This window comes from Cyanistes caeruleus, unplaced genomic scaffold (assembly GCF_971803275.1).
Source record: "Cyanistes caeruleus unplaced genomic scaffold, bCyaCae1.hap1.1 HAP1_SCAFFOLD_131, whole genome shotgun sequence".
Classification (NCBI taxonomy): Eukaryota; Metazoa; Chordata; class Aves; order Passeriformes; family Paridae; genus Cyanistes; species Cyanistes caeruleus.
The window spans coordinates 123,510-193,753 of record NW_028255928.1 but is presented as its reverse complement, the minus strand read 5'-3'; the positions used below and the strand labels follow the sequence as shown (position 1 = coordinate 193,753).

Here is a 70,244-nt window from a genome sequence, read left to right as displayed (position 1 = left end):
AAAATTCCATGGAAAAATGGGATAGGGGGATTTCATCCTGTTCTTTTCCTGATTTTCCCCAATTTTTTCTCTCTTAGTTTTTTTTCTTATTTTTTCCTGATTTTTCCCTCATTTTCCCCTGAATTTTTCCCATTTTTTTCCCCATTTTTTCCTGATTTTTTCCTCTTCTTTTCCCAAAGTTTTCTGTCTTTTTCCCAACTTTTTCTCCAATTTTTCTGTAATTTTTCTGGTTTTTCCCATTTTTTTCATGATTTTTTCCCCTGTTTTACCCATTTTCTTTTCCTGATTTTCCTGCAATTTTTTTCTTTTTCTTTTCTTTTTTTTTATTTTTTTCCCTGACTTTTTTCAGGTTTTATTCCCTTTTTCTTTTCCTGATTTTTTTCCTCATTTTTCAAACAATTTTTCTCAAATATTTTTAAAATTTTTTTCCTGATTTTTCCCTCTGATTTGTCCCAATATTTCCCCTTTTTTTTCCTAATTTTTCCTGATTTTTTCCTGTTTGTTTCCTTGATATTTCTTGGTTTTTTCCCAATTTTTTTCCCATTTTTCCCAAGTTTTTTCCCTCACTTTCTTTTCCTGATTTTTTCCTTGATTTGTTTCCTTGATTTTCCCCAGTTTTTTCCCAGTCTTCTTCCTCTTTCTTTTTCTGATTTTTCCCTGTTTTTTCCCAATTCTTTTCCTAAATTTTTTTCTTGATTTTTCCCCGTTTTTTCCTGACTTTTCCCTCTTCTTTTCGCAATTTATTCCTCATCGTTCCCCGATTTTTTTCACAATTTGTCCCTGATTTTTCCCTGTATTTCCTAATTTTTTTACTGATTTTTCCTAATTTTTTCCAGGTTTCTTCCCTCTTTTCTTGATTTTACCCAATTTTTTCTCAATATTTTTCCTGATTTTCCCTTATTTTTTTTCATAATATTTTCAATGATTTTTTTTTATTTTCCTGATTTTTTTTTTCCAATTTTTTCCAATTTTTTTTCTCAAACTTTTCCTTGATTTTCCCATTTTTTCCCAGATTTTTCCCTTATCCTTTCCCTAATTTTTCTGGTTTTCCTCAATTCTTTCCTGATTTTTTTTCATTATTTTTTTTCTGATTTTTCCAGATATTTTTATCCTTTTCCATTTCATTTCCCTGATTTTCCCGTGATTTTCCTTTTTTTCCACAATTTTTCTCTGATTTTTTCCCAATTATTTTCCAGATTTTTTTGCAATTTTTTTTCTCAAATATTTTTGGTTTTTCCTTCATTTTTCCAATATTTTTCCTAATTTTTTCCTGATTTTTCCCAGGGTCTTTTCGGCTTTCTTTTCCTGATATTTTCCCTGATTTCTCACAATTTTTCACAATTATTTTCATGTATTTCCCACTTTTTTCTGATTCTTCTCTTTTCCTTTTCCAATTCGTTTCTAGCTTTTTCCCAATTTCTTCTAAAATTTTCCTAGTTTTTACCTGATTTTTCCTGTGATTTTTCCTATTTCTTTCCAGATTTTATTCCTCTTTCTTTTATGGATCTTCCCCAATTTTTCCAAGTTCTTTCCCAATTTTTTTCCTGATTTCCCCAATATTCTTTCCAATTTTCCCTGGTTTTTCCTGATTTTTCCCCCATTTTTTCTGATTTTTCCCAAAAGTTTTTCCACTTTCTTTTCCTGACTTTTTTCCCCAATTTTTTCCCATTTTTTCCTTGAGTTTTCTCTTTTTTTCCCCCCAAATTTTTCCTGGTTTTCCCCAATTTTTTCAAATTTTCCCATTTTTCCCAAATTTTTCCCAATTTTTTCCTGATTTTTCCCTGATTTTTTTGGATTTCACCCTGATACTTTTCTGGTTTTTCCCTGAATTTTCCCTTCCATTTTCCTTGAATTTATCCTGGGTTTTTTTCCGTTTTTTCCCCAATTTTCCAGTTTCCTTCACACTCCCAGTCTAATCCCAGTCACAATCTAATCCCAGTAACTCCCAGTCTGATCCCAGTCACTCCCAGTCTGATCCCAGTCACTCCCAGGATGAGGCCAGTGGCCCCCAGTTGCTCCCTGGCAGTGCCAGTGTGACCCCAGTAGCCTCCAGTGTGATCCCTGGGACTCCCTGTCTCTCCCAGTATATCCCAGTCAGCCCCAGCACGCTCCCAGTCATTCCCAGCTCCTCCCAGTTGCTCTCAGCATGATTCCAGTTGTTCCCAGCCACTCCCAGTCAATCCCAGTATGATTCCTGTCACCCTCAGTGGGCTCCCAGTCTCAGCCAGCAGGGACCCAGCTGCTCCCACTGGGATCCCAGTATGTTCCCAGTTGAGCATGATCCCAGAATAGTTGCAATTCTTCCCAGTTCCTCCTGGTATGATCCCAGTTGTCCCTGGAATAGTCCCAGCTCATCTCAGCACAGTCCCACTCAGCCCCAGGTGCTCCCAGTGTGGTTCCAGCTGTTCCCAGTATGGTCACTGTCACTCACAGTATATCCCAGCTGCCCTCAGCATGCTTGTGCTCATTCCCAGTCATTCCCAGTTACCCCAGTAAGGTTCCAGTTACCCCAGTCCAAACCAGTCCCTGCCAGTGCTGCCACTCCTGGGATCCCCCAGCCCTCTCTGTGTTCCCCCCTCCCACATCTCCCCAGAGGAGCCCCAAGGGCTGGCAGTCCCCAGCCAGGGTCCCCAGCCAGCCCCAGGTTGGATCTGCAGCCCCCAATTTTCCCAGTTTCCCTCTCCTTTTCCCCGGGCCGGGTTCCCCCCGTCCCCAGCGGGTGGGAGCAGCGGAGAGCCCCGCGCTGCCCATCCCGACCTGTCCCGGCTCCATCCCCGCTCCTGCCGTGGGCTGTGAGGGGTTTGGGAACGGGGCACCGAGGGTGTCACTGCTCCTGGGGGAGGAGGGGGAGAGATGGAAGAGGAGGAACAAAGGAAGATCAGGGAAAGGAGAAGTAACCACAAGGTTCAGCACTCCCTGAATTCATAGCCCCCCACCTGTGGGGTCATTATCCCCCATCCCACAGGTGACCGGGGAAGGGGAGCTCAGCCCAGATATCCTCGGGGGTCCCTGGGTTGGGTTTTTTGGGGGGGATTTTTGGAGAATGAAGAACTCCAAAGCTGAGCAGCAAATGCGCCTTGGGGGCACCGTGGGGAGTCCCAGCATCCTTTATTGAGGAGATGGAAACGGGGAACTTTTCAGATTCCTGGCACTCCCAGCAGCCTGAGGAGGGCAGGGACTGAGCAGACAGAGGACCCCCAGTACAAGCGTGACCCCCAGCAGCTGGGACAGGGGGAACCCCTGAACACCAAAGGGGAGAGACCAGAGATGGGGAACTCCTGGGAGGCATTTTCAGGGCTGAAACTTGGTGTTTGGGGGATTTATATGGGCACCATTTGCCCAGTGACTTCTAAAGGTGGACTTGGAGAGAGGAAACCCCCTAATTCAGTGTGCTCATGTGTTGTGTTTTTCCCCAAACCAGGATCTCCCATTCCCAAGCCTTGGCCGGATGGAGAAGGAGGCTGCAAGGAAGAGGAAGATCTCCCAGGACACCCAGGCAGGTGAGGAGGAAGTCAGTGCCCCTTTCCCCCTCTCTCCTGCTCCATCTCCCAGCCCAGCCTGGCCCCCGGCTGCAGGACAACCCCGCTGCCGACGCCGTCCTGCCGGGGACGCACTGGGGGGATCTCCTTCCCCTTCCCTCTGGCACGGAGGCAAATCCCATCCTCTCCTTGTCCTTCCTCCCCCAGACAAGGAGCTGAGGATGGAGACCAGGGAGGACAAATCCCCACAGGAAAAGCTCATGGAAGAGGCCGTTTTGAGCAACTCCACAATGCAGGAATCCAATGGGGAGGAAAATCCCCAGAGATCCCGCAGGAGGAGGGGCTCCAAAGCCATCCCAGGGTGCTCTGAGGAGGAAAGACCCACCCTGTGCCGGGAAGGCGGCTGGAGATCCAGCCGGGGCTCTGAGCTGGTGGTCCATGAGCAGCTTCAGGATCGGGAGAAGCCCTACAAGTGCTTGGAGTGTGGGAAGAGCTTCAGCCGGAGCAGCCGCCTGATCTGTCACCAGATGATCCACACTGGGGAATGGGCCTACGAGTGTGGGCAATGTGGGAAGGGCTTCAGCTGCAGCTCCAAACTCATCACCCACCAGCACATCCACACTGGGGAGAGGCCCTATGAGTGTTCTGAGTGTGGGAAGAGGTTTCATATTAGGTTCAGTCTCTTCAGGCACCAGCGGATTCACACGGATGAGAGGCCGTTCCGTTGCCCTGACTGTGGGGAGGGCTTCAAGCAAAACTCTCACCTCATCAGGCACCGGCGCATTCACAGTGGGGAGAGGCCCTATGAGTGTGGGGAATGTGGGAAGAGCTTCAGCCACAGCTCCAGCCTGACCATCCACCAGAGGACTCACACTGGGGAACGTCCCTATGAGTGTGAGGAATGTGGGATGACCTACAGCCGGAGGTCCCAGCTGACCATCCACCAGATGATCCACACTGGGGAGAGGCCCTATGAGTGTCTCGAGTGTGGGAAGAGGTTTCAGAGCAGCTCCCATCTCCTCCAGCACCAGCTGATTCACACAGATGAGAGACCCTTCCGCTGTCCCGACTGCAGGAAGGGCTTCAAGCACAACTCCCACCTCATCAGGCACCGGCGCATCCACACTGGGGAGAGGCCCTACGAGTGTCCCCAGTGTGGGAAGAGCTTCAGCCACAGCTCTCACTTGACCCAGCACCAACGGATGCACCGGTAAGGGAAGCCCTGCAAGTGCCCCAAGTGCAGGAAGGGCTTTGTGCACTGCTCCAGCTCCATCCCCCATCAGAGGACCCACGTTGGGCAGAGCCCTGGTGACCCACATTCCCAGTGATCTGTGTTGGCAACACACTGGGCTGGTGGTCATTTTGATTTGGCCCTAATTTTCTTTTGATTCATCTTCATCCCTTTAAAACAGACAAAATTTAGGTAAAAGTCTACAGATTCATCAAAGGCATCTAAAACATCTCTTTTACTAGTGCTTGAAGAGAATCTGGTATTCAGGGAGGTAATGGGGAGGGTTTTGGGGGTATTTGGTTTATTTGTCTCCATCTCTTGCCACTCAAGGAGATGAGCGAGTTCTATCTGTCACCTCAAAACCACTCAGTGCCATTGAAATCTACTCAATCCCACCCAAAATTACTGGATTCCACAGTCCCTCAGGGTGTGTTGCCATAAATTTTAGCTTTCATATTTTTCAAATTCTGCACTGCCTAGGTTTGTAGTTTTGAACTTCCTATTAAGTGCTAGTGAGCTCTCTTCAGAGTAGATAGACAAAACAATTCCTTTTCTAGCTTGATACCAAGGACAATTGTTACAAGTTCCATGCCCAAAAGCATGAACAAGGGTGGACTGAAGAGAGAAAACAAGGATGGGACTTCCTCATCTGAAGCTGTAATTGGACAATGAATCCAAATATGCAGATGGACCTAAACTTCTGAAAATGTGAGACCTCATGATCACTTGTCCATTTTTGTGACCATTTCTGGTCCATTTTGGGTGTAGCCCTGTCCAGGTTCTTGTACTGCCCAAGGTGTATCCTCTAAGGCCTTTTAATAAACTTCATTCTTAACTCTGTCCAGCCTCTGTTCTAGGTCAGCCTTCTGAAGGCATCAGGTGGAATGGGGTTGGAAGGGGATTGGGTGAAGTGGGATGCAGATCAGGAGGGGTGAGATGGGCATTGGATGGGGCAGGATGGGTGGGATGGAGTTTGGGAGGTGTGAAATGGGGGAAATAGGGCTTGGGAAGGGGGTCTTGATGTCCAGCAGGAGTGGGATGGGTTGGGGTTTGGATTGGGGAGGTGGGGTGGGGTCTGCAATGAGACAGCCAAAGTTTGGGGATGATGAAGGGAGCAGGAGGCCATTACTGAATGAGTTTTTGGATATTCAACGTTCCTGAAGAGATTTTGGGGCATCTCACATTTCTGAGGCGCTTTTGGGGCACTCCCCAGCTCTTTGGGGGTTCCTGAGAGCAGCTCCATGGAGCCCCATTGCCAGGGCTGGTTGCCATGGGCACAAGCTCAGAGCTGTAGCCAGAGTGCGTTGCCTCAGCGCTGGAGAGCAGAGAAGTGATGAATGGCCCCAGACATCTCCAGGGTGTGTTTGGGGGCAGAGCAAGTTCTGCCTGTGTGGGGCGGTCACTGCCCCAGCCCAGCCACTGCAGCCTCTGCTCCAGCCCCAAAGTGGCTGCCAAGCCCCTGGCACCCCAAAAACCCCAGCTGGGAGAGGGAGCAGAGCAGGTGAGGCTGTGACACGGGTGTGACACTGACATGTGCCACAGCCCTGGAGCTCACAGCAGCTGAGATGGCGCTGGATCCAAGGCTGACTGTGGATCTCTGTCCCTCTCTTTTCTCCTGACTTCCAGTTTTCAAAATCTGGATAACTTGAAGTTGGACGGGTTGGACGAGTTGGCTCAGTCAGTGCTTAGTGAAGTGATTTCCTCTAATTGCATGCAGCTTTATGATTTCCCAAGTACCTCATTCTCTAAAGTTTGCAGCTGAAAGTTTGTTCCCATCCTCCTGAGAAGTTTGTTGTTTTCTCCCATGCACTGCCCGAGGGGATGGAGGTACCTCAGGTCCCTTTCCAGCAGGGCCCGAGCGAGCTTGGGGCACAGCACAGGAACTGCAATGCTGAGCCAGGCCTGGCTGGGTTGGAGGAAGCAGAAAGGCCAAGCCCTGAGCCCAGGCCTGGCCCAGCAGGGCCTGTCCCTCACGGGTGGCTCGGGGCTCTTTGTGGGGCAGTGGGATGTGAGGGGCAGCAAGGACAAATGCCATAAACCTGCGAGCCCTGCCAGCCTCCTCAGGGAGGGCCGAGGGAGGAGCAAAGACCTTCCTGGGGCTGTGCCCTGGGCCAGGAGGGATTGTGCCAGTGGAGTTGACCCTAAATTTCTTCTCCCAGGCAGCTTTAGGACAGGGAACATGGAGAAGCCAGAGCCAACTCTCAGCTTTCCACAGTCCTCCAGTAGAATCCTGTGTGGGGAGCAGCCTGGGAGCAGGGTTTGTGTGTCAGGGGAGGGGAATTCAGAGCCCTTTTCTCCCCCATGGGCTGAGGATCTGCATTTTCAATGGCCCTGCAGCTGCCAAAGGGGCCTTTTTCACCCAGCTGAGAACAGTTCTGCTGATAGCCTGTCCTAAACCTGATTTTCCTGCAAATTTGCCAATGAAGCCTTATTTTTTGTAGCCCCAGGTCTTGTGTGCATGCAGGTGTCTCAACTGAAGGGTGGAAAGGATCTGCTAGGTATGAGTTCTCTTTCTCCTGGTGTTTTTTTTGTTGTTTTTTTTTTTTTAAATTAACTCCCCCAGTGAGCTGTGGGCAGAGCTCTGTAACTGTGTGTGACACTTGTCTGTGGCACTGTGGGGGTGGCCAAGGGCACCTTCCCCGAGCTGTGTGCAGAGGAATCCACAGCAGCCCAGGCCGGGGGTGCTCAGTGGCCGCTCAGTTCCGCTGACTGGACGCGGCTCTGGCCGCTTCCCTTGGAGCGTCTCCAGGGAGGGAACGCTGGGGCTGCTGGCCCGGCTGTGCTGTCACTGCCAGGGGAACGCTGGGGCTGCTGGCCCGGCTGTGCTGTCACTGCCAGGGGAACGCTGGGGCTGCTGGCCCGGCTGTGCTGTCACTGCCAGGGGAACGCTGGGGCTGCTGGCCCGGCTGTGCTGGCACTGCCAGGGGAACGCTGGGGCTGCCCCGCTCCTGCCCCACCCCATCAGCTCTGCCAGCGCCTCCAGGGGACACAAAGGCTGAGCCCAAGGGTGAGAGTTGCACAAGGGGCTGAGCTGGCATCTGGGACCCATTGGGATCATGGAGTGCAGCCCCCGGCCCTGCACAGACACCCCAACAATCGCAGCCTGTGCATCCCTGGCAGCGCTGGCCAAAGGCTCCTGGAGCTGCGGCAGCCTCGGGGCCGTGCCCATTCCCTGGGGAGCCTGGGCACTGCCCCAGCCCCCTGGGGGGGAAGAAGCTTTTGCTCATCTCCAGCCCAGCCCTGCCCTGGCCCAGCTCCAGCCGTTCCCTCGGCTCCTGTCCCTGCTCACCTGGGCAGAGATCAGAGCTTGCCCACAGAAGCTGTGGCTGCCCCTGGATCCCTGGAAGTGTCCAAGGCCAGGTTGGATGGGGCTTGGAGAAGCCTGGGACAGTGGAAGGTGTCCCTGCCATGGCAGGGGGTGGAATGAGATGAACTTTAAGGTCTCTTCCAAGCCAAGGCATTCTGTGATTCTGTGATTTTGGGGGAGATGCTGAAGCTCTGGCTCAGCTTTATCTCAGCAAATGTCTGGAGCCAGCAGCAGCCATGGGTGGGATCATCTCCTCCTCCCTCTCGCTGTGGCTGTAACTCACCCAAGGGCAGTGTCATAAATGAAATTGAAATTTGGACAGCTAGGGCTATTGAGTTAACAGCAGTTTAATAACAAGAAAAAAATGATACAATTTAGTGAATTGAATACAAGAATCCAATTTAATAAAATAATACAATTTAGTGGATTTAATAGCAATTTGATATAGAAGGAATACAATGTAGTAAAAGAGTACAATTTAGTGAATATATTCATATATATATATACATATGTATATATATATATATGAATAAATATATGAATATAGATTTCCAGTAATTATGATTAAAGCATAAGCAAAACTGACCGGGGTACGGAGACGTCTTCTCACAGCACCTCAAGTATGAAACAAAGAAATTCAAACTAAACTTATATACTGTATGCTTCTACATATTCATTCATGTTTCCCCTAAGTCTCCTCCAATTTCTAATTCTTTAATTTTACATCACTATTCTTCATGGTGCATGCTTCACTTGTTGCTAGGGGGTCTTCAGTCTTCTTTTAGTGGTATTTTGGACAAAGGCTTACACGCATCGTCGTTGTCCGCTGGATAACCTCACAGGCTGTGTGTGCATACTAAGCGTTGTGTTATGTAAGTAAGCATTGTGCTCCACTAATTAGTCTTATAATTTATAATTTTCAGGCCCTATACCTAAAGTCATTCCAACTTTATCCATCTCAAGGTCGATTTTGTCTTAGGACATTCCTTATCTCAAAACTACATCCTGTACCTTAATTTTAACATGTAACATCTGTAGAGGGGTACATCTGCCTTGTAACACCAATTCCCTTGATTGCTTCTAATAATAACTTTCCAAATAGTTACACTTTAGTTAGCACAAATCATTTCCATTTATTACAGGAGGGCGTGAAAACAGGAGCATTGTTTGGTGTGGCCTCCTCTCTGCCTTTCACACCTTTCAGTGCTTTGAGCCAGCCAAGAGCTTTCTCCAGGAGTGCAGTGAAGCAGCTGTTGCTGCTCCCAGCTCTGGCTCTTCCCAGTCTCTGCCCCTGCCTGGTTTTGTCCCTCTTGCTGTGCCCTCTGTTCCCCCAGGGGGCTGCCCCAGGCTGAGGGATCAGATCCAGGCACTGCTGCTGCTCCCTGGGGACCAGCCCCAGTTTGGTTGTTGCTGTCAGTGCCAGCAGAAGCGGTGGCTGGAGCAGCGGGTGGTGACAGTGGCCCAAGGCCCGGGGCTGGAGGGGTCCCTGGGCTGGGGCTGGGAGGGAGCTGCCCCTTGTTCTCCCTCTGCCTCCCGCAGAGCTGGGCCGGGCACAAGTGGGGCAGCAGAGCCAACAGGGAGCCTGCGAGTCTCTTGCAGCCGTGCCTGCTCAGAGTTTGGCCTTGGAGCTTCAGGTGGGCCAAGGCAGCTGCTCTGCTCCCTCTGCGTGTGCCCGTGTTCAGCAGTGCTGCTCCATCAGTCTGTGCCCAGCAACGGGGAAAAGCCTCAGCCCTGCAGGGCCAGGAGCTGCCGGGCTCTGCCTGAGCAGCTCAGCCAGCGGGAAGGGAGCTGCTCCACACGGGAACCAGGAGCAAAGGACGTGCCTTTTCTAGGACTTGTTTTCTGTAAAAAAAAACTAAACAAAAGAAATAAAAAAAATACGAAAAAAATATGAAAGATAAAAATTACCCCCAAATGTGTAGTGAAAAATCTTCTATAACTCTGGAGTAAGAAAGAGGTAACTGATCTTTTGAAAAAGAGAACTCAGCCTTGATTCTAGTTCCTTAGTTTGTACATCTGCTAGTGGAAAGGATGCATTAGCTGCCTTCCTTGACAGATTTGATGGATGTTTTCCAATATAAAGATCTTTTACACTGCAGTTAAAGGAATAGGAAATTGAAATTCATGTTCTTCATGACTGTGTCTTGAGTGTAAAAATTTTGCAGTTTGAAACTTGGACCTAAAGTGTTGCAAATGGAAGTGATAAATCCCAATGGACTGAGGGAATGCAGCTTTTCCTATGGGATGTGCAGCACTCCAAGGACTTCCTCAGTGGGGCTGTGGGTGCTTGGAGCTTTGTCCTGTGCCACTCTGGGATGTCATGAAATGGGACTTCACCTGCCACCAGCCCAGGTCACGCTCTGCCACCCCAGCTCCTTGGACCTTGTGTCCCCAAAGAAGACACAAGGTGTTTCTGCAGCTCCACCTTTGCACAGATCCACAGAGAGCTGGGACTATCTCAAGTCTCGTGTCTCCATTGTGCCATATTCCTAAAGAACCAGCAGCCCATCCCAACAAATATGGTGAGTTATGTGAATGGTTGTCAGCTCCCTTTCCTGCCTAGAAATCCTGAAACTGCTTCTAAATGCTGTTCCCTTCAGCTCTTGGACACCTACTGACACAGAGCTGGGAAAAAAATGCCCTGGCCATGGCTTACAAGGTGAGTTCTGCCAAAGTTAGAGCTCTGTGGGAAATCTCTATCCATCCCTATCCTTTTAATATATCTGTACGTGGGGGTGTGCATGGATGTGTCTTGGATGGAAAGGAAGGAGTGTGCGAACAACGTGACTGACACTTTCACTCTCTGTGTTCATTCCATACCCATGGGTACCAAGATATTATGGAAACCTTTGCAAGGACAGACCTTCTGTCCATGGATACAGAGACATCCAAGAGCCCCTGGCACAGACAGACCCTTCTGTCCATGGATACAGAGACATCCAAGAGCCCCTGGCACAGACAGACCCTTCTGTCCATGGATACAGAGACATCCAAGAGCCCCTGGCACAGACAGACCCTTCTGTCCATGGATACAGAGACATCCAAGAGCCCCTGGCACAGACATTGCTGCTCTTCAGCCACTGACAGGATGAGTCCCTGAGACTGGGGCTTGGCCTTCCTCATGGTGAGGGGCAAGTGATGCAGTGTGATGGAGACTGTGATGGGCTGGGAACTCACTGGGGGAAAGGAGGGAGCAGTTGTGAAGTAAAAGGCAGGTGTGGGGACACAACTGTTCAGAGAAGGGCTGAGCTACAGCTTGAGCAAGATGAAAAATGTCATTTGGGGTCATCCCAGATGGATTTCATTTCAGAAGTTATGGAACAAGTTTAATTTTTGGGGGGTGTCATGTTTTCCCTTGGAGGTGGACACTCTGCAGACTTGAGCTGCATTGCCAAAATGCTCAAGTCTCTGCTGCAGGTCACAGCGTTTCTTCTTTGGCTGATCCCGGCCCGGTGCTGAGCCCAGCAGAGCCCTGGCAGAGCCCAGAGCAGCCTCAGCATCCGCAGAGCCCGGCTGCAAGGAGAGAAAGCAGAAACCGCCCGTCAGCTGAAGGCTCCTGTCCCCTTGTCCCAGCCAGCCGCGGTGCCCAGGCCATGCTGGCCGTGCTCAGAGCTGGGCCCAAAGCTGCCCATCACTGCTGCCTTGGGGAGCAGAGCAGGAGGGCAGGACATGTGCCCAGCCTGCAGCCAGCCACGGCAGATCCAGCCCCTCAGCAGCTGCCCAGAGCGGGATGCTCCTGTGCCCGCTGCCATCTCCCAAAAGCTCTTGTCCCAGCCATGCCAAGGAGATGAGGACCCACCTCACACCATCCGCTGCCACAAGAAAAGCTGGTCCCAAACCATGTCCTCAGTCTTCTCCAAGGGCACGGCCCATCCATGCCACAGCTGGTCCCAAGCACTTCCTGATCCAGACTGGACCCCACCTGGAACGCTTCCTTTAGAAAAACAAACAACAAATTAATGAAAATAGGTTACAGACAAAAAGGGGAAACCAGAAAAATGGTAAAAAATCTTATGTCTGTCAGGAGCTTGAGGAAGGCCCAACCCCTACATTCTAGGGAAAAACCCACCCATGGGTGAGGGAAGCCCATGCTTTCTCCCTTCCTCCCTGCACTGTCTCCCAAAATCACGGTGATCCCAAAGCAAAGCAGGGGAGTGGAGCAGCCCAAGCCCTTCCTTGGCTGCACAGCAAAGCAGCCGTGCTCAGGTTCTGGAGTCCCACCTGTGCTCCTGCCATGGGGGTTTGTTTGTGTCGGGCTGGCTGCCCCAGCCCCAGCCGGGGCACGGTGGGTGCTGGGGGCTGTTGGCAGAGCCAGGATCCCACTCCCATTTCGTATCCACCCCAGCCCACGTCCCCAGCCCTGCCAAAATCCAGCTGGGCAACCACTGAGGAATCAGCTGCATCTGCCCCAGCAAAGGGGAAACCTTTGGTTCCCGGCCAATGCACAAATCTGGGAGCATCCCCCTGGGTCTGGACTTACCTGAAAATTCCCTGTGGAGCCTGGCTTTGAAGAAGGTGCCAGAATCAAAGTCCATCATCGCCAGCTCCCGCTGGCCAGGTGGAGGAAGAGGTTGTCATCCTTGCTGCTGTTCCTCCATGTCTCCAGCAGCAGCAGCAGCCCCACCTGGTACAGCTTCTCCAGGGGCTCCTTCTTCCCTGGGGTGACACCAGGCTGTCAGGGTTCTGCCCAGGGCCCGGCTGTCAGTGAAGCAGGACAAGCAAAACCAGCTCAGATGGTGCCCACCAGTGCTGGGCAGAGCAGCTCAGCTCCAGCACAAGGGCTGTGTGTTCCCATTCGATGACCCCAGTGCAGTGACACAGGCAGGACAAAAATGTCTGGGTTTCTTTGCTGCTGATTGCCAGGGCATGTGTGGAGCTGTAACTTACCAGGTCCCTGCATCACTGTCCCTGTGGCTCTCTCCCTTCTTCTAGGGCTGATGAATATCCTGCATCCAGGGATCACAGGACAGGTCTTCTAATGAGGGCCTGTCCAAGGAGTTCAGGGATAAACACCACCTGATCAGAATCTGGCAGTCTGGGGAGAGAAACCACAAACCACTGGTCAGTTGGAGAAGGCTCCTGTCGGCTTTGCCCCACTATTCCCGTGCCCAGGCCACGCTGGATGTGCTCAGAGCTGGGCCTAAACTTTCCCATCAATTCTTTGTTTTGGAGGAGAGCAGGAGAGCAGGACATGTGCCACCTCCTCAGCAGCTGCCAGAGCGGGATGCTCACGAGCCCGCTGCTGTCTCCCAACACTGGTGTTCCCCCCGTGCCCAGAGATGAGGATCCACCTTGGGAGAGCCGTTGTGGCAGCGGGAGCTGGCCCCATCTGATGTTCCTGCCCCTCCTGAAAGGGTGCTCCCCGCAGACCATCTCGTGCAGCAGGATGCCCAGGGACCAGACGGTCGCTGCCTCGCCATGGTACCAGCCGAAGTCGTTCCATTCCGGGGGGCTGTATGACGGTGTTCCTATGGAATATGGATGGAGCTCATCAGGGGGATGCTGCTGCTCCCAGAGCCTGGCCCCAGCATCCCTGGGCATGTGGGGGCTGCCCCAGTGGCCCACGGGGTGACCTGCTGCCCTCTCGCCAGCACCTGGGACTTGGGTACAAACTTGGGGTTGGAAAAGAAGCCACTGGTGTTGGAAGAGGGCAGCAGAAACCCTGGCAAGGCCCGACCATGACACACAAAGGGAAATACCCACTCAGTGCTGGGGAAAAACCACACCCACATCCTCCCTGCTGGCATTGCCCAAAAAATATCCTGAACCAAGGCAAACCAGGTGAGCAGAGCAGTCCAAGCCCATTCTCACCTGCACACCAAACCAGCTGGTGCACAGGTTCTGCCTCCCCCTCTCTGCTACCCCCACCCACGGGGGATTTTGTCAGGCTGGCTGCCCCATCCCCAGCCCCAGTCCTGGGCAGAGTGGCAGGCAAAGGCTGCCAGCAGGGATGGAAGATGGGTCCCCACCCAGCTCTGCTCAAAAGCAACTTGGCTGAAGAATCAGTCCTGTGACTGGCAGCCAAAGGGAGAATCCCTCCTGCCACACCCAGGTTGGGCCAGGAGATGCCAGGACCAGGATCACCACCCCTGTGTGGGCTCACCTGCAAACTGAGTGTAGGCTGTGTCCTGCAGGTAGGTGCCACAGCCGAAGTCGATCAGTTTTGCCTCGCCGGTGTCCAGGTCTACCAAGACGTTCTCCGGTTTGATATCTCGGTGCAGGACCCCGCAGCTGGTGCAGTGCCGCACGGCCGCCAGCACCTGCTGGAACAGCTCCCGCGCCTCTTCCTCGGACAGGAACCTCCGTGCCCGAATGAAACGCCGCAGGTCCTGACACCGCTCCGGGCGCTCCAGCACCATCACGATGGTGTTGGGGAGCTCAAACCATTCCAGCAGCTGCACCACACCGGGGAAGCCTGTGGACACCTTGTCCAGCAGCACTATCTCCAGGGGTGCGCTGGTGCCGTCGGGCTGCGGGAGGAGCACGGTGCCGTCAGTGGGGCTGAGGCCGTGCCAGGGCTCGGGAAGCCCTCAGCCAGCCCGGGATGCTCTGTGCCCTCCGCTGGCCCCACGCCCGCTCTCCCTCCAGGTGTCCTGGCGGCTCCCAGCCTGCCGGGCCCCGGCTCATCCCCGCCCGGCACGGCCCGGCTTCTGCCGCTGGCCCCGCTCACTCACCAGCTCGCCCCAGTGCCGGACGCGGTTCCGTGGCACCTTTTTGATGGCCACCTGCAAGCCAAAGGGAACAGCGGATTCAGCTCACCGCCCACCGTGTCCAGCCCCATCCTCCTCCTCCGCCCCCTCCTCCTCCTCCGCCCGCCGCCGGCCCCTCTGCTCACCGGGAGTCCGTCCGAGAGCCGAGTGGCCGCAAAAACTCTGCCAAAGCCGCCGCGCCCCAGCAGTGACCCCACTCGGTAGCGCTGCTGCAGGGCCTGCTGCGCCTTCCCTGGGGAAGAGACGCGGCCGTCAGTGCTCGGCCCGGGGCCAGGAACGGCCCCCGAGCGCTCCCCGAGCTCCCCGGGCCGGGCACCCGCAGGCGTTCCCTCATTGGAACGCGACAGCGGCGGAGCTCGGGCCGGGGAAGCCGCAGCGGAGGCGGCGGCAGCGGCCGCACCGCCTGTGTCCTCCGCGGGCCCCGGGAGGAGCCGGGGCCGGGGCCGGGGCCGGGGCCGGGGCCGGGGCCGGGGCCGGGGCCGGGGCCGGGGCCGGGGCCGGGGCCGGGGTCGGGCCAGGCGGAGCCAAAGGGCAGCGATGCCGCCCCAGCCCCTGGCACTGAGGCCCGCCCAGCACAGCCAGAGCCAGCACAGCCAGAGCTGGGCGGAGGCGAGACCGCGGAGGAACGGCCGGGGCCGGGGTCGGGGCAGCCCCACCCGGGGCCGGGGCCGGGCTGGGGGCATGGCCCGGGTGGGCACGGGGAGAGAGAACCTGGAAGAGGAGGGGACACAGGAAAAGGGAGACCGGGAGAGGATGCGGGACAGTGGGAGAAGGAGAAGAGAGACAAATTGATAAATTTGCTCCTGTCGCTGCTTTCGCTGCTGCCGCCGCTGCTGCCGCTGCTGCCGCCGCTGCCGCTGCAACTGAAGCACCGGGGCCGTTTGTCCCCGTGTCCGTTTGTCCGTTGCCCGCTCGGCCCCGCCCCGAGCCCCGCGCTCCCCGGGCAGCCCCTGAGCCTGGCCAAACACGGCAACTTTGCCCTGCTGAGCCAAGAGCCAGAGTCTGGACTCCTGCACAGGGGCACAGCAATGCCCTTGGCTGCTGCTGTGCCTTGTCCCTGCTGAGGCTCAGACACCGTCTGAGCACATTCCCTGAATGCAGAATTTGTACCTGAGCCAAGCACTGCACTTGTGTCTCCAGCATTGCTTTCCAAGGAAAACAGGGCAAGGCAAACTGGCTATAGCTCAGGGTATTTTACAGTGTCTAAAACTTGCCAAGTCTCAGATCTTAGAGGTGAGATCCATTTGGAATGAATGGGATGGACAAACAGTGCAAGATGGAAAAGGGGAACATAAAAATAAAGAGAGAAAAATAGAGAAAAACATATTGTTCGTTTCTTTGGATTTTATTCTCATTTCTTAAAAAAGCTGTTTCAATTTTCCCAGAATCTTCTCCCCAGTCCCGTCTGTTCTTTCCAAAAACCTGTCCTGGAGAACAAGGCGCAGCTCCTGTCACAAGATGTGCCCCCAGCTGCAGCTTCTCTTGGCTCCCCACACTGTGAGTGCAGCACAACTCTTGCAGCAAAGCAGGACAAATGTTTGAAGAACTTGACAACTTGTTCTTTCTTTTCCTCGTGGACAGGGGAGTTGTGCCATTGGTGAGGTTTTCATTGTTCCTCTTCTACCCAAAGAAAACATGATGGGCTGCCAGGAATTGTTGGGGAATACAAGCCTGGCTGAATGTGGAGAAAGAATCTCCAGAGCCTGCAGCCAGCAGTGGAGAGCTCATCATTCCAACAGCCCCATGGACATCTGGAAAGTGATCTGGAACATGAAGATGGGCTGACAGAGGGAGTTTGTTTCTGTGTTCAGTTGAGATGATTCTACATCTCTTGCACTGGGAGAAATCAAGAGCACAATCAGGTGATGATAAGCAGCAGAACATGATAAGCTGGACCTGTCAGTGGATGAGAGAAAGAATGTGAAAAGGAGAAATGCAGGGAATGACTTGGTGAACTTTGTGTGTAAGAAGGGTCATTTTTTCCTAATAATTCCCAATTCATTCCCTTTGCTTTTATCCTTTTAACAAGGCCAATTGCATCTCAGATTCCCCAGGAAATGAGAACCCTGAGCTTGTGGAGCTGCCTGAAAGGTGCCCTGTTCCTTTTTCTTCTGCTGCTCAGAAGAAACAATGAAGCGAGTTGGGAAGTTCTGGTTTTTCTTTCTCCTGGTGGATTTTTTCATTTTATTTGCCACTGCAGAGGCAATTTCTGTGATGGCCTCTGTCAGTTGATTCTATTTCAGCAGCAGCAGCAGCAACAGGGCTGTGTTCGAGCACTGCAAATGTGACCTGTGTGGCTTTCATTCTCCTTGATTTTGTGCTCAGGGACTTGGGAGCATTTTGATCTCTAGTGATCATGATGCCTGAAACAAAAATCCTGAGTTCCCCGTGATAAAAGCACAGTGGGTAGCACTGATTGAAAGAGGTAATTGCAGCTGTACTGCTAAAATTCAGGTGGCAAGCAGAAGAGGGGCAAGAGCAGCCGGGATCTACAATTGCCAAAACAGATGTAGATTAAGTAATTTAGTGGGACTTTTCTGCAATTTTGTGAGATTTTGAGAAAATTTAAACAATTTTGTGGGATTTTTCTGGAAATTTTATGGAATTTTTGTGGAATTTAGTGGAAATTTGAGGAGATTTTGTGGGGTGTTTCTAGAATTTGGTGGGGTTTTGAGAAGATTTCTGCAATTTTGTAAGATTTTTCTGGAATTTTGTAAGATTTTTCTTGAATTTTGTGGGATATTCAGGAGTTTTTCTGAGATGCTTCTGGAATTTGGTTGGGTTTTGAGAAGATTTCTCAGTGTTTTGGTTTTTTTTTTCTTGAATTTTTTGGCATTTTGAGTAGACTTGAAGGGTTTTGATTGATTTTTCTTAGATTTTGTGGAATTTTGTGGAGATTTGGTGGGATGTTCTTGGAATTGTATGGGATTTTTTTTGTAATATGAAATTTTCTGGAATTTTGTAGGTTTTTGAAAAGACTTGAAGAATTTTGTGGGATTTTTTTTAAATTTTGTGGAATTTTGTGGGGATTTTGTGGGATGTTTCTGGAATTTGGTGGGATTTTGAGAAGATTTCTGCAATTTTGTGGGATATTTCTTGAATTTTGAAAGATTTTGTGGAGACTTGAAGATTTCTGACGTGTTTTTCTTAGCTGTTCTGGAATTTCGTGAAGATTTGGTGGGACGTTTCTGGAATTTGTTAGGGTTTTGGGAAGATTTAGTGATTTTTGGTTTTGTTTTTGCAATTTCCTGAGATTTTTTTTGAGTTTTATGGGATTTTCCAATAGTTTAAATAATTTTGTGGGATTTTTGTGCGATTTTGTGGGATTTTGAGGATACATGAAAAATTTTGAGGTATTCTCTAAAATTTTGTGGGATTTTGTGGGGATTTGGTGTGATGTTTGTGGAATTCGGTGGGGTTTTGAGAAGATTTCTTGAATTTTGTGAGATTTATTTGCAATTTTTAAAAATTTTGTAGGATATTCAGTAGATTTTGTGAGATGTTTCTGGAATTTGTTAGGGTTTTGGGATGATTTCAGGGTTTTTGTTTTTGCAATTTCCTGATTTTTTTTAGTTTTCTGGGATTTTGCAAATATTTAAATAATGTGGGAGTTTTGTGGTGATTTGAGAGATTTTGAAGAGACATGAAAAACTTTGAGGGATTTTTCTTAGATTTTATGGAAATTTGTAGATATTTTGTGGGATGTTACTGGAATTTGGTAGGGTTTTCAGAACATTTATAGAATTGTGTGGTATTTTTCTGAAATTTGGTGGGATTTTGTAGAGACATGAAAAATTTTGAGGGATTTTTCTTAGATTTTGTGGAATTTTTTGGAGATTTGGTGGGATGTTTCTGGAATTTGCTGGGGTTTTCAGAACATTTAATGAATTGTGTGGGATTTTTCTGGAATTTGGTGGGATTTTTCTTGAACTTCATAAGAAAATGAGAAGATTTTGGGGGAGTTTTGTGGAATGTTGTGGGATTTTGAGGAGACATGAAGAATTTTGAGGTATTTTCTTAGATTTTGTGGAAACGTGTGGGGATTTGGTGGGATGTGACTGGAATTTGTTGGGGTTTTGAGAACATTTCTGGAATTTTGTGGAAATTTGTGGAAATTTTAGGGGGATGTTTCTTAGATTTTTGGGATATTCAGGGGATTTTTTGAGATGTTTCTGGAAATTGGTGGGGGTTTGGGAAGATTTCTGCAATGTTGTGGTATTTTTTTCTGGAATGTTGTGGGATTTTGAGGAGACATGAAGAATTTTTTGGTATTTTCTTAGATTTTGTGGAAATGTGTGAGGATTTGGTGGGATGTGACTGGAACTTCTTGGGGTTTTGAGAAGATTTCTGCAATTTTGTGGAATTTTGTGGAAATTTTAGGGGATTTTTTGGGATATTCAGGGGATTTTTTGAGATGTTTCTGGAATTTGGTAGGATTTTGAGAGGATTTCTGCAATTTTGTGGTTTTTTCTCTGGAATGTTGTGAGATTTTGAGGAGACTTGAAGAATTGTGAGGGATTTTTTCTTAGATTTTGTGGAAATTAGTGGAGATTTTGTGGGATGTGACTGGAATTTGTTGGGGTTTTCAGAAAATTTAGGGAATTGTTTGGGATTTTTCTGCAATTTGGTGGGATTTTTCTTGAATTTTGTAGGCTATTGAGGAGATTTTGTGGGAGATTTGTGGAATTTTGAGGGATTTTGAGAAGACATGAAGAATTTTGACGTATTTTCTTGAATTTTGTGGAAATTTGTGGGGATTTGGTGGGATGTTTCTGGAATTTGCTGGGGTTTTCAGAACATTTAATGAATTGTGTGGGATTTTTCTGGAATTTGGTGAGATTTTTCTTGAATGTTGAAGGATATTGAAAAGATTTTGTAGGAGTTTTGTGGAATGTTGCGGGATTTTGAGGAGACATGAAGAATTTTGAGGTATTTTCTTAGATTTTGTGGAAATTTGTGGGGATTTGGTGGGATGTTTCTGGAATTTGTTGGCATTTTGAGAAGATTTCTGCAATTATGTGGAATTTTGTGGAAATTTGTGGAAATTTTAGGGGGATGTTTCTTAGATTTTTTTTGCATATTCAGGGGATTTTTTGAGATGTTTCTGGAATTTGGTAGGATTTTGAGAAGATTTCTGCAATTTTGTGGTTTTTTTTCTGGAATGTTGTGGGTTTTTGAAGAGACTTGAAGAATTTTGAGGGGTTTTTCTTACATTTTGTGGAAATTTGTGGAGATTTTGTGGGATATGACTTGAATTTGTTGGGGTTTTCAGCAAATTTAGGGAATTGTGTAGGACTTTTCTGCAATTTGGTTGGATTTTTCTTAGATTTTGCAGGATATTGAGAAGATTTTGTGGGAGTTTTGTGGAATTTTGAGGGATTTTGAGGAGACATGAAGAATTTGGTTGGATTTTTCTTAGATTTTGTGGAAATTTGTCTAGATTTGGTGGGATGTGATGGGAATTTTGTGGGATTTTTTTGCAATATTGTGGTATTTTGTGGGATTTTGAGGAGACTTGAAGAATTTTGAAGTATTTTTCTTAGATTTTGTGGAAATTTGTGGAGATTTGGTGGGATGTTTCTAAAATTTGGTGGGATTTTTTTGTATTGTTGTGGAATTTTGAGGTGTTTTGAGGTATTTTGAGGAGACGAAGAATTGTGAGGGATTTTTCTTAGATTTTGTGGAATTTTTTGGAGATTTGGTGGGATGTTTCTGGAATTTGCTGGGGTTTTCAGAACATTTAATGAATTGTGTGGGATTTTTCTGGAATTTGGTGGGATTTTTCTTGAATTTTGTAGGATATTGAAAAGATTTTGTGGGAGTGTTGTAGTGCATCTAAAAATCTTGGTACCTCCCAAGGGTAAAACTCACCTCTGGTTTGTGTAATGTTAGTTCCTACCTGAAAACCTTCTTTCCCCCCCCCCCTTCCCATTGGCTGTGACCTCCCTGCATCCCCTAATCACCCCTGCCCCCTGGTATAAGAGATAAGATCCAGAGCATTTCGGTCTCTCTCTCTTGCCCCGGATGGACGACAGACAATAAACCCGGGATTATTCCAGCAAGTTTGAGCCTCCTGTGTCTAGATACTTTGAGTCCGTGTTGTATCCACTCCAGGACCCCCTCCGCTGCCTGTGCCCAGAGACGAGCAGGCTCCACGGGGGGTGGGACAGAGGGGTCCCAGTGGGGAGTAGGATAGCAACAAGGCCCTGCAGTGTCACAATGGTGCCAGCGATTCCATGAGGCCTTGCAGTGTCACAATGGTCTCTGTGGTCCCACAGGCCCCTCAATGTCACGTGACTCCTCTGTTCCATGAGGCCTGAAATGTCACAATGGACCTTGGCAGTCAGCAGTGTCACAAAGGTCTCCTCTGGCTCCACAGTGTCACCCTGGACCTTTGGTTCCATGCAGCCCTGCAGTGTCACAAAGGACTCTTGGTTTCACGAGGCCCCACAGGATCCCAATGGTCCTCTTGGTTCTGTGGGGACCACAATGGTCTCACTGGTTCCATGAGGCCCCTCAGTATCACAATGCTTTGTTTATTTCATGGTGCCCCACAGTGTCACAGATGTCCCTTGGTTCCATGGGCCCTGTGCTGGTGCATTCCCCCCTCCCCTTCTCAGGCTGCCCTGCCAGCTGAGAAATGCTCCTTGGGCCTGGGCCTTGGCCAACAGCCCCTGGGCTCAGCTCCTCTGCAGCTCATCAGAAACACTGTCTGCTCCCAGGCACTGCTGCTGCCCAAGCAGCTCCTGCTTGCTTCAGGAGCAGCCCTGGGAACTGTTCCTGTTCCCTGCGTGGCACAACATCCCTGTTCTCAGCCTTGCAAAGAAAGCTGTTGATGCCAAGTGTGGCCAGGATGAAACATTGCTGTGCCTGAAGCCCCTCTCTTGGGGCCCTACAAACAGCGCTCCAAAAGGAGCCCCTTGCAGCTCTCCTGGGCCAGCCACCTCCCTCGGAGTGGGGCCTCTGTAAGCCGGGAACTCTCCCGTTTGCTGCACTCGGGGCATCCCCGAACAAGGACGGAGCCTGGGCCGATCCCCCCACTCCTCCAGGCTCAGCCCTTGGCCCGCTGGGGAGATGCCAAAGCATCGGCAGGGAGCATTTCCCTGCCCTGCAGGGGAATTTCTCACAGCTGCCTTGCACTGCCTCTTTGTGTCTGTGTGCACACACCAGTGCTGTGCCCTGGCAAATGTGGCAGAAATGCTGCTCTGGGAGGGGCTGGAGTGCCTTGGAGATCTGAGTCAGGCAGGCCTGTGGGTGAGGGTAAGTCATGAGGTATAAGCTAAGTTAAATGCTGCCTAGTGTTCTTCTTTTACTCCACTGTTATGTTTAATATAAATTATAAGCTAATTTAAATACTGTTTAGTATCATTCCTCCGCTAATTTGCTTAGTCATAGGTTATAAATTAGGTAAAATACAGTAAATGCTGTAGTTTTGCTAAATAGTGACATTTGAGGTTTCAGTTAAGGTTAAGGTATAACTGAAGTCCTGTTAAGTTTGAGCTCTGTTAAGTGAGCCAACTCTGGGATGTTGTCATGTGTTGTCATACAGCTGTACTGTGATGTCACAGAAGACTATGATGTCAAAAATTCAACCTGTGATGTCACAGTCTGTTCTGTGATGTCACATCCTGGTCTGTGATGTCACAGAGCCACCCTCGATGATGGCAGTCTCTGCTCAATGGCCTCACACCATCCTTTATGATGTCACAGTCAGCTCTGTGATGTCATAACCCCATCAGTGATGTCACACAACCATCTCTGTGACGTCATACAGATACCCTGTAATGTCACAGCACATACTTTGATCTCACAACCACATCTATGATGTCATACAGCCATGCCATGATGTCACAGCCTGCTCTGTGATGTCACAGGATCCCCTCTATGATGCTGTAGCTGCTCAGTGACCTCACACAACAAACTCTGTGATGTCACAGCCCCATCTGTGACCACACACAACCCACTCGGAGCTGTCACACAGCCCCTTTCTGACATCACAGCTGCTCTGGGGCTCCAGGACACAGCCACAGAGGTGCTGCTGGGACACAGCCCCCTCTGGCACATCCCACAGCCCCTGCCAGTGCTGAGCCCCTGGCAGCTCTGTCTGGGCCTGCTCTCTGTGTCCCTGAGCTGCCCTGGCAGGGCCCCAGCCCTGCTGGGCTGTGCTCAGGAGCTGCTCCTGGCCAGAGCTGTCTCTCTGCAGCGCTGCCCTTGCCAGGAGCTGCCTCTGGGCCAGGAGCCCAGCCCAGCTCAGCAGCACAGACACAGCACCAGCACTTTCATCACCCTCTCGGGCCTTTGGGGCTCTTGGCATCACACTCAGTCCCTCACAGTGTGCTCCAGAAACTCCTCAAGAGCTCCAAGTCAGATGGAAACACTGAAGTTTCTTGCAGTTGAAATGAGAGACACGAGTGAGAAAGCGTCCCCAGGTTCCAGGCAGAGCAGAAGACTGGAGGCCCTGATGGCAGCTGGGGACAAGCAAGGGAAAGGTGTCTGTGGTGCTGAGCAAAGCTGGATGTGTTTCAGGAATGCCAAGGGCCAAGGGCTGAGCCCCAGCCCCTGGCAAGGCAGATGCTGTCCCTCCCTCATTGCTCAGGGCTCTTCCCGGGCCACTGGCATGTGGGGATGTGCAATGCCAAGGGCAGCACCATGGGGCGGCCCCTGCCAGGCTGCTGAGCAGGGACAAGGAGGCAATGACGCCCCAGGGCTGCCAGGGTCACTTGTCCCCTGCTGGCCTCAGGCCCAGGGCCAGCAGCCATGGCCAAAGGGCTGCACAAGTTGCCTCTGGCAGGGCCTTGCAGCTGCACAGCCCAGAGCCCTCAGCCTCTACCTGCTGCTTATGTGATGAGGCCTCCAAACCCCATCCTGGGAGATTTTTGGGTCCTCTCCATGGTCTGTGAAAATGGAAACATTGGTGAAAGTTATTTTCTACCAAGTCTTGCATTGACAGGGATCAATATCATTAAGCTGAACAAGAATGGATTTAGATTTGTTACAAGGAGGAAATATTTTACAATCAGAGTGGCACAAAACTGCAACTGCTTTTGCAGAGAAATGGATGCCCCATCCCAGGAATGCTCCCAGAGCAGGAGCTCTGTGCAACCTGACACAGTGAAAGCCCCTCCCCAAGGATGGAATTGCTGTTGTGTGGGTTCTCTCATGTGCTGGGTGCCCTCACAACCCTCCTGGCCAGAATGTCTGCTGAGGGCCAGCCAGGCTGCTGCAGTGGCACTGACCTCACAGCCATCACCATTGCAGCCATGTCCCCTGGGCCTGGCTCTCCCCTTTCCTCTGCCCCTGCCTTGTCTCTGCTGCCATGAAGAGTTGTTTCATTATTATCTTGTCCCCGAGGTGCTGGGGCCAATTGCTTCCCAGTCAGGCTCCTGGAGCAGCAGTGGCTTTTCCGAGCCCAGCCAGAAATGAGCCCTGAAGCAGCAGCTCTGCAGTGCTGGCCACCAGGCCGGGGTGCCAAGGGAGCCTTCTGGCCATGGCCTGGAAGCAGCTGCTGCTGCCAAGGTGCCTTTGGTGCCTCAGGCTGTCCCTGGCACAGCTCCCAGCACGGCACTCTGCACTTGTGCCCGAGCCCTTCCCTGGCTTGGGGCTGGCCTGGGGCTTTTCCTGCAGTGGGATCTGCCCTGGGCATGGCACAGGAAAGGCAGTTCCTGCTGGAGCAGGAGGCTGTGCCTGGAATGGGCTCAAACAACTCCAGCAAGGCCCTGTTTACTTCAAAATTGCTTCCTAGAGCACTGTAGTCTAATAATTGTTATAGCTCCTATACTGTTTAGTAAATAACTCTTTTTCTTTATTTACTCTGTAGTGCAAATAAATCTGTCTAATCATCAATCAATCAATCAATCAATCACTCAGTTGTATTTGTATAAATATATCTCATACTCAATTTTTAGTCTTATGGGACAAGATGCATTACGATTCACTTCCACCTGTCCAATACATTTTACACATAAACCTTTGACAAACTCTGGGGCTGGGATTGGATCTCCTCACTTAGAAGGAATTTAAAAGTCTAGGTGCTCTGGAGGGGTTTGAGGATCCCTGGTGGCTGCTGGGTGTCATGACTAAGCAGGAGTTTCTCCAATAAAGAAATAAAGCTTTTGCCTGAAGCTCCCACTCTGCGCATGACAGGAAGCCCTGGGATTGTCTGTGACATCCCAGCTTTTGGCAGCCTGGGGACTCCTGGGATGTCACCGTGGATCCACCGGGAGTGCCTGTGACAGAGTAGTGCCTTTGCAGCCCAAGGTCCCCTGGGATGTCACCATGGAATTGCTGTGACTGCGTTAGAGCACACGGCTCTTCAGCATCCCCAGAAACCCCTTGGAGGTCTCTGTGGAGCCCCTGTCTCTGGCTGTGACACTCTGGCTCCTGAACAGCCTGGAGACTCTTGGAATGTCCCCATGGAGCCCTTCTGAGGGCCTGTAACAAATGTGATCCTTGGTAGGCAACCATCACCGGCCCCATGTAGCAATGGTCTGATTCCATGGCAACTATCACCAGGACCTGTTGCCATTGTCTGTTTCCATGGCAACCATCACAGGCCCTGTTGCTATGGTCAGTCCCTTGGCAGCTCCATGGAGACCCCATGCCAGGGGTGGTTGCCATGGACACCAGCTCAGGCCTGGAGCCTGAGCCCGTTGCCATGGCAATCATTTGCCATCCCATCCCCAGGCTCATGGGATCCCAGAGCCACAGAATTGGCTGAGTTGGGAGGGAGCCATGGGGATCCTCCAGTCCAACTGCTGGCCCTGCACAGGACACCCCAACAATGCCAGCCTGGGCCTGGCAGCGCTGGCCAAACGCTGCTGGAGCTCAGCCAGCCCTGGAGCTGGGAGCCTTCCCTGGGGAGTCTGTTCAGTGCCCCAGCAGCCTCGCGGGAAAAACCTTTTCCTCACATCCAGCCTAAACCTGCCCGCCTCAGCTCCAGCCGCTCCCTCCACTCCTGTCCCTGGGCACCAGAGGGAAGAGGTTCCCGCAGCCCCCAGCCAGGGACCCGCTCCCAAGGCTGCTGCCATGGCAACCAGGCCTGGCACCAGCTGGGATGCTCGGTTTCCACGGGCTGGGCTTCAGGAATGGCATTCCCCAATTTCCTGCTCCCGCTAAAACTGCGCTGCTGCTCGCTTCCCTCCCACCTCCCATGGAAATCACAAAAGGCAAAGATCCCAGGCTGGGATAAGAACAATTTATTGAGAACAGCAATGGGATAAGGAACAAACAGACACAGAAACAATTTTGGTAACAGAATAGATAAGAAAAACTATTTACAGGGAAAAATAAACCACCACAGACTGGCTCTTCCTGGCCACGTATCTCCTCCTGCCTGGAAAGGACACCCTTCTCCTCTGGTGAAAGATAGGGAGTCATTTTCCTGCCCCTGGGAAGAATCTGAGATGGGATTTAATATAATGAAAGGGCCATGGCCAGACCCTCATGTTCTTTGATCTCACATCATAACATTGCCATGGGCAGGAAAAGGTACAGGTGTCTTCCCAGCATGGATCACAGGGAACATGGATCACCAGGTCTCTTCCAAATGTCGGTCCTCCAAGGGGGGATGAAGCTGGAGCAGTGCACAAAGCTGTACTGGAACTGGGGGCCTTTGCAAGGCTTCCCTTACCGGTGCCACCGTCGGTGTTGGGTCAAGCTGGATCTCCAGGTGAAGCTCTTCCCACACAGGGGACACTTGTAAGGCCTCTCCCCAGTGTGGATGCGTTTGTGGGTGTTGAGGCTGGAGCTGTGGCTGAAGCTCTTCCCACATTCCCCACACTCATAGGGCCTCTCCCCAGTGTGGATGTGTCGGTGCCTGATGAGGTGGGAGTTCTGCTTGAAGCCCTCCCCACAGTCAGGGCAGCGGAAGGGCCTCTCATCCGTGTGAATCCGCTGGTGCCTGAGGAGAGTGGAGCTCCTCTGAAACCTCTTCCCACACTTGGGACACTCATAGGGCCTCTCCCCAGTGTGGATGCGCTGGTGGACGATGAGTTTGGAGTTGCAGCTGAAGCCCTTCCCACATTGCCCACACTCGTAGGCCCATTCCCCAGTGTGGATCATCTGGTGGCAGATCAGGCTGTTGCTCTGGCTGAAGCTCTTCCCACACTCCAAGCACTTGTAGGGCTTCTCCCCATCCTGAAGCTGCTCATGGACCACCAGCTCAGAGCCCTGGCTGGATCTCCGGCCGCCTTCCCGGCACAGGGTGGGTCTTTCCTCCTCAGAGCACCCTGGGATGGGTTTGGAGCCCCTCCTCCTGTGGGATCTCTGGGGATTTTCCTCCCTGTTGTATTCCTGCTCTGTGGAGCTGCTCAAAACGGCCTCTTCCATGAGGTTCTGCCGTGGGGATTTGTCCTCCCTGGTCTCCATCCTCAGCTCCTTGTCTGGGGGAGGAAGGACAAGGAGAGGATGGGATTTGCCTCCGTGCCAGAGGGAAGGGGAAGGAGATCCCCCCAGTGCGTCCCCGGCAGGACGGCGTCGGCAGCGGGGTTGTCCTGCAGCCGGGGGCCAGGCTGGGCTGGGAGATGGAGCAGGAGAGAGGGGGAAAGGGGCACTGACTTCCTCCTCACCTGCCTGGGTGTCCTGGAGCATCTTCCTCTTCCTCGCAGCCTCCTTCTCCATCCGGCCAAAGTTTAGGAATGACAAACCCTGGTTTCAGAAAATGCAATGGATGAGCACTTTGGGTTAGGGGTTTCCTACTCTCCAAGTCCTTCCCTAGAAGTCACCGGGCATCTGGTGCCCATATAAACCACCAAAACGCTAATATTCAGTCCCCTAAAATACACAAATGGTCAAGATTCACCAAAAACACCCATCCATGCGTTTACCCTCTCTGGTCTCTCCACTGTGGGGTCCTGGAAGCCCCCCCTGTCTGGATTGCTGCGGGTCAAGTTTGTATTGCTGCTCCCCCTCTCTGTCTGCCGCTCCCCTCGGAGCCCGCTGCGGACACGGCGCCGGCCCGGCCACACGGACCCGCCTGTGCCGGGGGCCCACGGGCCGCCCAGCGCTGCCCGGGCCTCGGCCCCGAGCACAGAGCTCTGCCCGGGGGGCTCCCGGCCCGAGGCGGCGGCTCCGGGCCCGCCCGGCCGCTCCCGGCTCCCACAGCCCGCCCGGGGCCGCCCCGCCCGGGCCGGGCCTGCGCCAGCGCTCCCCGCACCCGCGGGGCTGCAAACCGCTGGGCACAGCTCACAAAAAAACATTCCCCCAGCCCCGCAAAACACCAAAATCACAACCGGCCGTCACCCCCCACAAAAACACAATCCAAACCCCAAACCCACAAACCGACGGCTTCCAGCCTCTCCTGCGCCTTCCCAGGGATCCCAAGGCCGCGGGAATGCCCCCGGAGCGGGACAGAAAGCTGCTCCAGCCCAGGCACTTTGGACACCCTGGGCTCCCCTCTGGGGGCCCTGCAACACCCGCCAGTGGAACCTCGCCCTGCAAAGGAACCATTTTGGTGCTCCCTGCGGAGGCCAGAACTGAAACTTTGTTCCTTTGGCCTCGGGCCGGAGACCCCCGGGCTGTTTTCTGCACACACTTCCAGCCCCCAGCGCTTGCTGCAGCCGCTCCCTACAAATGTCCCACTGCCAGGGCCCCGGCCTTGCTGTCACCCGCTGGGGCTGGCCATGAACACAGCTCCTGCACTTGCATTTCCAGCTGCTGTGCAACCAGAGCTGAGGGATCTGCAGCTGCCTGAATGCAAAACCCGGCAGAGGAGCCTCTCTCCAGGGGGAAATCTCCCCTTCCTGAGCCAGCCCGTGGCAATGCTGCCATTCTGTGCTGCTGCTGCTGCTGCTGCTGCTGGGGCACTCGGGGCTCTGGCCGAGCAGGAAAGGTGACCCTGAGCCAGGAGCTTTCCTTGGCTGCAGCAAAGCCTCGGTGCACAAAGACCTTCCCGGCGCTGTGCTTGTTTGTTTTTTTAATTAACTCCCCCTGTGAGCTGTGGGCAGAGCTCTGTAACTGTGTGTGACACTTGTCTGTGGCACTGTGGGGGTGGCCAAGGGCACCTTCCCCGAGCTGTGTGCAGAGGAATCCACAGCAGCCCAGGCCGGGGGTGCTCAGTGGCCGCTCAGTTCCGCTGACTGGACGCGGCTCTGGCCGCTTCCCTTGGAGCGTCTCCAGGGAGGGAACGCTGGGGCTGCTGGCCCGGCTGTGCTGTCACTGCCAGGGGAACGCTGGGGCTGCTGGCCCGGCTGTGCTGTCACTGCCAGGGGAACGCTGGGGCTGCCCCGCTCCTGCCCCACCCCATCAGCTCTGCCAGCGCCTCCAGGGGACACAAAGGCTGAGCCCAAGGGTGAGAGTTGCACAAGGGGCTGAGCTGGCATCTGGGACCCATTGGGATCATGGAGTGCAGCCCCCGGCCCTGCACAGACACCCCAACAATCGCAGCCTGTGCATCCCTGGCAGCGCTGGCCAAAGGCTCCTGGAGCTGCGGCAGCCTCGGGGCCGTGCCCATTCCCTGGGGAGCCTGGGCACTGCCCCAGCCCCCTGGGGGGGAAGAAGCTTTTGCTCATCTCCAGCCCAGCCCTGCCCTGGCCCAGCTCCAGCCGTTCCCTCGGCTCCTGTCCCTGCTCACCTGGGCAGAGATCAGAGCTTGCCCACAGAAGCTGTGGCTGCCCCTGGATCCCTGGAAGTGTCCAAGGCCAGGTTGGACGGGGCTTGGAGCAGCCTGGGATAGTGGAAGGTGTCCCTGCCATGGCAGGGGGTGGAATGAGATGAACTTTAAGGTCTCTTCCAAGCCAAGGCATTCTGTGATTCTGTGATTTTGGGGGAGATGCTGAAGCTCTGGCTCAGCTTTATCTCAGCAAATGTCTGGAGCCAGCAGCAGCCATGGGTGGGATCATCTCCTCCTCCCTCTCGCTGTGGCTGTAACTCACCCAAGGGCAGTGGTATAAATGAAATTGAAATTTGGACAGCTAGGGTTATTGAGTTAACAGCAGTGTAATAACAAGAAAAAAATTATACCATTTAGTGAATTGAATACAAGAAAACAATTTAATAAAAGAATATAATTTAGTGGATTAAGTAGCAATTTGATATAGAAGGAATACAATGTAGTAAAAGAGTACAATTTAGTGAATATATTCATATATATATACATATGTGTATATATATATGAATATATATATGAATATAGCTTGCCAGTAATTATGATTAAAGCATAAGCAAAACTGACCAGGGTATGGAGAGGGCTTCTCAAGCCCCTTACATATGAAATAAAGCAATTCAAACTAAACTTATATACTGTATACTTACACATATTCATTCATGTTTCCAGTAAGTCTCATGTTACTTCTGATTCTTTAATTTTACATCACAATTCTTCATGGTGCATGCTTCACTTGTTGCTACGGGGTCTTCAGTCTTCTTTCGGTGCTCTTTTGGACAAAGGCTTACACTCATCCTCATTGTTCTTTTGATAACCTCACAGGCTGTGTGTGCATACTAAGCGTTGTGTTATGTAAGTAAGCATTGTGCTCCACTAATTAGTCTTATATTTTATAATTTTCAGGCCCTATGCCTAAAGTTGTTCCAACTTTATCCATCTCAAGGTCGATTTTGTCTTAGGATATTTCTTATCTCAAATCTACATCCTCTATCTTAATTTTAACATGTAACATCTGTACAGGGGTACATCTGCCTTGTAACACCAATTCCCTTGATTGCTCCTAATAATAACTTTCCAAATAGTTACAATTTAGATAGGACAAATCATTTCCATTTACTACAGGAGGGTGTGAAAACAGGAGCATTGTTTGGTGTGGCCTCCTCTCTGCCTTTCACACCTTTCAGTGCTTTGAGCCAGCCAAGAGCTTTCTCCAGGAGTGCAATGAAGCAGCTGTTGCTGCTCCCAGCTCTGGCTCTTCCCAGTCTCTGCCCCTGCCTGGTTTTGTCCCTCTTGCTGTGCCCTCTGTTCCCCCAGGGGGCTGCCCCAGGCTGAGGGATCAGATGCAGGCACTGCTGCTGCTCCCTGGGGACCAGCCCCAGTTTGGTTGTTGCTGTCAGTGCCAGCAGAAGCGGTGGCTGGAGCAGCGGGTGCTGACAGTGGCCCAAGGCCCGGGGCTGGAGGGGTCCCTGGGCTGGGGCTGGGAGGGAGCTGCCCCTTGTTCTCCCTCTGCCTCCCGCAGAGCTGGGCCGGGCACAAGTGGGGCAGCAGAGCCAACAGGGAGCCTGCGAGTCTCTTGCAGCCGTGCCTGCTCAGAGTTTGGCCTTGGAGCTTCAGGTGGGCAAAGGCAGCTGCTCTGCTCCCTCTGCGTGTGCCCGTGTTCAGCAGTGCTGCTCCATCAGTCTGTGCCCAGCAACGGGGAAAAGCCTCAGCCCTGCAGGGCCAGGAGCTGCCGGGCTCTGCCTGAGCAGCTCAGCCAGCGGGAAGGGAGCTGCTCCACACGGGAACCAGGAGCAAAGGACGTGCCTTTTCTAGGACATGCTTTCTGTAAAAAAACAACAACAACAACAACAAAAAAAACCAAAACAAAAACCTAAAAACCAGAAAAGAAAACATAAAAAAGAAATGAAAGATAAAAATTACCCTCAAATGTGTAGTGAAAAATCATCTATAACTCTGGAGTAAGAAAGAGGTAATTGATCTTTTGAAAAAGAGAACTCAGGTTTGATTTTAGTTCCTTAGTTTGTACACGTGCTAGTGGAAAGGATCCATTAGCTGCCTTCCTTTACAGATTTGATGGATGTGTTCCAATATCAAGATATTTTACACTGCAATTAAAGGAATAGGAAATTGAAATACGTGTTCTTCATGACTGTGTCTTGAGTGTAAATATTTTGCAGTTTGAAACTTGGACCTAAAGTGTTGCAAGTGGAAGTGATAAATGCCAATGGACTGAGGGAATGCAGCTTTTCCTATGGGATGTGCAGCACTCCAAGGACTTCCTCAGTGGGGCTGTGGCTGCTTGGAGCTTTGTCCTGTGCCACTCCGGGATGTCATGAAATGGGACTTCACCTGCCACCAGCCCAGGTCACGCTCTGCCACCCCAGCTCCTTGGACCTTGTGTCCCCAAAGAAGACACAAGGTGTTTCTGCAGCTCCCCCTTTGCACAGATCCACAGAGAGCTGGGATTATCCCAAGTCTCGTGTCTCCATTGTGCCATATTCCTAAAGAACCAGCAGCCCATCCTGACGAATATGGTGAGTTATGTGGATGGTTGTCAGCTCCCTTTCCTGCCTAGAAATCCTGAAACTGCTTCTAAATGCTGTTCCCTTCAGCTCTTGGACACCTACTGACACAGAGCTGGGAAAAAAATGCCCTGGCCATGGCTTACAAGGTGAGTTCTGCCAAAGTTAGAGCTCTGTGGGAAATCTCTATCCATCCCTATCCTTTTAATATATCTGTACGTGGGGGTGTGCATGGATGTGTCTTGTATGGAAAGGAAGGAGTGTGCAAACAACGTGACTGACACTTTCACTCTCTGTGTTCATTCCATACTCATGGGTACCAAGATATTATGGAAACCTTTGCAAGGACAGAGCTTCTGTCCATGGATACAGAGACATCCAAGAGCCCCTGGCACAGACAGACCCTTCTGTCCATGGATACAGAGACATCCAAGAGCCCCTGGCACAGACAGACATTGCTGCTCTTCAGCCACTGACAGGATGAGTCCCTGACACTGGGGCTTGGCCTTCCTCGTGGTGAGGGGCATCAAGGAAGGCTGCAGTGTGATGGAGACTGTGATGGGCTGGGAACTCACTGGGGGAAAGCAGGGAGCAGTTGTGAAGTAAAAGGCAGATGTGGGGACAGAACTGTTCAGAGAAGGGCTGAGCTACAGCTTGAGCAAGATGAAAAATGTCATTTGGGATCATCCCAGATGGATTTCATTTCAGAAGTTATGGAACAAGTTTAATTTTTTGGGGGTGTCATGTTTTCCCTGGGAGGTGGACACTCTGCAGACTTGAGCTGCATTGCCAAAATGCTCAAGTCTCTGCTGCAGGTCACAGCGTTTCTTCTTTGGCTGATCCTGGCCCGGTGCTGAGCCCAGCAGAGCCCTGGCAGAGCCCAGAGCAGCCTCAGCATCCGCAGAGCCCGGCTGCAAGGAGAGAAAGCAGAAACCGCCCGTCAGCTGAAGGCTCCTGTCCCCTTGTCCCAGCCAGCCGCGGTGCCCAGGCCGTGCTGGCCGTGCTCAGAGCTGGGCCCAAAGCTGCCCATCACTGCTGCCTTGGGGAGCAGAGCAGGAGGGCAGGACATGTGCCCAGCCTGCAGCCAGCCACGGCAGATCCAGCCCCTCAGCAGCTGCCCAGAGCGGGATGCTCCTGTGCCCGCTGCCAGCTCCCAAAAGCTCTTGTCCCAGCCATGCCAAGGAGATGAGGACCCACCTCACACCATCCGCTGCCACAAGAAAAGCTGGTCCCAAACGATGTCCTCAGTCTTCTCCAAGGGCACGGCCCATCCACGCCACAGCTGGTCCCAAGCACTTCCTGATCCAGACTGGACCCCACCTAGAACGCTTCCTTTAGAGAAACAAACAACAAATTAATGAAAATAGGTCACAGACAAAAAGGGGAAACAAGAAAAATGGTAAAAAATCTTATCTCTGTCAGGAGCTTGAGGAAGGCCCAAACCCTACATTCTAGGGAAAAACCCACCCATGGGTGAGAGAAGCCCATGCTTTCTCCCTTTCCCCCTGCACTGTCCCCCAAAATCACGGTGATCCCAAAGCAAAGCAGGGGAGTGGAGCAGCCCAAGCCCTTCCTTGCCTGCACAGCAAAGCAGCCGTGCTCAGGTTCTAGAGTCCTTGTGCTCCAAATTGTGGGATTTTTCTTAGATTTTGTGGTATTTTGTGAGGATTTGGTGGGATGTTTCTGGAATTTTTCGGATTTATTTGTACCGTTGTAGAATTTTCTGGAATTTTGTGGGATTTTTCTTAAATTTTATAGGATATTGAGGACATTTTGTGGGAGTTTTCTGGGATTTTGAGGGATTTTTAGCAGACATGAAGGATTTTGAGGTAATTTCTTAGGTTTTGTGGAAATTTGTGTGGGTTTTGTGGGATGTTTCTGGAATTTGTTTGGCTTTGGGGAAAATTTCTGCAATTTTATTGGATTTTTTCCTGGAATTTTGTGGGATTTTGTGGGAACTTAGAGAATTGTGAGGGATTTTTCTTCGATTCTATGGAATTTTGTGGAGATTTGGTGGGATATTTCTGGAATTTGGTAGGGTTTTGAGAACATTTAATGATTTGTGTGGGATTTTTCTGCAATTTTGTGGGATTTTTCTTGAATTTTGCAGGATATTGAGGAGATTTTGTGGTAGTTTTCTGGAATGTTGAGGGATTTTGAGGAGACATGAAGAATTTTGAGGTATTTTTCTTAGAGTTTGTGGAAACGTGTGGGGATTTGGTGGGATGTGACTGGAATTTGTTGGGGTTTTGAGAAGATTTCTGCAATTTGGTGGGATTTTCTGAGAATTTTAGGGGATTTTTCTTAGATTTTTTGGATATTCAGGGGATTTTTGGAAATGTTTCTGAAATTTGGTAGGGTTTTGAGAAGATTTCAGCAATTTTGTGGGATTTTTCTGCAATTTTGGGTAGATTTGTGGAGATTTTATGGGATGTTTCTGGAATTTGGTGGGGTTTTGAGGGAATTTAGGGAATTGTGTGGGATTTTTCTGCAGATTGGTAGGATTTTGTAGGGACTTGAAGAATTATGAGGGATTTTTCTAACCTATCTTGGAATTTTGTGGAGATTTGGTGGGATCTTTCTGGACTTTGTTGTGGTTTTGAGGAAATTCAGGGAATCGTGTGGGATTTTTCTTGAATTTTGTCGGATATTGAGAAGATATTGTGGGAGTTTTGTGGAATTTTGTAAGGTTTTCTGGAATTTTTATATAATTTTGAGGAGACTAGAATAATTTTGTGGGATTTTTCTTAGATGTGGAAATTTGAGGCAATTTGGTGGGATGTTTCTGGAATTTGGTGGGATTTTTCTTGAATTTCATAGGATATTGAGAAGATTTTCTGGGAATTTTGTGGAATTTTGAGGGATTTTGAGGCGACATGAAGAATTTTGAGGTATTTTCTTAGATTTTGTGGAAATGAGTGGTGATTTGGTGGGATGTTTCAGGAATTTGGTGCGGTTTTCAGAAAATTTGTAGGATATTATGTGGGATTTTTCTGCAATTTTTTTGAATTTTTCTTGAATTTCATGGGATAATGAGAATATTTTGTGGTGTTTTGTGGTATTTTGTGGGACTTTGAGAAGACATGAAGAATTTTGAGGTATTTTCTTAGATTTTGCGGAAATGTGGGGATTTGGAGGGATGTGACTGGAATTTGTTGGGGTTTGAGAAGATTTTTGCAATTTGGTGGGATTTTTTTTCTGGAATGTTGTGGGATTTTGTGGAGACTTTAAGAATTTTGTGGTATTTTTCTCTAGATGTTGTGGAAATTTGTGGTTATTTGGTGGGATGTTTCTGAAATTTTGTGGGATTTTTTTGCAATGTTGTGGTATTTTGTGGGATTTTGAGGAGTCTTGAAGAATTTGGTGGGATATTTCTTAGATGTTGTGGAAATTTGTGGCGATTTGGTGGGATGTTTCTGCAGTTTGGTGGGATTTTTCTTGAATTTCATAGGATATTGAGAAGATTTTCTGGGAGTTTAGTGGAATTTTGAGGGATTTTGAGGAGACATGAAGAATTTTGAGGTATTTTCTTAGATTTTGTGGAAATGAGTGGTGATTTGGTGGGATGTTTCAGGAATTTGGTGCGGTTTTCAGAAAATTTGTAGGATATTATGTGGGATTTTTCTGCAATTTTTTTGAATTTTTCTTGAATTTCATGGGATAATGAGAATATTTTGTGGTGTTTTGTGGTATTTTGTGGGACTTTGAGAAGACTTGAAAAGTTTTGTGGAATTTTTCTTAGATTTCGTGGAAATGTGTGGGGATTTGGTGGGATGTGACAGGAATTTGGTGGGGTTTTGAAGAGATTTGTAGGATATTGTGTGGGATTTTTCTGCAATTTGGTGAGGTTTTTCCTGGATTTCATAGCCTATTGAGAAGATTTTCTTGGAGTTTAGTGGAATTTTGAGGGATTTTGAGGCGACATGAAGAATTTCGAGGTATTTTCTTAGATTTTGTGGAAATGTGTGGGGATTTGGTGGGATGATTGTGGAATTTGGTGGGGTTTTGAGGAAATTTATGCAATTGTGTGGGATTTGTCTGCAGTTTGGTGGGATTTTTCTTGAATTTCATAGGATATTGAGAAGATTTTGTGCGAGTTTTCTGTAATGTTGTGGGATTTTGAGGAGACTTGAACAATTTTGTGGGATTTTTCTTAGATTTTGTGGAAATGTGTGGCGATTTTGAGGGATGTCACTGGAATTTGGTGGGGTTTTGAGGAAATTTAGGAAATTATGTGGGATTTGTCTGCAGTTTGGTGGGGTTTTTCTTGAATTTGGTAGGATATTGAAAAGATTTTGTGGGAGTTTTGTGGAATTTTGAGGAGACATGAAAAATTTTGAGGTATTTTCTTAGATTTTGTGGAAATGAGTGGTGATTTGGTGGGATGTTTCAGGAATTTGCTGCGGTTTTCAGAAAATTTATAAGATATTATGTGGGATTTTTCTGCAATTTTTTTGAATTTTTCTTGAATTTCATGGGATAATGAGAATATTTTGTGGTGTTTTGTGGTATTTTGTGGGACTTTGAGAAGACTTGAAAAGTTTTGTGGAATTTTTCTTAGATTTTGTGGAAATGTGTGGGGATTTGGTGGGATGTGACAGGAATTTGGTGGGGTTTTGAGAAAATTTGTAGGATATTGTGTGGGATTTTTCTGCAATTTGGTTTTTCCTGGATTTCATAGCCTATTGAGAAGATTTTCTGGGAGTTTAGTGGAATTTTGAGGGATTTTGAGGCGACATGAAGAATTTTGAGGTATTTTCTTAGATTTTGTGGAAATGTGTGGGGATTTGGAGGGATGTGACAGGAATTTGTTGGGGTTTTGAGAAGATTTTTGGAATTTGGTGGGATTTTTTTCTGAAATGTTGTGGGATTTTGTGGAGTCTTGAATAATTCTGTGGTATTTTTCTCTAGATGTTGTGGAAATTTGTGGTGATTTGGTGGGATGTTTCTGGAATTTGGTGGGGTTTTGAGGAAATTTATGATGTTGTGTGGGATTTGTCTGCAGTTTGGTGGGATTTTTCTTGAATTTCATAGGATATTGAGAAGATTTTGTGGGAGTTTTGTGGAATTTTTTTTGGATTTTGAAAAGACATGAAGAATTTTGAGGTATTTTCTTCGATTTTGTGGATATGTGTGGGGATTTGGTGGGATGTGACTGGAATTTGGTGGGGTTTTGAGAAGGTTTCTGCAATTTTGTGGAATTGTGTGGGATTTTTCTTAGATGATTGTGGGATATTCAGGGGATTTTTTGAGATGTTTCTGGAATTTGGTAGGGTTTTTAGAACATTTCTGCAATGTTGTGGTATTTTTGTCTGGAATGTTGTGGGATTTTGAGGAGACTTGAAGAATCTTGTGGGATTTTTCTTAGATGTTGTGGTAATGTGTGGTGATTTGGTGGGATGTTTCTGGAATTTTGTGTGATTTTTCCCAATGTTGTGGTATTTTGTAGTATTTTGAGGAGACAAGAAAAATTTTGTGGGATTTTTCTTAGATGATTGTGGGATATTCAGGGCATTTTTTGAGATGTTTCTGGAATTTGGTGGCATTTTGAGAAGATTTCTGCATTGTTGTGGTATTTTTTTCTAGAATGTTGTGGGATTTTGAGGAGACTTGAAGAATTTTGTGGGATTTTTCTTCGATTTTGTGGAAATTTGTGGGGATTTGGTGGGATGATTGTGGAATTTGGTGGGGTTTTGAGGAAATTTATGAAATTGTGTGGGATTTGTCTGCAGTTTGGTGGGATTTTTCTTTAATTTCATAGGATATTGAGAAGATTTTGTGGGAGTTTTCTGGAATGTTGTGGGATTTTGAGGAGACTTGAAGAATTTTGAGGTATTTTCTTAGATTTTCTGGAAATGTGTGGCGATTTGGTGGGATGTTTCTGGAATTTAGTGAGGTTTTCAGAAAATTTGTAGGATATTATGTGGGAATTTTCTGCATTTTTTTGAATTTTTCTTTAATTTCATAGGATAATGAATAGATTTTTTTAAGTTTTGTAGTATTTTTTGGACTTTGAAGAGATTTGAAAAATTTTGTGTAATTTTTCTTAGATTTTGTGGAAATTTGCGGCAATTTGGTGGGATGTTTCTGGAATTTGGTGGGGTTTTGGCAATATTTCAGAATTGTGTGGGATTTTTCTGCAATTTGGTGGGATTTTTCCTGAATTTCATAGAATATTGTGAAGATTTTCTGGGTATTTTGTGGAATTTTGAGAGATTTTGAAGAAACATGAAGAATATTGAGGTATTTTCTTAGATTTTGTGCGAATGCGTGGGGATTTGGAGGGATGTGACAGGAATTTGTTGGGGTTTTGAGAAGATTTCTGCAATATTGTGGTATTTTTTTCTGGAATGTTGTGGGATTTTGAGGAGACATGAAGAATTTTGTGAGATTTTTCTTAGATTTTTGTGGGATATGTCGGGGATTTTTTGAGATGTTTCTGGAATTTGCAGGGTTTTGACAAAATTTAGCTAATTGTGTGGTACTTTTTTCTGGAATGTTTTTGGATTTTGAGGAGACTTGAAGAATTTTGTTGGATTTTTCTTAGATGTTGTGGAAATGTGAGGCGATTTAGAGGGATGTCACTGGAATTTGGTGGGGTTTTGAGGAAATTTAGGAAATTGTGTGGGATTTGTCTGCAGTTTGGTGGGGTTTTTCTTGAATTTGGTAGGATATTGAAAAGATTTTGTGGGAGTTTTGTGGAATTTTGAGGAGACATGAAAAATTTTGAGGTATTTTCTTAGATTTTGTGGAAATGTGTGGGTATTTGGTGGGATGTGACTGGAATTTGGTGGGGTTTTGAGAAGATTTCTGCAATTTTGTGGAATTGTGTGGGATTTTTCTTAGATTATTGTGGGATATTCAGGGGATTTTTTGAGATGCTTCTGGAATTTGGCAGGGTTTTCAGAAAATTTATGTAATTGTGTGGTATTTTTTTCTGGAATGTTGTTGGATTTTGAGGAGACTTGAAGAATTTTGAGGTATTTTCTCAGATTTTGTGGAAATGCATGGGGATTTGGTGGGATGTTTCTGGAATTTGGTGGGGTTTTGAGAAGAATTCTGCAATTTTGTGGGATTTTGTGGGGACTTGAAGAATTTTGTGGGATTTTTCATAGATGTTGTGGAAATTTGTGGTGATTTCGTGGGATGTGGCAGGAACTTTGTGGGATATTTTTTCAATGTTCTGGAATTTTGTGGGATTTTGAGGAGAATTGAAGAATTTGTGGGATTTTTCATACATGTTGTGGAAATTTGTGGCGATTTGGTGGAATGTGACAGTGTCATGGAGTTACTTTACTTTTAAGGGAGTTGGAGTTGCTGGGAAGTGCTTGGAGTCTTTTCTCCTGACCAATTATCGGTCATTGCTGAGAATTGACAGCAGTTTAGGCCATTGAAAAGTGGGATCAACTTGTGAACCCTACCTTAAAATGTAAAAGCAGAGCTCTCTGGGTTCTCTTTGTTTCCTGGCTGTGGAGGGTGGCAGAGTTCCAGGCCTCCCGTCCCTGCCCAGGCCATGGGGCCAGGCGGGGATGGGGCCGGGCCTGCCCCGTCTCCCGGCCGGGAGATGGGGGGGCCTGGGGAAGGTTTTCCCCGGGCCGGGCCGGGCCGAGCCGATCTCTGGCTCGGCTGCAGGTTTTGCTGTAACTAATTCACTAGAAACTGCCCAGTGAAGAAAGAGGGAAGCCCTGGACTTGCAGCGGGTTGGAGCAGCGACCACACGCTCCAGAGCAGCCATGAAGAACTTCCCATCGCAGACGGCTCCAACGCCTGTTCGGCAGAGATCACCGAACCATCTACAAAAGCCTGGGCAAGATGTTAACTCTTTCATTACCCAGATGAGACTTGCGGATTAATCTTTTTATCCAGAGAGAGAGAGAGAGAAAGATCAACATGAAGAGAGACTTTATAAACTACCAGTGACAAGAAGGAGAAGAAGCTTCAGGAAAGGTAGAGAATTAAGAAGATGCTTTAATTAAGCTGAAATATCTCCCTGTTAAAACTATGGAGATAGACAATGAAGTCCTGAAAAGAACTCCTTTAATTCATGATATAGGATCTAGAGAGGAATAGTGTTCAAAGTGTAAATTTGAGTAAAGAGTAATTATAGTATAGTGAAGTACTAAGAGATTAAAAGCCTTGAGAGGCCATGAGAAAACTGTTGAGAGATTTGAAGCCCTGAGAGGCCATGAGAAAACTGTTTTCTAGTGAAGCTCACAGAAACAGATGAAGAAGACTTTTTTTTTTTGCCTTTGAATAACTTATCCTTAAAAATGTTATCTCTAGACACATGGCCCATACTTACTTCAGAGTGATGTGAAAATGGGAGGAGTGAACTCTAATAATAGCAGCTCTGAGCAGCTAACATTAGGGCAATAGAAAACTATAACAAAAATAGTTTTCTTGTGAGAAACTCCATAAATTAACAGGAAGAAACTTCTGTTTCTCTATAAAGACTGGTGAACATACTAGCAAGAATTGAGACTGTTTTAACCATCAGAGTTCCAGAGTTTTTGTCTCTGTTGTCATGTGAACAAGAGAATAGTGAGTGGATAGGAGATGGAAAGGTTTTTCTGAAAGTTTATTCTGGTGTTCTTATTATTGTGGTTTGTCAATAAACTTTTTTTTTTTTTCCCTTTTAAGTTGTATGCCTGTTTTGCTCTTATTCTAATCCATATCTCACAGCAAAAAGTAAATAATTTTCTTAGTTAGTGGTTTAAAACCACGACACCCTTCCAACCCCATTCCACCTGATGCCTTCAGAAGGCTGACCTAGAACAGAGGCTGGACAGAGTTAAGAATGAAGTTTATTAAAAGAATTTAAATACACCTTGGGCAGTACAAGAGCCAGGCCTACACCCAAGATGGACCAAAAATGGTCAGAAAAATGGACAAGTCTCACATTTTTAGAAGTTTAGGTCCATCTGGATATTGCAATCTGTTCACTGTCCAATTACAGCTTCAGATGATGAAGTCCCATCCTTCTTGTTTTCTCTCTTCAGTCCACCCTTGTTCATGCTTCTGGGCCTGAAACTTCTAACGACTGTCCTTGGTATCAAGCTAGAAAAGGAATTGTTTTGTCTACCTACTCTGTGAAGAGAGCTCACTAACACTTAATAGGAAGTTCCAAACTGTAAACCCAGGCAGTGCAGAATATGAAAGATGAAAGCTAAAACTTAAGGCAACACACCCTGAGGGGCTGTAGAATCCAGGAATTCTGGGTGGGAATGAGTAGAATTCAGTGGCATTGAGTGCTTTTGAGGTGACAGATTGAACCCTCTCATCTCTTTGAGTGACAAGAAATGAAAACTACAACAGATAGCACCACAATCCCCAAGTCCTCCCAAGTATCTCTTTTAATCCCAGATTCCCTTAAAGCAGTAGAAAGTGAGGCTTTAGATGCCTTTGATGAATTTGCAGACTTTTACCCCAGTTTTGTCTGTTTTAAAGGGATGAAAATGAATCAAAAGATAGAACCAAAATAAAATGGCCACCAGCCCAGTGTGTACCCAACACAGATCACTGGGAACGTGGGTCATCAGGGCTCTGCCCAACGTGGGTCCTCTGATGGGGGATGGAGCCAGGGAACCGCACGAAGCTCTTCTTGCACTTGGGGCACTCACAGGGCTTCCCTTACCGGTGCCTCTGTTGGTGTTGGGTCAAGGCAGAGCTCCTGGAGAAGCTCTTCCCACACTGGGGACACTCGTAGGGCCTCTCCCCAGTGTGGATGCGCTGGTGCCTGATGAGGGTGGAGTTGTGCTTGAAGCCCTTCCTGCAGTCAGGGCAGCGGAAGGGCCTCTCATCCGTGTGAATCCGCTGGTGCCTGAGGAGAGTGGAGCTGGTCTGAAACCTCTTCCCACACTCGGAGCACTCGTAGGGCCTCTCCCCAGTGTGGATCATCTGGTGGAGGATCAGGCTGTTGCTGTGGCTGAAGCTCTTCCCACATTCCCCACACTCGTAGGGCCTCTCCCCAGTGTGGATGTGCCGGTGCCTGATGAGGTTGGAGTTGTGCTTGAAGCCCTCCCCACAGTCAGGGCAGCGGAAGGGCCTCTCATCCGTGTGAATCCGCTGGTGCACGAGGAGAGTGAAGCTGGTCTGAAACCTCTTCCCACACTCAGGACACTCGTAGGGCCTCTCCCCAGTGTGGATGCGCTGGTGGATGATGAGTTGAGAGTTGCAGCTGAAGCCTTTCCCACATTCCCCACACTCATAGGCCCATTCCCCAGTGTGGATCATCTGGTGACAGATCAGGCTGTTGCTGTGGCTGAAGCTCTTCCCACACTCCAAGCACTTGTAGGGCTTCTCCCCATCCTGAAGCTGCTCATGGACCACCAGCTCAGAGCCCTGCCTGGATCTCTGGCCGCCTTCCCAGCACAGGGTGGGTCTTTCCTCCTCAGAGCACCCTGGGATGGGTTTGGAGCCCCTTCTCCTGTGGGATCTCTGGGGATTTTCCTCACCGCTGGATTCCTGCACTGTGGTACCGCTGAAAACGGCCTCTTCTACGAGGTTCTGCCGTGGGGATTTGTCCTCCCTGGTCTCCATCCTCAGCTCCTTGTCTGGGGGAGGAAGGACAAGGAGAGGATGGGATTTGCCTCCGTGCCAGAGGGAAGGGGAAGGAGATCCCCCCAGTGCGTCCCCGGCAGGACGGCGTCGGCAGCGGGGTTGTCCTGCAGCCGGGGGCCAGGCTGGGCTGGGAGATGGAGCAGGAGAGAGGGGGAAAGGGGCACTGACTTCCTCCTCACCTGCCTGGGTGTCCTGGTGCATCTTCCTCACAGCTGCCTCCTCCATCCAGCCAAAAGTCTGGGAATGAGAAATCCATGTTTGTGGAGAAATACAATTCATGTGCACATTGGAATAGGGGGTTCCTCCTGCCCAAGTCCATCTCTAGAAATCACAAGCCTTCCATAAAAACCTCCCAAACACCAAGATTCAGCCCTGAAATTGCCTCCCAGGAGTTCCCCATCTCTAGTCTCTCCTGTTTGGGGTTCAAGGGTTCCCCCCTGTCCCAGCTGCTGGGAGTCAAGCTTGTACTGGGGACAACCTGTCTGCTCGGTCCCTGCCCTCCCCAGGCTGCTGGGAGTGCCAGGAATCCGAAAAGTTCCCCGTTTCCATCTCCCCACTTAAGGATGGTGAGACCCCCCAATGTCCCCCCAAGTAGGATTTTCCGCTCAGCTTTGGAGTTCCACATTCTCCAAACATCCCTGCCCGCAAAATAAACCCAACACAGGGACCCCCCCAGGATATCCGGGCAAAGCTCTCACTCCCCCATCACCTGTGGGATGGTGGGTGATGATCCCACAGGAGGGGGCTATGAATTCAGGGAGTGCTCGACCTTGTGGTTCCTTCTCCTTTCCCTGATCCTCCTTTGTCCCTCCTCTTCCTCCCTCTCCTCCCCTTCCATCCTTCCTCCTCCTCTTCCTCCCTAACGCCACCTCCTTCTCCTACTTCCATCCCTTCTCTCTCTCCTTCTTCCTCCCTAACCCCACCTCCTTCTCCTACTTCCATCCCTTCTCTCTCTCCTTCTTCCTCCCTCCTCTTCCATCCCTCCTCCTCCTCCCCCAGGAGCAGTGACACCCTCGGTGCCCCGTTCCCAAACCCCTCACAGCCCACGGCAGGAGCGGGGATGGAGCCGGGACAGGTCGGGATGGGCAGCGCGGGGCTCTCCGCTGCTCCCACCCGCTGGGGACGGGGGGAACCCGGCCCGGGGAAAAGGAGAGGGAAACTGGGAAAATTGGGGGCTGCAGATCCAACCTGGGGCTGGCTGGGGACCCTGGCTGGGGACTGCCAGCCCTTGGGGCTCCTCTGGGGAGATGTGGGACCGGGGAACACAGAGAGGGCTGGGGGATCCCAGGAGTGGCAGCACTGGCAGGGACTGGTTTGGACTGGGATCATCCTGTGATCACACTGGCAATGACTGGAACTGTATTGGATGTGTACTGACATCATACTGGGATCATACTGGGATCATACTGGGAGCAGCTGGGTCCATGCTGGCTGAGACTGGGATCCCACTGAGGGTGACTGGAATCATACTGGGATTGACTGGGAGTGGCTGGGAACAACTGGGATCATGCTGAGAGCAACTGGGAGGAGCTGGGAATGACTGGGAGCGTGCTGGGGCTGACTGGGATATACTGGGAGAGACAGGGAGTCCCAGGGATCACACTGGAGGCTACTGGGGTCACACTGGCACTGCCAGGGAGCAACTGGGGGCCACTGGCCTCATACTGGGAGTGACTGGGATTAGACTGGGAGTGTGAAGGAAAGTGGAAAATTGGGGAAAAAACGAAAAAAAACCCAGGATAAATTCAAGGAAAATGGAAGGGAAAATTCAGGGAAAAACCAGAAAAGTATCAGGGTGAAATCCAAAAACATGAGGGGGAAATCAGGAAAAAATTGGGAAAAATTTGGGAAAAATGGGAAAATTTGAAAAAATTGGGGAAAACCAGGAAAAATTTGGGGGGAAAAAAAGAGAAAACTCAAGGAAAAAATGGGAAAAAATTGGGGAAAAAAGTCAGGAAAAGAAAGTGGAAAAAAATTTGGGAAAAATCAGAAAAAATGGGGGAAAAATCAGGAAAAACCAGGGAAAATTGGAAAGAATATTGGGGAAATCAGGAAAAAAATTGGGAAAGAACTTGGAAAAATTGGGGAAGATCCATAAAAGAAAGAGGAATAAAATCTGGAAAGAAATAGGAAAAATCACAGGAAAAATCAGGTAAAAACTAGGAAAATTTGAGAAGAAATTGGGAAAAAGCTAGAAACGAATTGGAAAAGGAAAAGAGAAGAATCAGAAAAAAGTGGGAAATACATGAAAAAAATTGTGAAAAATTTTGAGAAATCAGGGAAAATATCAGGAAAAGAAAGCCAAAAAGACCCTGGGAAAAATCAGGAAAAAATTAGGAAAAATATTGGAAAAATGAAGGAAAAACCAAAAATATTTGAGAAAAAAAATTGCAAAAAAATCTGGAAAATAATTGGGAAAAAATCAGAGAAAAAATGTGGAAAAAAAGGAAAATCACGGGAAAATCAGGGAAATGAAATGGAAAAGGATAAAAATATCTGGAAAAATCAGAAAAAAAATAATGAAAAAAAAATCAGGAAAGAATTGAGGAAAACCAGAAAAATTAGGGAAAGGATAAGGGAAAAATCTGGAAAAAAATGGGAAAAAAAGGAAAAAACACAAAAATCAAGGAAAAGTTTGAGAAAAAAAAAGGGAAAAATTGGAAAAAAAAAATCAGGAAAATAAAAAAAAATCATTGAAAATATTATGAAAAAAAATAAGGGAAAATCAGGAAAAATATTGAGAAAAAATTGGGTAAAATCAAGAAAAGAGGGAAGAAACCTGGAAAAAATTAGGGAAAATCAGAAAAAAATTAGGAAATACAGGGAAAAATCAGGGACAAATTGTGAAAAAAATCGGGGAACGATGAGGAATAAATTGCGAAAAGAAGAGGGAAAAGTCAGGAAAAAACGGGGAAAAATCAAGAAAAAAATTTAGGAAAAGAATTGGGAAAAAACAGGGAAAAATCAGAAAAAGAAAGAGGAAGAAGACTGGGAAAAAACTGGGGAAAATCAAGGAAACAAATCAAGGAAAAAATCAGGAAAAGAAAGTGAGGGAAAAAACTTTGGAAAAATGGGAAAAAAATTGGAAAAAACCCAAGAAATATCAAGGAAACAAACAGGAAAAAATCAGGAAAAATTAGGAAAAAAAAGGGGAAATATTGGGACAAATCAGAGGGAAAAATCAGGAAAAAAATTTTAAAAATATTCGAGAAAAATTGTTTGGAAAATGAGGAAAAAAATCAGGAAAAGAAAAAGGGAATAAAACCTGAAAAAAATCAGGGAAAAAAATAAAAAAAAAAAAAAAGAAAAAGAAAAAAATTGCAGGAAAATCAGGAAAAGAAAATGGGTAAAACAGGGGAAAAAATCGTGGAAAAAAATGGGAAAAAACAGAAAAATTACAGAAAAATTGGAGAAAAAGTTGGGAAAAAGACAGAAAACTTTGGGAAAAGAAGAGGAAAAAATCAGGAAAAAATGGGGAAAAAAATGGGAAAAATTCAGGGGAAAATGAGGGAAAAATCAGGAAAAAATAAGAAAAAAAACAAAGAGAGAAAAAAATTGGGGAAAATCAGGAAAAGAACAGGATGAAATCCCCCTATCCCATTTTTCCATGGAATTTTGGGAATTGCGTGCCTGGGAGGTTGTAGAAGAATTTCCAGATCTGGGAATCCAGGGAGAGGAGAAAGGTGGAATTTCAGATGAGCTGGTCAAAATTTTTGGGAAGGTTGATAGCCTGGTCCTCTTCCAGCTTCCAGAATGTTCAGATGAATCCCACGCCTCCTTCCAGCTGGAAATCATGGAAAAATCACGGGAAAGCTGTGATTCAAATTCATGGAGTTTTGCCCCCAAAGCACCCTTTTTTCCCACCAAAATTTCTATTTATCCCCCAAATTTCAATTTTTGAGATAATTAAATGGCGAAGATAATGGGAAATGGGGAAAAATAAGATAGAAATTGAGGAAGAATGGGGAAAAGTTGGGGAAACTAGAAAAATATGGGGGAAAAGTGAGAAAAATGGGAGGAAAAATGGAGCAAAATAGAGGAAAATAGGGAAAAATGGGGAAAAAATAGGGAAAAAATGGGATAAAAATAGGAAAAATTTGAGGAAAATGAGATGGAAATGGAGGAAAAATTGGGAAAAATGGGAGAAAGAAAGGGAAGAAAATTAGGATAAAATTGTGGAAAAATGAGATAAAACCAGGATAAAAATGGGGGGGGGGGGCATAAGGAAAACTGGGATAAAAATGGGAATAAAAATGGTAAAGACGAGGCAAAAATGGGGGAAAAACGGTAGAAATTGGGGAAAACAGGAGTAAACATGGGGAAAAAACTGGGAGGAAATGGAGCAAAAATAGGGTAAAATGGGGAAATAATAGATTAAAAACGGAAAAAAAAATAGGAAAACATGGGGAACGATTTGAGTAAAAATGGAGGAAAAATAGGAAAAAAATCAGAAAAACTGGGAAAAAATGAGGACAAATGAGATAAAAAAAGGGAAATTGAGGGAAAAAGGAAAAAAAAGGGGGAAAATTGGGGAAAAAAAAAAATAGGATAAAAATTGGGAAAATTGTTATGAAAATGAGGAAAAATTAGAAAAAATAGAGCAAAAATGGGATAAAAATCTGGAAAATGGGATAAAATGGAGACAAATTGTACTCTAATAGGGAATGACTGGGAGTGATTTGGCTTATCGTGGGGATCACAGGAAACTGGAGCCACACGGGGTGAGCAACTGGGCAATGCTGGGAGCAGCCACTGCCGGCACCGGGAGCCCCGAACCCCTTTCCCGGCCATGCCGGACCCGCATCCCCCCGGCCCCTTTGCCGGGGCTCTGCCGCCACCGCCACCGGGACCCCCCAAAAACACCTCCCGGGGACCCCCGGGGTGCCCCCGAGGGGCATCTGCGGCTCGGCTCTGGAGCCCTGCCATCCCCAAACATCCCCCCCAAAAACCCCAAAGCCAGGGAGCCCCGGGGGATTTGGGGCGAGCTCCCCCTCCCCGGGCACCTGCGGGATGGGGGGCGATGGTCCCGAAGGAGCTGCAGATGCAGAGAGCGGGGAGCGCAGGTGGAGCCTCCTCTGCCTGCTCCAGCTCTTCCTCCTCCTGCTCCTCCTCTTCCTCCTCCTCTGTCCCTCCTCTTCCTCCTCCTCTGTCCCTCCTCTGTCCCTGGGCGCGGTTCGGAGCCCTCGGGTGAGCGGGGCCGGGCCGGGACACGATGGGAAAGGGCTGGGTCCCCCCCAAACCGAGCTGGGGGCAGCGGAGCTTTGGGGAAACAATGGGAACGGGGCGGGACAGGGGAACAGGGGGAGGTGGGAGCACTGAGGGTCCCCCAGTTCACCCCAGGAGCCCCAAGCCCCGTCCCAGCCCCCCCAGTTCCCCCCGCAGCCCCGGCTGAGGGGGGCTCAGCCCAGGAGCCGCTGTCGTTCGGGGCTCCCCCGAGTGCAGGAACGGGAGAGTTCCCAGCTCGGGGAGGCCCCAGCACAGGAGGGGATCTTGTCCCTCTTCCAGGGCCCTTCAGGGTCTTCAGGCCCCTCTCAAGAGGAGTTTTTCTCTTTTTCAGGTTTTTTGGGGGGGATCCCACCACTACAGGGGTGTTTTTTCCTCCCCATTTTAGGGTGTTTGTGCGGCCGCAGCCCCACAAGCCCCTTTTGAGGGGGGATCATGACGGCTTTAAGTGACATTTTTAGGGGTGCCCCCACCCCAAGCCCCTGTAGGGGATGTTTTGTCCCCCAGGATGAATTTTGGGGGTTCTCTCTACCATGGCCGCTTTAAGGACCCCCGGTGTTGTCGGGTCCCACTGTAACTCCTCTTAAAAGGGCAACACCGCTCCCGTTGGTTCCGGCAGTGGAGCCCGGGAGGGGTTGGGGGTCCCGGGAGGGGTTGGGGGTACCTGGGTGATGCCGATGGTGTCCATGGGGATCCCGTGCTCGGTATAAACCTTCATGAGGGGTTCCTGGGGGTTTTCAGAAGTTCTGGGTGGTTTTGGGGCCATGGTGATTTTTGGGGGGTTCTCAAGGGGGTTTACAGGGGTCCCGATGGGGGAATTTGGGCGATCCCGGGAGTGGAATTTGGGATCTCAAGGCTGTTTTGGGGAACCTGCTGGTGATGGACATGGGGACCCCATGCCAGGTATGAACCTTCTCAATGTCTCTATGGGGTTTTGTGGTTTTGGGGAGTTTTTGGAGCATCCAGGGCTATGTTTGGGATCCCGGGGAGGTTGGGGTGTCCCGGGGGATTTGGGGGTTCTCGGCAGGTTTGGGGGTACCTGGGCAATGCGGGTGGCAGTGCTGGGGACCCCATGCCGGGTTTGAACCTTCTCACTGCCCACGGGCAGCGTCAGCGTGTTCAGGGAGATCCTGGGGGGCCCGGGGGGTCACCCCAAATCCCAGGGACCCCAAATGCTGAGGGACCCCTCGAACTGCCCTCAGCGCTGGATCTGCTGCAGGCAGGGGGGCACCAGCACTCGGCCCCCACCCTCCACCATCACAGGGGGGCTGTGGGAGAAATCTGGGGGTGCAGGGACAGGTCGGGTGGGACCCAGAAAGTCCTGGGGGAGGGGATACGGGGGGACTCCCAGGAATTCCCGTTATGGGGGAAAGAAGAGGGACCAGGAAGAGTTTGGGGGCGCTGGGTGGGTCAGGGGGGACCCCCAGGAGTCTTGTGGGGGGTAGGAAGGGCAAAGAACAGGGTGATCCCCAGGATGGGTTTGGAGGGGAACCGGATTGGAGCTCCCATGGCTGCGGGATGGGAAGATCTGCCCATGGAATTCTATGGGAATGGAATGGCAGTGAGATCCATCCACAGAATTCCCATGGGAATGGGACAGCAGCGGGATCCATTCACGGAGATCCCGTGGGAGTGCGATGTCTGAGATCCATCCATGGAATTTCCGTGGGAATTGCCACATTCCCAAATTTTGCCCTCCCAAATCCCACATTTGCATTCCCATATTCCCATGGGAATTCTGCCCTCCCCACCTTTACACTCCAGCACCTCCCGCCCATATCTGACATATTTCCGGAGACATTCCCTGCAGCTGTGAGCCAGGGAATTTGTTAATCCCTCAGCCTGGATCTCAGGGATCCCCATGGCGGTGCCACAGTTGCCATCGCAGCCCCACAGATCCCCCAGCCCCGGCTCCCCCCGCTCAGCCCCGCTCTGGCTGTGCCGCTGCGGCAGCATCTGCAGATCCGCGCTGGCCCCGCCATTGGCACCGCTCTTTGCTGCCCGCCAGTGGCAGCCCGAGGCTGCAGTGACGTCACCGGTCGCCGGGCAGATCCCGGCGGCGCAGGGCGGCCAAGGCGGAAGCGAAAGTGCCCGAGGGAGCGCGGGGGGAGGGGACGGGGCAATTCCAGGGAATTCCCCTGGATCCCCTCCCGGGATCCCCCGGGACCCTCCTCGGCCGCGCACTGCGGGACCCCCGGGACAAACTGGGCTGAACTGCCGGGCCCTGCGCCCAAACTCTGCCTGGAACCCGCCGGCTTCGGCCCAAAGCGGGGGAAGCCCCGGCATCCGCGGATCCCATTTTTCCTGCGGCTGCGGCTCCCCAGCCCCGGCGGAGCAGGAGCGGGCGCTGGGAGCCCGAGCCCCGATTCCCAATCTCCTTCTCTCTCTCTCTGCTGCTCTCTCCCTCTCCTTTGGGTGATCAGAAATGCCAGAGCGGCTGGAGAGCCCCGTGCTTAGCTCGGCTTTCCCTGGAAAGGGAGGCCTGGGGGTGCGGTGCCCCGGGATGGCCGGGAATGGGGCTCCGGGGGTCCCCGGGCTGACGGAACCGGGGGATCCAGGGGCTGGCAGGGGAGGATCCCCGGGAAAGGGGGTGCAGGGCGCTGTTGGTGCAGGAGAAGGGGCTGCAGGGGGTCCCGGAGCTGGGGAAGGAGATGCGGGGGGGTCCCAGGGCCCAGGAATGGGGATCCAAGGGGGTCCCAGGGGGGCTCCCCAAAGGCCCTCCCAGGGCACAGCAGGAGCTGGGTCAGGAGCTCTGGCAGAGACAAAAGGGGGTGAGCCCAGCATGGGGGGGACATGGGGGAGTCACAGGCACTCCCGGGGGGGGGGACACGACCCCCGGGGACCCCTCCTCACCTTCTCCCACATACCCCAACAGAGCCTCTAAATGGATGAGCAGAGCTCGGTGACTGCAGTATGAAACTTGTTCAGTGGCACAGGAGGATTTAGAATTGAGGACAGGGGAAGGGTTTAACCCAGCCTCCTGTTTGAACAGCCTGGAGAGGGGGCTGGGGAGAAACCCATGCCTGCATTGAATTGAGAGAGATCCAGACCCGGGCTGGGAGAGATTTGAGACACACCCACCTTCGGACTTTGCTGTCCACAACACCCTGTCACATAAAGGTAAAACCTTACAAAAGAAAGGACTTGGAAAACCATGGTTTAGGACGTGGGCTTAGTGTAGCTAGCAGCTGGCCTGATAAGTTCCCATGCAAAAACATCTTGAGAATGAAAAGTTTGTTAACATAACAAACTATTATTGGGGAGAAAAACAAGTGCACCTGTAGTAACAAGGGATCTGTCCCATGGGAATCAGTAGAAAAAGTATGAAAACATTGTTAGAGAGAAAAGTTTGGACTGACGTGTACACTCACCATTACCAACCAGTGAACTGAGTTCCCAACCAACTGGAATTAAGCACGGAGCCTTCTGATAACCATGTAAATATAAGCTGTGTGCAATAAAGCTTTGGCTGTGATGGAAGAAGAAACAGGTGTCATTGTCCATCTCTACTGCGACACACCCAAGCAGGACATCGGGTCCTGCCGAAGCAGAGGAAAGAAGCAGCTCTGGTGGCCAAGTGGCACGGCCCATTCCAAGTGTCCCTGAGCACAGAAACAGCCCCAGCACAGCTGAACACGGGGGGACCCCTCAGCCTCGGCTCAAGGGCTCTGCAGCCCCGCAGATTTGGATTTCCCGGCTGCAGCAGGAGGATGGGAGCCGCCCCTGAGCCTGCACTGAAGGCAAGGCAGCAGCAGCCAGGGCTCCCCAGCGGGGGAAGCCCCTGGGGCTGCCCACAGATCCTCTGCTGAAATCCTCGGCCTGGGCACCCTCCTTTGGCATCTCCAGCCCCTGCGGGACAATCCTGGCTGGCACTGCTGGAGCTTCAGGGCTTTCTGTGCCTGCCCTCGCCACAGCTGCTGGGGAAGGCACCGGGAGAATTCCACTCTGGCTCTCAATTACACTCACACTCTGGGCTGCCTGGGATTAGAGTATTGGAAAATATACCAGGTGTAAAATTATTTTTTATTTGATTTCTCCAGTCAGGCTTGGTTTGCATTTGCCTTGGAGAAAGGAATTTTAAAGGTTTTTTTAAAGGGATGTTCCACCTCTTAGCAGAGATGAGCTTAACATCTCAAAAGACTGGGAATAGCCCAAAAGATTCCCACAAAGACAACGACCATCAACAAAACATCAAGGCCCCACAGCAAACATCAACCAACATCTACCCCAGACACTGCCCTGGCACAGCTGGATACACCTGGTCTGGAAAAGGCTGAGCAGGAAATCCAGGAGTGCAGACCTAATTCACATCAGAGACACAGAAATCCGGGTGCAACAGGAAACCAAACGCTAAGGACTCCACAACTTGGAGACAATGAACACTAAACCAATGAATTTCTATGGGTTCAGACTGAATAAAGTTTAGGAAATATTTAGTAAAACTCACATGTCATGGAATGATTTTCTCTGCACATGCAGACTATGTGTGGTTGAAATAATTCTCTTCAGAATCAAGTAATGCCTTATTTTTCTAAAGACATTGTTGGAGAGTTTTTGCTTTTCACAGTTTCAGTGAAAGGATTACACCATTAGAAGAATTTTTTGCAATAATTCTACTTTTATATTGTCAGTTCTGTTTGGGCCAGGGGTGTGAGAATCAGTTTTTAGTCAGAGGAGAAGAAAAAAAAAACTTGATTGTTTTCTAATTTTTGTTTTTATGTTTGTGTGTGGCTCTTAGTGATGAAAAAAGTATGGTATGGGTTTTTCCATGCTCACCTTTAAGCTGCATTTTGAAAACCAGAAGACCTTGAAATGTGGCCTTTTAAAATGGAAACAGTTAATAGAAAATTATCTTAAAAAAGAAAAAAAAAAAATTGGGGGGGGTGGGGTTGGGGCTCCATGTGAGTCATCCCATGGCTGCCCTGGAAGAGAAGCTTCATTCCAGGCAGCCAGGAGAGGAGCTTTAGAAATGCAAATTAACACCTCTGGGGCAAAGCCTGGACAATGTACCAGGGTGTTCCTGCCTGGGGGAGGAATTGGGCTGAATTCCTCTGCCCCTCACCCCAAGCTCTGCCTGGGGGCACAGATGGAATTTGCAGAGCTAAAGGCAGATCCCATGGTGAGGATATCTGACTGCAGCAGAAATTGGTTAAGCTAAAAAGGAAAACTGCAAATGGACAATGCTGTGAAAATTTCACTATAAAAAATGGGGGAGAATCATCCCACTCCCCACCTCAACTTGTGCTCTCACTTTCTATGTTATCTAGGGTGAATTACAGCTCCGGATTTTGTTGCTACCCCAAGTTAAGGGAATTCAGTTGGGAATCCAAGTATGTGCTGATTTAATTAGAGAAAAGCCCAAAATTGATGCAGCCCTGCCCAGAGGGAGCACCCAAAAATGGGGAAAATATGAACAGCCACCAGAACAAATCCTGCAACACCACGGACCAGGCCCTGGGAACCCTAATGAATTCATATCAGGAGCCAGAGAATTAATTTATCATTTCCATGGCATAATTAGATTACAGGATGTCCTCAAAATAATACCAACCAGACAGCTCCAGTTCCAGACTTCCCAACCAATCCACCCAGATGAGGAACACATTTCACCGTGGGATAGAGTCACATTATCTTTTAGCAGAAAAAGGAGGCAGAGTTTGTGGAAAATTAAATAACTCAAAATGCTGTTGGCAAATAGATCACAGAGGAAAAGTGGAGAAACAGATGACAAAGGATATAAGAAAAATGTCATGTACTGGTCCAAACATGGAAAGGATGGGAATGGGCAACTTTTTTGTGGTTCCCTGGCAGACCATGGGTTAAACGAATGCAGTTTCTCCTCTCATGTTCTACAGCAACTCTCATCTTTTCACCATGCACGACACCTTGCTGAGTGCAGCTCATTCAGCAGCTGAGCAAGGGGATGCAGGGGGCAGCCAGGCCTCCTGAGCCACAAACGGCTACAAAAGGAAAGAGAATGAGGGCACTGAGAGCAATCCCAAAATCAAAGAACACCCAGGAAGAAAAAACAGAGCCAATGAGTGAATCTGCTTGCAGATAGGGCCACGGACTTGCACATAAGGAAGCAATGGGAAAAAGCCTCAGTTTCAGAAAATGTTACCAATTGGCAAGGACCGCTGCTCTGACAAAGTCCCGCTAAATTCCTGAACTTCCAGAAGAACAAAGACTTAACAGAGCCATCAATATCGGATGTTCTACAAAAGTAGTGGGTACATATTAACCGGGACATGCAGGAGGCAGATGGGGAAGTCTGAACCTTCCAAGCACCTCCGCCAGTGGGGAAAGGGACAGGGACACGCGGCCGGGAAAATCTGGACAAAAACGAGGCCGCGTCCTCCAGCAGCTGGAGAGAGCGCACGGCAAATGCCCCACGGCCTCTCCCTTTGGGCAGCAATAAAGTCACTCTCACACCGCTCCTCGGGCTCCTTTGGCCACACAAACCTCTGGCGCCGGGAATTTGCCCGCCCAGCCCCGGGCACAGCGCAGCCACCTCCGGGCTACCGACACGAAGCGGGACGAGCCAGCGCTGCTCCGGCACCGGCTCCTGCCGAGGCCCCAGCGGGAAGGAGACCGCGGGCAGCCGCTCCCACAGCGCCCTCACGCCAGGGCCAACACGGGCCGGCCACGGCACAAGCCACCCGCCACAGCCCCCCGCCGCCCCCTCCCGGGCCCGCAGCGAGCCCCGAGCCCCCGCAGAACCGAGCGCGGCTCCCACCTGCGATGGCTGGGGCCGCCTCCGAGCTCCGCCGCCGCCTCACCGGGCTCCGGCCGCTGCCGCCGCTGCCGGGCCCGCACAGACGCTCCAGCAATGGCGGCTCCCCTGCCCCACGGCCGCCCTGGGGGCGCCAGCGGGGCCGCGCTTGTCCCCGCTCTGCCCAATCAGCGCGCGCCAGAATCACGAGTGACGGCAGCAGCAGCCAATCGCAGCCAGCGGCGGGCTCTGCACACGGCACAGCCCCGCCCCGCGCTCTCAGGGCCCCCCGGGCTGTGTGAGGGGAAGGGCGGAGATGAGGAACAGGCTTGGAACGGGCCCGGCCCGAGCCGCCATTGAGCTCCCAACACAAACAAAGTTCTCCGCAGCTCCCGGCCCGCTTTTCCCTGCCCTGGGTGTTCGGTGGCTCCGGCTCAGCGGGAAGCCCTGGAGCCTCACTTCTCCCACCTCTAATTAGGCGCCTCAGTGCATCGCTCGGATTTCTCCCAAAAAGGAGAAAACTGCCCCAAATCCCTGTGGATGAGTGGGGGAGGAGAGAGATTTCTGGCAGAAAACTCCAAAAACTCAGTGAAGGATTGTGAGAAGTAAATTAATACCCCTAAAACCAGCTTCCCGGCACCCCTCCCTCCTCCCAGCTGTGCCTCCTCCCCCGGCACTGCAGGTGCGGTGAATTAAAGGGCCAGGAGACCTTCTGCTCCCATTAACAAGCCTTTATTAGAGAGAACTGGGCCTAGAGGTGGGGGCTCGGGGTGCGCGCTGCCACCGCTGCTCCTTGTGGTCGATGTCGAGGATCACACAGGCCTGTCATCATCCACTGTCAGCAGGACCAGAGCCTCTGTCCTCGCCAGGATCACCCAGAGACTCTGTCTTAGGCTCAAAGGTCTAGGGGTGTCTTCCCTCTCAAGTCCTGCCCAGGTCATGGCAACCAGCTTGCTGGACTGGGATTGGCATACCCAGTCTCCCCAGGTCCCCGCTGCCTCCACAGTGGGGTCCTCCAGGTGTTCCCTGAGCGTGGCTCGTTGTCCAGGGCTGTCTTTGCTCCCAGGTGGTAATATGATTTTAATATGCACCCGTGTGCAAGTCTTTATGGGCAATGGGGAAGTTCATCCTGGGCAGCAGCGGCTAAATTGCCTGACGGGTTGGAAGAGAATAAGGGATGGGGATACAAATGCAAGGATAAAACAAGTACGAACTTCTTAACAGTGAACCCTTTTGGGACTTACAACACCAAAACCCCTTATCCAGGGACCCAAACTGGGATTTAAACATGAACATATAATTTGAACATTGGGATTTTTATTTATAACAATATCCCCCCTCTTTTAATTTGACCAGGCATCAGCCTGCGTCAACTTGTTGTTTCAGGCTCCTGGTAGTGAAACTTCTTTAGTCTTTGGTATTGGTCATATACCCTTTTTGCTTCTTTCAGCTCTGAACTTTCTAACATTAGGATCTTAGTTTTTCCATTCTCTTGGGTTATTTCTAACGAGTTGTAGATCGTGCTGCTAGATTGTATTACTGAGGTAATTATTCTGATCAAACACAGGATGACGCAGGGAAGAAATAACAGTCCTGCTAGTCCCGCTATACCAATGAATGCCACCTTTTCCCACCAGCCCTTAAAGGACCAGAAACTATCCCACCAATCAGTATTCAGGATCGGCATCCATTCTTGGTTCCCTACGTAGGAGATTTTTCTGATCTCTTTAGAAATGTTCTGGATTACTTCACTTTTATCATCTATTTCTAGGCAGCATTCAGAGGTGTTGAACTTCCCACAGATTCCCCCCTCATCAGCGAGAAGGTAATCTACTGCCAGTTGGAGTTGGTACACCAGGTACATCAGGTCTGGGAGAGGTGGTCACTTATATGATCAAGAGCCAGGGCTGTTTTGTTCCATGTTATTTCAATTACAGCTTGGAGCCTGATTATTCTGTTTAACATGTATATTGGGGTCCTATATCCCCAGGACCCATCCTGGGCCCAGGTCGCTGGCCCATAAGTTCTTATTATTTCCTCCAGGGTCCAGACTGTTCCTTTCCAATTCTGGGTCCCTCCTGTGCTTATTACACTTCTCCTCTTCCTTTTTAGGGGCCTCTTTAGGTTGTCATATGCTGGTACTCCAAGCTCTGAGCCAGCTTGTTTCGGGAGCAGGAAGAAAGCTGGCTTTATCACCCCAATCGTGCAGCTACCTGACCAGTCTCCTGGTAGATGTGTATAAGCCGCATCCACGCAGATCCAAAAGAAATCATCTGGGGCTTTCCAAAAACCTTCCCTGTCTTAATAAGGGTTCTCACAATACTTTGATAGGCTTCTAATTCCCCAGAAGGGATTGATCCCTTTTTCTGCACATTCATAAAGGTTATATCCTTTGTGATGAATGCACCCTTTTTCCCTCTTCTCTAAGGATCAATATCTTAGGTTGGGCTCCTGGGGGAACCCATTTAGTTCCTAGATTCTTCGTTATATCTTTTGCATGCCATCCGCCCCACCAGGGTTCTATATCTTTTTCCAGTTTGTAGAATACAGTCTTCCCCAATTACCTTAGCCTTTAATTCCCATTTTTCTCTTCTCCTATACCCTGGTGTGCTTTGGCCTTCCCCAGTTCATTTTATGCTTAGAATTTCTCAAGGTTTCAAGCTAATTCCCTCCCAGGGCCAAATATCAGACATTTTAGTACTCCCACATACCCAACAATCAGTTATATTTAATTCCTTGCTGATGTTTTCAACCAAATCAATGAACAAGTTCTTCCCACTCAAATTTTCCCATTCTTCATTTCCCACCCTCATGTCCACTCTTTTCTCCTTTACCACATCAGGTTCACCTTTTACTGGTTCGTTCTTTTCAAAGCACAGCCAAGTATCCCTCATGGGACAGTCTCCCAAAAGACGTTCTCTAAAAGTGGCTGTATTTCTGGTAATCCAATATGTTTTTCTGTTTTCTTGGCATTCTTCTAATTGTGATTTGTTATAACAAGAAGGACTCAAATTTGTGTGGACCCTTACCAGGGACCCTAGATTTTCCCCATCATACAAGGGATAATAACATTTCATGCAAGAGTCTGTCCCCATGGCATTGGTGAGGTGCATTGCTATCACCAGACCTGCCATGAGCCTTGTGATGATCCTTTTAGTCTCCCTCCAGTCCGTGACTCCCAAGAGTCCAGCAGGAACCACGTTTGATCTCCCCTGGTCTTGCCTCTTGGGGTTTTCCTCACACTCTTTTGGGGGTCTGGGTCCAAGGCTTACAGCTTTATTATTTTTTTTGTCCTTCTCCTTTTTACTGTTGTCGGTTTTGGTCTTGGGAAAAGCTGCCCAGGGAGGAATATAGTCTTGGCTAGGAAATTGGAGCCTTATTCGGGGGGGGAGGGGTTCTTTTACTTTTTCAAATAATAATAATAATAATAATAATAATAATAATAATAATAATAGTTATAAGTTAACGACAACTGGAAAACACCTTAACATTAGTTCACAGACTTTAAAGAAACACTTAACCACAAATGTTGCAGCCAAGAGAACACTTAAGAACAACTGTTGTAATTCCAGTTCCTGGTTGGGGACTTTAGTCTCTGGGTTTCCTTCTTAAGGTTATTTTCAAGTCCTTGGTGTTGGGGACAACAGTCCAGTTAGAGGGATCTTTTTCAGAGTTTACTTCCCCATCTGGTGGTGCCACTGGTCCTTTAACTCGACTCACGTGTGTCCACCCTTTTTCCCGGGTTCTCACAGCCGTCTGTGTGGTGAGTTGAACTTGGTAGGGTCCTTCAAACTTTGGAGTGAGAGGAGAGTTAGCCCAAGATTTTACCAATACCCAATCCCCAGGGTTGATATGGTGTGTGTCTACCTCAAAGGGAGGAGTTTGAGGGAGATACCCTTTTTTCCTGAGGTTTTCTAAAGTTTTAACAAACAGTTTCCAAATACCTCCTTGAGGTTTCTTCCCCTTCAGTATACTGGGCAGTGCTGTAAGGAGTAATTAGGAAGGGGAGTCCAAATAACATTTCATAGGGGGATACCCCTAAATCTGCTCAAGGTCGGGTTCTTATCTGTAATAAAGCCAAAGGGAGACATTTTATCCAATCTAATTTAGTCTCCAGAGTCAGCTTGGTTAAGGTCGTTTTTATGGTCTTATTCATCCGTTCTACCCGACCGGAGCTCTGGGGATGCCATGGGGTGTGTAACCTCCACTTTATCCCCAGGGCTTCAGTGGTTTCCTGGAGGACACGGGCAGTGAAATGGGGGCCTTGGTCCAAGTCTATGTTATTGATTAACCCATACCTGGGGACAATATATTCCAAAAGTATTTTGACTACTACTCTCGCTGTTTCATTCCAAGTGGGAAAAGCCTCTGGCCAATGGTTCAGGTGATCTATGATCACTAGCAGGTGTTTGTATCCCTGTCCTAGAGGCATTTCTGTGAAATCAATTTACACATTTTGGAAGGGTCTCTCCGCTAGTTCCCTCCCCCCTGGTACGGGTTTCATCATCACTCGTTGGTTTACCCTTTGACACGTTACACAGCCCTGAGTGATGGCCTTTGCTATATCATAAACCCCTGTGCAGATGTTCTCCCTCAAGGAGTGGTCACATAGACCCTGCGTCCCCCAATGTGTCAATTTGTGTATTTCATCCAATACCCTGCTGTTGCAGTCCGCAACTCCAGGATCTCGTCCAGGGAAGCAGCAGGATTCTGGGGACCAGCATCAAACACCAACCGAGATGGGCTCCCGTTCATGAAACCATTTATTCAGCATGGGAACAAAGTCAGGTCCAGAACAGAGAGCCCTGAACAGAGGCACAGCAGGGGTTTTTGAGGGACAGAACCCCCGAGAGTTTCCACCTTTGAGGGTGGAGTTCAGGGTCAGGGACCAGTAGAAGCACAGCAAGGGAGAACCCCCCAGGGACTCAAACCCAATCAGAACTCCTGGGCTGCCCTTCTCAAGGGGTTTGGGGTGGGACAGCGTAACTCTTTGTCTCCCTGAGGCTGCTGCCACATCTGCTCCTTTCTTATTTATTTATTTATTTATTTATTTATTTAAATTTTAATTAGGAGCTTAAGTTGTTTCCAGACATACACCTTAAAATATCACCTCCTCCACAGAGCACCCGCTTTGCTTTGTGGGACAACAGAAACTCAGTAACAAAACACATTAAGCAAACAGAAAAAACTAAATTCAAAACAAACACTTAAATCTCAGACCATGCTGAGCAAATGAAACAGCGATGGTACTTAATGCAAACGTAATGGTTTTTTAGTTCAGTCTCTTCCAGTTTAGTATTCTCTTTGAGGAAGGGTGCAGCTCTTAGATCTCCTCTCACGATGGGCAGAGTTCTTCCATCTCCAGTTTCGGCTCTGGTTCCCATGTGGGCATCGCTGCTTTAGATGATCTCGGTGAAACACTGGCTCTGGGAGCTCAGTTCCAGTTTCGATCTCCCCGGAGGAGGTGTTGCCCAGGATGGAAAAGGCAGAGCCCCCAGGGGTGGAGCACCGAACAAAGGGGTGGGAGCGAAGCAGGAGTTACTGGGGGAAGGGAAGGTTCGGGGCTGGAAAAGAAGGAGCAAGGTGGGAAACAAGGGATCCCAGACCGCGTGACCAGAGCCATCTTGGGATGGGGGGGGTCCAGGACGGAATTTCCCGGACCAGGAACAGGGAATATGGAAAGACAGGGGGTGAAGGAGGACACGGAACAGGGGGCAGATGGCAGCAGACCCGCGTCACTCTGGATGTTCTCCGTCCCTTGCCTGCCTTCAGAACAGGGATGGGATGGCAGAAAGATACCGGGGTGATGGGGAGTTGGCAGCAGCCCCAAGCCATCTTGGCTTTTTTCACCCTTTGTCCTGCCCTTAGGAACAGAAGAAAGGGGAAGGTACAGGGAGGTATACACCAAAAAAAAAAAAAAAAAAGAACTTCACAGAAGACAAAAACAGTCCACCAGAAGAGCCATACCGTCCATAATTGTCCATAATGTTAATATAATCGTCCATAATGTTAATATCGTCCATGATACGTCTCGTTGGGTGATGTAAGGTGTCCCAGCGTCTGGTCCCGACTCCCACACCTCCGTAACCCCTTTTCGTCCCCATGCCCAAGGCACTCCCAACCCAGCCTTCCTGCCAGGTACTCTCGAGTCCTCATTTCTTAGGCGGGGTCTCGCCGGCTCTCAAGCCATCAGCCGGTGACTTACGAGGTGTCCATGGAGCTGGGTCCTGCTGTTCTCTTGCTTCGCTGGATGCCACGCATTCTCTCACCATATGTTGCAGTCTGCAGCTCCAGGATCTCGTCCAGGGAAGCAGCAGGATTCTGGGGACCAGCATCAAACACCAACCGAGACGGGCTCCCGGTTCACGAAACCATTTATTCAGCATGGGAACAAAGTCAGGTCCAGAACAGAGAGCCCCGAACAGAGGCACAGCAGGGGTTTTTGAGGGACAGAACTCTTAAGGGTTTCCACCTTTGAGGGTGGAGTTCAGGGTCAGGGAGCAGTAGAAGCACAGCAAGGGAGAACCCCTCAGGGACTCAAACCCAATCAGAACACCTGGGCTGCCCTTCTCAAGGGGTTTGGGGTGGGACAATGTAACTCTTTGTCTCCCTGAGGCTGCTACCACAACACAATAATATTTTTCCCCTGATGTATCATGCTGAGCACCATGCAAGGCTGTAGAGAGGTCAAGACAACCTCTGTTTTTAAAACTCTGCCCTGCAGCTATTCCTTACGGTGCTGTCAGCAGGGAAGACATTTTGTCTTCTAAAACCTTACCTCTGATAGTTTTTCCCATCTGAAAACTATCTGGGCCAGGGGCAGCACCCAGGGACCTGCCCTGCCTGCGGGAACTTATACCTGGATCTTATAACTAAGTATCAGAAACAAGAGCACACACTCTGTATTCCAGACTCCAACATTTTATTCTTATTCTTAATTTTCCATGTTTTAAGTACTACTACGTCTTCATCTACTTCAGCTTCTACCTCTTCTTCCTAATATTCCTACTCTTATTCTTTATCATTTTTTGGTTTCTGGAGGGTCTTATGCAGGTTTTGGGGGGGGGAGAGGGGGGCGGGGTTTGGGGTTTTTTTCTTTTCTACTACTACTTCCTAAACACAACTTTCTTTTCTTTTGTTAGAATTGTGTGTGTTGCAGTCCAGCAGGCCGCCATCGTGTCCTGGGAGCAACACCTCCTGTCTGTGTCCATTCCTCATGGCCAAAGTGCCCCAGGATCAGCATGGAGTCCTTTCCTGAGGAGAGGAAATGGCCTTGGAGTCCAGCAGGGAGGAGCTGGAGCCAGTGTCCCTGCAAAGGGCCAAGAGCCGTGTGGCTGTGGCCCTCGGGGACCCGGTGCAGGGGTGCCGCTGGCGGTGCCAGGCTGCCGCTGGGAGCCAATGACTTTCCAGGTGCCTTCCCGGCCGGACGATGGGCCGGGATGTGGCACTGAGCCCCGGCAGCGAGGGTCCCCCTTCGGGTGCCGCTTTGGGCTGCCGTGTGCCCTCAGGGAGCCGCCCTGGGGGTGCCGCAGAGCGGCCGGGGCCGACTCGGCCCACAGGGCCAGCGCAGGCCGGGGCAGCCCGTGCGGCTCCCTTGGGGCGCGGGGCAGGCCGCGGGGCAGCCGCCATCTGCAGCCCTGCACTGCTGGCAGCGGGCGCTGATCCTGTGGCTGTGCCACCAGGCAGGGGCAGCGGAACAGCCCCCACAGTCCCTGCAGCGCCCGCAGCCCCTGCAGCCCCCACAGTGCCTGCAGCACCTGCCTCAAGAGCGAGCGGCCTTTCCTGTGGGGAAGCGGCTGCCCAGGAGAAGAGACATCTTCCACCGTGGCTTGGGCTGCCAGAGGGCCAGGCCCGGCACAGAGTTGCTCTTGCGGGCACAGCTCGGGCTCCTGGCACTCCACCCAAGCTTCTCCAGGGACAGGCAGCAGGATTCCCTCTCGGGCTAAATCTGCCAGTCTCTGCTGCCTGGCCTCTTCTCCTTCCTCGTGCAGCTCCAGGACGCTCACCTCATCCCAGTCATCGTCCTCCCGCTGCCAGGCCTTGAGCTGGCTGCACAGGATGTCGCAGTATTCCCTGCTGTCCTGAGCCAGCTCTCCATCACTGTCATCATCCCAGCTGGACCTGGAGGATTTTCTCTTTGCTTTGCCTCCAGTCACCTCCTGGCCATCCTGGCACAGCTCTTGCTTGCGGCAAGCTTCCCAGTCCAAGAGTGCCCGGCGGCTCGTGCCTTCTCCTGGGGACAGCCGCTGCTCAGGAGATTCTTCCCAATCTGAGAATTCCTGACAGTGATCGCTGTCCGCCTGCCACGGCTCCTGCTCCCTGCACTCGCCCCACTCGGAGACAACTGGGGAGGGCTCTTGCTCCCTGCCCTCATCCCAGTCCCAGAAATGCCAGTAGCTCCCCCATACTTGGACCAGCTCTTGCTCAAGGCCTTCATCCCACTCAGAGAGCTCCTGGCAGCTCTGGGCTTCTCCTGGGGACAGCTGTGGCTCAGTGCAGGCTTCCCCTGGAGTCCCTTGCTGGAACTTGTTCATTTCTCCTTGGCAGAGCTCTGGCTCTTCCTCAGCGCAGGACTCCACGGCTCCTCTCCTCCCTCTGCTTGCCCTCTCAGCCTCCTCCTGCTGCTCCCTCAAGGCCTGGGCTCTCTGTGAGCCGGGCCAGGGCCTGGGGGGCTGGGACTTGGGCTTCGCCTTCTCCTCCTCCGTGCCTGCAGTCCTCTGGCGCACACAGGTACCTGGACACAGCCACTGTCCTGGGACTGACCCAGGCCCCACAAGCCCTTTATATACCCCCCAGCCGGGGCGGGGCTCTGCCATGTCACAATGGACTTTGGGCACCGCAAGGTCCCGCGTCACCACGGCCCCTGACGCACCGTGCCTGTGTCACAAAGGCCACCCCGGCACCCCGTGCCTGTGTCACAAAGGCCACCCCAGCACCCTGTGCCTGTGTCACAAAGGCCACCCCGCACCCCATGCCTGTGTCACAAAGGCCACCCCGGCACCCCGTGCCTGTGTCACAAAGGCCACCCCAGCACCCTGTGCCTGTGTCACAAAGGGCACCCCGGCACCCTGTGCCTGTGTCACAAAGGCCACCCCAGCACCCCGTGCCTGTGTCACAAAGGCCACCCTGGCACCCCGTGCCTGTGTCACAAAGGCCACCCCACACCCCTTCAACAGCCCAAGGCACCAGGAGTGGCCTGGAGCAGCCCAGGCCTTGGGGGATTGCAGCCCCTTCTTCTGAGCCGCTCCTTCAAATGATCAGGAGTGGCTGGGGCCAAGTGAAGGTGCAAAAGGAGACCGTGTGTGTCTTCGTTTGAAAGACAGGGGCCTGCTAAGGGAGGCAGGAGGCTCCTTTGCAATGGAAAATGTAAACCCCCTCGCTCCCAATTATTATCCCTTTGAAAGGCACTCTCTGGCAAAGATAGGAGGACAGGAAGAACAGTTTGTGCTGCTTTTGCATGAATTGCTATTTGGTGAGCAGGGAAGAAGTCCCCCATGGAAATGATTTTACTGAGAGGAGCTGCTAAGCGAGAGCTGCCCCTGTGCCAAGCAAAATCCAAGAGCTGGCTAGCTGTGGGAACTGACTACCTATTAAAGCATTTAAAAAGCTGGATCCACCTCGGTGAGATTGACATTTTGCAGACAGGCAAGCCAGGGAAATCTCTCTCTTGCTTCCACCTTTGAGGAGGTACCCGGCTGCCGGTCGGGCCGGGCCCCGCTGCACTGCGGCCCTTGCAGTCGTGCTGACAGTGGCCGCAACAATCCTTAAAGCTTCAGGGTCCCCTGACACCCGGGCAACCGAGGAGGAAATTAAAGGAGCGGGTTCGCTGGAGTCCCCAAAACCAACTGGAATAGGAAAATCAAGTAGGGATGAGGCCCTACTTGTTAATCCTGTGGGACAAATTGCATTACAGTTCAGTTCCACCAGTCTAACCTTTTACACATAAACCTTGACAAACTCTGGGGCTGGGATTGGATCCAGCTGCTCCCAGTCTCCTCTCTTAGAAGGAATTCAAAAGCCGAGGCGTCCTGGAGGGGTTTGAGGATCCTTGATGGCTGTTGGGTGTCATTACTCCACCTCATGACCCAGCAGGAGTTTCTCCAATAAAGAAATAAAGCTTTTGCCTGAAGCTCCCACTCTGCCCATGACAGGAAGCCCTGGGAGTGTCTGTGACATCCCGGCTCTTTGGCAGCCTGGGGACTCCTGGGAGGTCTCTGTGTAGCCCCTGGGAGTGCCTGTGACATTCTGGCTCCTGAATAGCCTGGAGACACTTGGAATGTTGCCATGGAGCCCATCTGAGGGCTGCAACAAATCTGAAATGTAGTAGGCAACCATCACAGTCCCTGTTGCTATGGTCAGTCCCTTGGCAGCTCCATGGAGACCCTATGCCATGGGTGGTTGCCATGGACACCAGCTCAGGTGTCCATTTATTTACTCTGTGATCGAAATAAATCCTTCTCTCTAATCATGATCACAATCAATTGTAGATGTATTTATATCAATATCTCTGGTATACCATTGTTAATCGTGTGGGACAAATTGCATTATGTTTCACTTCCACCTGTCTAATATTCTGACATAAACCTTTAACATAGTCTGGGGCCAGGATTGGATCCAGCCACTCACAGTCTCCTCTCTTTGAATTTCAAAGCTGAGGAATCCTGGAGGGTTTTGAGGATCCCTGGTGCCTGTTGGGTGTCATTTCTCCACCTCATGACCCAGCAGGAGTTTCTCCAATAAAGAAATAAAGCTTTTGCCTGAAGCTCCCACTCTGCCCGTGACAGGAAGCCCTGGGAGTGTCTGTGACATCCCAGCACTTTGGCAGCCTGGGGACTCCTGGGATGTCACCGTGGAGCCCCTGGGAATGCCTGTGACAGAGCGGTGCCTTTGCAGCCCAAGGTGCCCTGGAATGTCACCATGGAATTGCTGTGACTGCGTCTGACCACACAGCTCTTCAGCATCCCCAGAAACCCCTGGGAGGTATCTGTGGAGCCCCTGTCTCTGGCTGTGATATTCCAGCTCCTGAACAGCCTGGAGACTCTTGGAATGTCCCCATGGAGCTCCTCTGAGGGCCTGTAACAAATGTGATCCTTGGTAGGCAACCATCACCAGCCCCTTGTTGTTATGTTCTGATTCCATGGCAACCATCACAGCCCCTGTTGCTATGGTCAGTCCCTTGGCAGCTCCATGGAGACCCCATGCCATGGGTGGTTGCCATGGACACCAGCTCAGGCCTGGAGCCAGAGCCCATTGCCATGGCAACCATTTGCAGTCCCATCCCCAGGCTCATGGGATCCCAGAGCCACAGAATTGGCTGAGTTGGGAGGGAGCCATGGGGATCCTCCAGTCCAACTGCTGGCCCTGCACAGGACACCCCAACAATCCCAGCCTGGGCCTGGCAGCGCTGGCCAAACGCTGCTGGAGCTCAGCCAGCCCTGGAGCTGGGAGCCTTCCCTGGGGAGCCTGTTCAGTGCCCCAGCAGCCTCGCGGGAAAAACCTTTTCCTCACATCCAGCCTAAACCTGCCCACCTCAGCTCCAGCCGCTCCCTCCACTCCTGTCCCTGGGCACCAGAGGGAAGAGGTTCCCACAGCCCCCAGCCAGGGACCCGCTCCCAAGGCTGCTGCCATGGCAACCAGGCCTGGCACCAGCTGGGATGCTCGGTTTCCACGGGCTGGGCTTCAGGAATGGCATTCCCCAATTTCCTGCTCCTGCTGAAACCGCGCTGCCGCTCGCTTCCCTCCCACCTCCCATGGAAAGCACAAAAGGCAAAGATCCCAGGCTGGGATAAGAACAATTTATTTGGAACTGCAACAAGATAAGGAACAAACGGGAACAGAAACAATGTGGATAACAGAAGGGATAAGACAAACTATTCATAGGGAAAACTAAAATGCGACTGACTGGCTCTTCCTGGCCACATATTTCCTCCTGCCAAGAAAGGACACTCTTCTCCTCTGGTGAGGGAGAGGGAGTCCTTTTCCTGCCCCTGGCAATGACCTGAGATGGGATTGAATATAATGACAGGGCCATGGCCAGACTCTCATGTTCTTTGATCTCTCATCATGTCATTACCATGGGCAGGAAGAGGGACAGGTGTGTTCCCAGCATGGATCCCAGGGAACACGGATCACCAGGTCTATTCCCAATGTGGATTCTCCAAGGGGGGATGAAGCTGGAGCTGTGGAGAAAGCTCTTCCTGCACTTGGGGCACTGGCAGGGCTTCCCTTACTGGTGCCTCCGTTGGTGTCTGGTCAAGTGAGAGCTCTGGGTGAAGCTCTTCCCACACTGGGGACACTCGTAGGGTCTCTCCCCAGTGTGGATACGTTTGTGTGTATTGAGGTCGGACCTGTTTCTGAAGCTCTTCCCACATTCCCCACACTCATAGGGCCTCTCCCCAGTGTGGATGCGTTGGTGCCTGATGAGGGTGGAGTTTCGCTTGAACCCCTCCCCGCAGTCAGGGCAGCGGAAGGGCCTCTCATCCGTGTGAATCCGCTGGTGCCTGAGGAGAGTGGAGCTGCTCTGAAACCTCTTCCCACACTCAGAACACTCATAGGGCCTGTCCCCAGTGTGGATGCACTGGTGGATGATGAGGTGGGAGCTGCAGCTGAAGCCCTTCCCACATTGCCCACACTCGTAGGCCCATTCCCCAGTGTGGATCATCTGGTGGCGGATCAGGCTGTTGCTCTGGCTGAAGCTCTTCCCACACTCCAAGCACTTGTAGCGCTTCTCCCCGTCCTGAAGCTGCTCATGGACCACCAGCTCAGAGCCCTGGCTGGATCTCCGGCCGCCTTCCCGGCACAGGGTGGGTCTTTCCTACTCAGAGCACCCTGGGATGGGTTTGGAGCCCCTCCTCCTGTGGGATCTCTGGGGATTTTCCTCCCCATTGGATTCCTGTGCTGTGGAGCTGCTCAAAACGGCCTCTTCCATGAGGTTCTGCCGTGGGTATTTGTCCTCCCTGGTCTCCATTCTTAGCTTCTTGTCTGGGGGAGGAAGGACAAGGAGAGGATGGGATTTGCCTCCGTGCCAGAGGAAAGGGGAAGGAGTTCCCTCCAATGCGTCCCCAGCAGACGCAGGAGAGAGGGGGAAAGGGGCAGTGACTTCCTCCTCACCTGCCTGGGATTCCTGGGGCATCTTCCTCTTCCTTGCAGCCTTCTCATCCATCCAGCCAAGGTTTGGGATGGGGAAATCCTGGTTCGGGAGAGAACAAGGAATGAGCATCCTGAGTTTGAAGGCCCCTCTGTCCAAGTCCCTCTCTAGAAGTCACCAGGGCATCTGGGGGGTCTTGGTTTGAAAGGAAAGGTGTTGGCTAAGGAAGGCAGAAACCCCCATTGAAATTGATAAAAATGTAAGCAACAGCCCTCTCCGAATTATTATAATCTTGATATCAAAATGATCTCAGATAAGCAATGAAGCAATAATCCCATAGAATTGTGTACATTACCTCTGAAGTTCCCGTGCTATAGATGGGTCTGGTCTCTCCTCTGGGAATCCAGTGAAGAAAGACAGCCTGTGGTGCCCTGATTCCCAGATTATATCCATGCAGGAATGCTTGGCTCCTCCCCCTGGCTGGAGCATCTCACAATGGGATGATGTCATTTTATCAGTCCTGCAGTGAGACTCAATGGCCCATTAACAGAAGATATCTCCCTGGAGGAAGGATGGATGGTGGAAGAGATAAAGAACACTGCCCCACCTGGTTTTAACAGCTGGCCCATTAACAGAAGACATCCCCCAGGTATGAGGGATGGCTGATGAAAGAGATAAAGAAAACTGCTCCTCTAGTTTTTAACAGATGGTGATAGAATACATACTTTTGGTTGAATCTTGCATTGCAACCCAGGACATGGGGTCCATAAAAATTGTACACCACTAAAATTTGGCCCTGAAAATGCTTTCCAGAAGTTCCCCATTTCTGTTCTCTCCCTTTTGGTGTTCAGGCTTTCACCCCTGTCCCAGCTTCTGGGGGTCACGCTTGTACAGGCGATCCCCCATCAACTCAGTCCCTGACCTCTTCAGGCTGCTGTGAGTGCCAGGAATTTGAAAAGTTCCCCCCATTTCCATCTCCCCACTTACGGATGCTTCGGGTTTTTTGGGTCCCATGGTCCCTGCTCCCCTTATTTCCTGCTTGGGGATGCATGGGGTCCAAGGAGACCCCCCTGCCCCTCTCTATTTAATTGAGGGTCCCACAAATCATGGCGCTCCCCCTCTCTGGGATCCCCACTTTGGGGTCCTCGGGGACACAGGGCTCTGCTCCTCCAGGCTGCCTCTGCCAGCAGCTGCCACTGGGAACCCTAAATGTCCCCCCAAAGGGCATTTTTTTCTCAGCTTTGGAATTCTTCATTCTCCAATAATCACCCCCAAAAAACCCAACCCAGGAACCACCCAGGATACCTGGGCCGAGCTCCCCCTCCCTGGTCACCTGTGGGATAGAGGGGTGTTGATCCCATGGATGGGGGGGCTGTGAATTCAGGGAGTGAATCCCAGTTCGACTGGGATATACTGGGCCTGAGATCATACTGGGATAACAAGCACCTAACTGGGATTACTAGGACTGTCTGGGAATGTCTATGGACATGCTGAGGGCAGCTGGGATATACTGGGCGTGTCTGTGACCATACTGGGGATGACTGGGAACACACTGGGAACAATGGGAACCATGCTGGGGACAACTGGGAACAACTGGGAGTGACTGGGTCTGCACTGGGGGCAACTCCAGCTGGGCATGACTGGGACCATGCAGGGAGCAGCTGGGATCATCTGGGGAGCGACTGGGACTATACTGGGGCCAACTGGGTGCAACTGGAATCACACTGGGAGGAACAGGGAGCAACTGGAACCATCCTGAGGGTAACTGGCATCCTACTGGGATCAGAGTGGGAGCATTTGGGCCATGCTGGGGACAACTGGGAGCAACTGGGAGTGACTGGGTCTGCACTGGGGGCAACTCCAGCTGGGCATGACTGAGACCATGCCGGGAGCAGCTGGGATCATCTGGGGAGCAACTGGAACTATACTGGGGCCAACTGGGTGCAACTGGAATCACACTGGGAGGAACAGGGAGCAACTGGAACCATCCTGAGGGTAACTGGCATCCTACTGGGATCAGAGTGGGAGCATTTGGGCCATGCTGGGCAAGACTGGGACCATACTGGCAGCAACTGGGACTGCACTCAGGGTGACTGGGAGTGGCTGGGAGCAACTGGGATCAGGCTGGAAACACCTGAGGAGTGACTAGGAGCAACTGGGATAGACTGGGAGAGACTGAAACCACAGTGCAGGTAAATGGGAGCAACTGGAACCACACTGGATAATCCTGGGAGCAGCTGTGCCCATGCTGGGGTCATACTGGGATCCTACTGGAACTAGCTGGGATCATACTGGGAGTGACTGCAAAGGGGCTGGCTGGGACTGGAACCATACTGGAGGTGACTGGGAGCAACTGGGCCCATCCTGGGAGTGACAGGGAGTCACTCTGGCCATGACTGGAATCATACTGGGAGGGCCTGGGTGTGACTGGAACCATACTGGGGGTGGCTGGGTGCAACAGCTCATACAGGGGGTGACTGAGATTGTAGTGGGAGTGACTGGGATCATCCTGGAAGTGTTTTTCTGTAGATCTTCTGTCCTTCTGTTTTCTATTTCTTCTCCTTCTAATCCTATGTATCTGGAACTGTAGGAGACGCTTTCTGGGGACGGTCAGAGACACGGCAGAGACCTCTATAATCGAGTTAAGTGTTAGAAGTTTATTTCAGGGCGTGGGGTAGAGAGGTAGAGAGAGCAAGAGAGAGAGAGAGAGAGCAAGAGAGCGAAGAGAACAAAAAGAGACCGAAAAAAAGACCGAGCTCTTCTATACCACTACTTATATAACCTATACCTTTGAATATTCTATTCCTTAAC

The 70,244-nt window shown here is 50.3% G+C and overlaps 1 protein-coding gene across 1 annotated transcript; it reads right to left on the bottom strand.

Moving 5' to 3' along the window:
- Positions 1-11,321: 11,321 nt before the first annotated feature.
- On the bottom strand, positions 11,322-48,352 carry LOC147646024 (serine/threonine-protein kinase pim-1-like). The gene is made up of 7 exons (XM_086874002.1): positions 48,299-48,352; positions 14,121-14,487; positions 13,309-13,485; positions 12,905-13,052; positions 12,498-12,715; positions 11,817-11,951; positions 11,322-11,530 (listed from the first exon to the last, which is right to left on the bottom strand). The coding sequence occupies exons 1-4, from the start codon at positions 48,350-48,352 to the stop codon at positions 12,946-12,948; spliced, it is 705 nt and encodes a 234-aa protein (XP_086730128.1). The 3' UTR covers positions 11,322-11,530; positions 11,817-11,951; positions 12,498-12,715; positions 12,905-12,945.
- Between the last annotated feature and the right edge of the window lie 21,892 nt (positions 48,353-70,244).

Excerpts from the sequence above, each read along its gene's own strand:
- LOC147646024 (XM_086874002.1), bottom strand. The coding sequence starts at position 48,352 with ATGAAGGTTTATACCGAGCACGGGATCCCCATGGACACCATCGGCATC. Across the intron at positions 14,488-48,298 it reads ACACCATCGGCATCACCCAG|CCCGACGGCACCAGCGCACC; the intron begins GTACCCCCAACC and ends CTCCTCCCGCAG. Across the intron at positions 13,053-13,308 it reads GCCACAACGGCTCTCCCAAG|ACTGCCAGATTCTGATCAGG; the intron begins GTGGATCCTCAT and ends TTCTCTCCCCAG.